Source organism: Rana temporaria, chromosome 4 (assembly GCF_905171775.1).
Source record: "Rana temporaria chromosome 4, aRanTem1.1, whole genome shotgun sequence".
Classification (NCBI taxonomy): domain Eukaryota; kingdom Metazoa; phylum Chordata; class Amphibia; order Anura; family Ranidae; genus Rana; species Rana temporaria.
In genome coordinates, this window is record NC_053492.1 from 127531910 (window position 1) to 127603998 (window position 72089).

Consider the following 72089-nt stretch of genomic DNA (forward strand, 5'->3'; position numbering starts at 1 on the left):
TGTCCCAAGCCCACTCACTTGTGTGACAATAGCAAATTAATATTCGCTATTATCTTCCTGATTCTTCTCCCAGGCCAATCAGGAAGCGGATCCTGAGACCCGATTGGCCAAGCGGAGAAGCATTCATACTGGAGGAGAAGAAGTAGAGGAGGCGCAAGGAAAGCCACCATGAAACTAAGGAGACGCCGGTTGAAGTCAACCCCAGCCGCCCGGAGGAAGCGCTGCCCGCGACCTAGATGGGATAAGTTTGGGGCTGGTGACGGACGAATGGACTGACCGACAGAAGGGGGGGTTGTGTGGGAGATTCATCTAACCGACTGACTGGTGTACCCTAGGAATAATAGTGTCATCTGGGAGTGTGCCCAGCTGGGCAAATCTATAGAAGGAACATTAGGAAGAGACTGGTAAACTAAAGAAAGCACCTTGTTGGGCTTGACCCTAAGCTACGGGTCCTGTGACTTGCTGATGAAAACTTAAAGCTGTGAATTTAGTATACATATGGACGTGGTCCCAAATCTGTGGTGCTCCAAAGGAGAGGAATAGAGATGAGAAGGCAAGATGGCTTCTATATGTACTTGTGCTCTGGCTGAAATTACTGCTATAGAATGCCTAATCAATCATGTGGGTTCTTCAACAAATATTCTGCTACTTTGTAGGCCAGGAGTATGATGCAATATGGCAGAAAGTCAGCTTAAATCCTTGGGTCCCCAGCATGTGGCATGTGGCTAATGCTGAGGCCAGACCCAGACAGCAATTCTTCACACAGGCCTCCTCCCAAGATGAAGTCCCAGGAGACAGAGCTTTCCAGAAAGGTGCTGCAAGACTCTCCCTAAGTATACCTCAAATAAATTTATCAAATAAATATGAATAACCCAGAGATTGACTTTTCCAATTTAATTACAGGAGACTCCTCCCAGGCAAATGTAATCAATCCCCTGAATATAAGGAAGACATGCAGTGCTCAAAAAATGTAAATACTAGCTCAGGCTGGTTACTAGACATGTGTATTCGTTTTCGTCCGAATGCATTTTCGTCCGAATTTTGGGGATTTTCGCGTTCGTTTTAACAAACAATAACGAATGTGCAGAGTCCGAAATCCGAAAGATCCGACATAAAAAATGCGTTATTTTCATTTTGTTGCGACAACGGTTCAACATGGATAGAAGATTTGACATGATGGTGACAATAGCGATCTGTGTCTATCGAAACTGCGGTTGAACGTGCCTAACCTAACTCTATTAGTCCGAGATTATTCGACATAGAGAGAAAAGATTTGACATTATAGAGACATAAAGATTCGACGAAGCATCTAAAAACATACGATCGCCACGAGCGGACATTTACGGCCAAATGCTCCGCCCATAGGCTATAGAAGAATTGTAATGTTAGTTGACTAGTATAAATTAATAAATATAATTATTACTAGTCATACAACATTAGAATTCTACTATAGCTTGAGGGTGGAGCATTCGACTAGAAATGTATGATTGCGGCCTCGTACAGTTTAGCTGCTTTGTCGAATCTTCTTAGAACATTCGACAGACACCATAAGCTATTGACAGATTCAACCTTAATTAATTTGGATTTTCGGACAAATGCATTTTTTAACTAAACAAAGTAAATAAAAACTAATTTCAGAAGTAACAAAATCATTTTATTTTTCGGACGAAAACGAAATTCCGAAACAAAATATTTCAGTGTGCACGTGTCTACTGGCTACAGCCCACACTCAGAATTTTTTTTTTTATACAGACATAACCGCATAGGGCAGGGACACTACACTAATTTCCTGGCTGTCAAGCTGATGCTTTTGCTTTGATATCTTCTGTCACTAAACTAAAACAAGTATAGAGATAAGGACTTCTGACTTTGATTTTCCATTTTTATTTTCTGCCTGCTTGTTATTAGACAGACACATGCAGTAGACAGCAGGGGCGTGCGGTGAGGTCAGTGGCTGGTGAGGCACTGGCTAGTATAAGAGCCAGATACACACAGGTTACATACACCACGAACATTAGAGAAAGAACAATAATTCTAGCATTAGACCTCCTCTGTAACTCTAAATATGTAACCTGCAAAAAAATGTAAAGTGTCGCCTTTGGAGATTTTTAAGTACTGAAGTTTGGCGCCATTCCACAAGTGTGTTTGGTATCTATTTACTTAGCGTAACATGATCTTTCACATTATACAAAAAAAGGCTAACTTTTTTTTTTTTTATTATTCATGAAACTATTATATATTGTTTTTATGGTAATTTACTATATTTTCAAAATCTGTACTCAAGCAGGTGGCTTAACAGACAAATTACTGAAGTTTGAAGTTATAACTTAAAACCAGTAATTTCACTGTAAATAGATAAATAATAAATTATTATGTTATAACAAATAGCATAATAATAAATGATTTAGCTTGTACCTTTTCAGCAACAGCAGATTCTCATTCTCCCTCTTTAAACTGTGTGAGAAAAACATGGGATTATGGATAAATCCTATACAAATAAACTCATGTTTTTTTTCTTCTAGTTAGGAGGGCTGGGCTGGAAGAGAATATGTTTCTTTTAGACACATGCCCCCTTCTATGACACTGCAGTGAGAGGACAGCCTCCACTGCAGCATTTTTTATTGGACAGCTGGGGCCAATGGTACTTTACCATTGGTCCAAGTCTACAAGCTGTCCATTGAGCTCAGTGCTTCTGACAAAAAGTGAGGAGAGGCACTGTGAACTCATCCTCTCAGTCTGCTGCAAACAGAATGTGCCAGCTTGTATTTAAACTGGCCACTCTGTATGTAGCTTCTGACAGGCTGTGCAAGGAGCCCTGTATCTCCAGGACCATAGGTCCCAGGAGCCACACAGGAGCCGCTCGATCATTTTAATATTTCTATTATTTTATTATAATTTTTTTGCATGTTCATGCATTTTCAGCAAAGGCAGCCACCATATTTCTCTTATGTCTCAGCTATAAAGGCGCCCATTGCAGACTTCTTTTTAAAACTGCTAGTTTCCTGGCCTTTATTTCATACAAATTAGTAAGTTAACCAGGAATCCTGACATTCCTTGCTAGATTACTTGCTAAGTGAATTGAGTTTCCCTTTAATATATGTTTACATAATTCTTTGTGAGCGGACTGAGCAGACTTTCCACCCTACGTCTAGATGAGTCTCCAGCCTTTAAAATCATTTCCAGCATGTACTGGCAAGACTACAGTGGGTTAAAAGGTTGGTGTTGTTGCAACCAGTGAACACAGTGGTCTGTCTTTTCATAAACACGAAAAAGGGCAATCAAGAAGATATTGACAGGTACAGATACAGATATTATAGAGCTTCCACATGTAAAGCCATAATGGAGATTGGAGTGTACTCTGCACTGTTTTTCTTCAACAGCCACCTTCTAAGAAGTTAATTTTAATGTTTCCTTCACTCCTCTGCTGTTGAAATTTTTAGTCCCTGTTAACAAGGAAAGGAAGCCCTGTATAAGCTGTGAATCACTGTAGTTGGAGCATACACATGTTTAATAACTTTCCTACTCTCATGTTGCAGTGCTGGGTCTTGCCCTTGCACCTTTAGTTATGGCAATACTTATCTTTAAAACATATATATATATATATATATATATATATATATATATATATATATATATATATATATATATATATACAAACACATTTCCTGCACAAACCAACGCTTAACTAAACTGTCTCTGAGCACCACAAACTGAAAAAGCTATTTATTTTATTTTTATTATTTAACACAATCCCACTCATCCATCCATGTCTCCATGCTTTATTTTGTTGAAAAGTCACTTCCTTAGCATTTCGAGCTGTAGCCATCTTGAAGAAGGGCACATGATTAATGCAGCATTTACCTCCTAGAATCCATCTACCTTTAGCTCAGGTATGCTGGCAGGAAGGTGTGCTCAGCTGAGAAAGCCCCTCCAGATGAAAGAAAAGATGCCCATGAAGACTTCTGGGATGTATGACATAATTTTGGCCCAGGCCACAAACCAGAAAGCAACTGAAGAAATGTAAATAAAAAGTTTTAAAAAGTAAATATGGTACAGTATAACTGTCTATCTATTTATTAATGCCAGCATCATAAGAAATAAAAATAGTTACTGTTGATTGAGAGAGTTTAGTTCCACTTTAACTGTATAAAAAACAATTTCTAACAATTTGATGGATCTGTTATTAAATACCCCCAGAAAAAACATGCTAGAGATAGGGTAAGTATGAAACCCAGATCAGCTGTTTTATTTGATGGGAATTCATACAGTAGGTTTTTATTAGGCCGAAGTTGAAACTATGCTTTAAATCACTTAAGCAGATTGGGAAAAAGATGACTAACCATCTCATGCCTTGCTGAGGCTGCAGGATTTTTTCTAACACAACACACAATAGGGGAAAGTTTAAGTCATCTACAGGACCAATGGTGATGAAAGAAAAGTCACTTTTGATAAGAAAGGTGAGGTGGATTGAGGCTATGTGAAATTGCTGCAGTTAAAGTTAGCAAGACCCATCTGGAAAACAACATTATTAACAGACATCAGCACTGTGAGGTAATACACAGACAAATAAAATTACTATTAAAGCAAAAAGCAGATGGCACAAATGTTAATAACACCTATTGGAAAAATGATATTGTGACCAATGACACTAAAACACCAGATTCAAACTTAAGTTACATTTCCATTTATTCCTTATTACAATTAGAAAGATTTAAGAGGAACATACAGTTGTTTTTTTTTTTCACCGTATACTGTATTTTCTTTGATTATTTATTATGTTCAATGATAATATTTTTTTGGTATTATTATTATCTCTAATTATTTCCTATTCACCACTTTCAGGCAGCAGGGGGCAGGCTCCAAAGAAGAGCATCTACTTTCTGCATGGTCTCCCTATGGCTTTTCTCTTATGTACGATGCTTTGCAAACTTGCTGTCATATACTAATGAATAAATGATTATACAGCAAAGATTTTATAAAAATTATTAAGAGATTATATCAAACATTGGTTTATAAACTTTTTAATAAAAAAAAAAAACTGTTAAAAAAAATGTATTGAAAAAAAAGGTACTCTCTTTTAAAGCTCTGCTCCAAGCAAACAATTAAATACACATATATTATAGTATTCTAATGACATAAAGTTGTCAGATGATATAATATATAATATTTTGATAGATATGGTGCAACAAAAAGTTAAATATTCTTGTTATTTGTAATCCCAGGCCTGGAATTGAACGCAGTGCATTGGCATTTTTCCCTTCCCTATTTTTTTTTGCCCTCCATTTTTTTGCCCTCCATTCCTCCTTCTCTATTCCTTTTCCTTCGTTCATTTTGTTTTTGCTCTTGTTGTTTTGGTAAAAATAAAAAATTGCTCTATAAGCAGACATATTAATATTTATATAACATACAGTATATGTTGTTTGTTTAAATTGTTCCCTTTTTTCTTTCTGTAAAAACTAAAATGCCTGACTATATTTTTTCTGTTCTTTTTGTATTTATGTTTGAAATGGCAATACAAAGTATTTAAAGGGGTTGTAAAGGTACAATTGTTTTTCCTAAATAGCTTCCTTTACCTTAGTGCAGTCCTCCTTCACTTACCTCATCCTTCCATTTTGCTTTTAAATGTCCTTATTTCTTCTGAGAAATCCTCACTTCCTGTTCTTCTGTCTGTAACTCCACACAGTAATGCAAGGCTTTCTCCCTGGTGTGGAGTGTCGTGCTCGCCCCCTCCCTTAGACTATAGGAGAGTCAGGATGCACTCTACATTGCAGATAGAGAAAGGAGCTGTGTGTTAGTGGGCGTCCTGACTCTCATGTAGTCCAGGGGAGGGGGCGAGAACGACACTCCACACCAGGGAGAAAGCCTTGCATTACTGTGTAGAGTTACAGAGAGAAGAACAGGAAGTGAGGATTTCTCAGAACAAATAAGGACATTTAAAAGCAAAATCGAAGGATGAGGTAAGTGAAGGAGGACTGCACTGAGGTAAAGGAAGCTATTTAGGGAAAAAAATTGTACCTTTACAACCCCTTTAAATATATATATACATATATATTAGAACATAGATGGACCATAATTCAGCCGTTTCCTGCTGAACCGTCCTAATTTCAATTAATGGCAATTACTGTCCTAATGATTGACTGCTCTCGAATGGGCTTGTTGAATTATTTTAGCTCAATCAGTGCTGCAGCCAATTTGCTGCAATTCTGATCAGTGTATTCTGACACTGAAGGAGTCCCCTCTCTCAGAATAAAATAACTCAACCCAGATAGCAAGGATAACCCAGATAGCAAGCAATTGTTCTGCAAGTTTGAAAATGACTTGCTAAGCTATTGATAGACTTGCCAGGCTCCACAAATGTGTTGCGCAATTGCGGCAAGTCCATATTGCAGGATTCCAGATCAATTTTCTTTGCAAACATTCTGAGAATCTGCTGCAAGTTCTGGTTCAGTTATGTTGTGCAATAGTCATCCCACCACAGGAGTCACTGTTGCCGAAGTTTCATACTGTAGACTTGCAAAACCCTTGCTGTAGACTCAACACTGCAACTTTGCTCTTGCTAGAGACTTGCCACACAAATTTGCTACAATTTGGAAAAGTGTCAACTAGAACTTGTGCTTCAAGTGCTCTGGTTTTCAAGTGTACAACTTGCCAGTGAACATGTGCAGCAAGTTAACAGACTTACTATTCAACACTGCCACAAATTTGTTGCAAGTTATCCTTGCTGTCTGGGAATTTTCCACACATTTTTGACAGTGTTGAACTGTAATGCCGCGTATACACGATCGGACATTCCAACAACAAAACCGTGGATTTTTTTTTCCGACGGATGTTCGATCAAACCTATCTTGCATACACACGGTCACACAAATGTTGTCGGAAATTGTGAACGTCAAGAACGCGGTGACGTACAACACTACGACAAGCCGAGAAAAATGAAGTTCAATGATTCCGAGCATGCGTCAAATTGATTCTGAGCATGCGTAGAATTTTTGTGCGTTGAATTGTGTACGACTTTTGAACCAGCTCTCAAATTTTTGTTGTCGGAAAATTCCGACAGCAAATGTCCAATGGCGCATACACACGGTCGGATTTTCCGACAACAAGCTCACATCGAACATTTATTGTCAGAAATTCCGACCATGTGTACTCTGCATTACTCTTGTTAACTTGCTGCACATTTCACTTGAAGTACAAGTTCTAGCTGACACTTTTTACAATGTGTAGCAAATTTGCGTAGCAAGTCTCTAGCAACAGAAAAGTTGCAGTGTTGAGTCTACAGCAAGAGCACTGCAAGTCAAAGTGACCCCCTGTGGTGGGATGACTATTGCACAACATAACTGAACCAGAACTTGCAAAAGATTTGCAGAATGTTTGCAAAGAAAGTTGATCAGGGGTATTGCTATACAGACTTGCTGCAATTGTACAACAAACGTGTGAAGCCTGACAAGTCTAGCAATAGCTTAACAAGCCATTTTCAAACTTGAAGCTCAATTGCTTGCTATCTGGGAACATGGAGGATTCCTCCCTCCACTTCGCTTGTGTGGACGGGGGAATTAGTTCTGTTTTGTTCAGCCACAAAATGCAAAAGGAAAATCCTGTGTAAGCTCCGTGCCACCAATATCATGGATTAAATAGTGCTATAGACTAAGGCCCAGATTCACGTAGGAGATACAACGGCGTATCTCCAGATATGCCGTCGTATCTCTGAGTCTGAGGCGTCGTATCTTGGCGCCTGATTCAAAGAATCAGATACACCAGAATTTTTCTAAGATGCAACCAGCGTAAGTCGCCTACGCCGTCGTGTCTTAACTGCATATTTACACTGGCCGCTAGGGGCTTGTACGCTGATTTATGCCTAGAATATGTAAATCAGCTAGATACGCCAATTCACGAACGTACGCCCGGCCATCGCATTACAGATATGCCGTTTACGTTAGGCTTTTTCCGGCGTAAAGTTACCCCTGCTATATGAGGTGCAGCCAATGTTAAGTATGGACGTCGGGCCAGCATCGAATTTTCCGTAGATTACGTCGTTTGCGAAAAGGGCTGTGCGTCATTTACGTTCACGTCGAAAGCATTGGCTTTTTGCAAGTTAATTTGGAGCATGCGCACTGGGATACTTTCACGGACGGTGCATGCGCCGTTCGTAAAAAGCGTCATTTACGTGGGGTCACAATACATTAACATAAAACACGCCCATATGTTCCATATTTGAATTAGGCAGACTTACGCCGGCCTATTTACGCTACGCCGCCGCAACTTTGCTTTGAGAATACTGCACTTGCCTGTCAAAGTTGCGGAGGCATAGCGTAAATAGGATACGTTACGCCCGCTCACAAATACGCGCTCCCTACATGAATCTGGCCCTAAGTGACAATGCAGATTGGCCCAGTACCATCACATGGGTGAGTGACATGCTCCTCCATATGCAAAGAAGAGGTGAGTACTGTATATACTGCTGGGAATGAGGCAAATTTAGTGCAAAGTAACAGGTTTTCTTTAAGATGCAGTGATTAAGTAAATCATTTAGCAACTTTGAATTATTAGGTCAAACACTACTAAATACTGTCAACTGTTTAACATGTCCATTTTTTTTTGCCACAACCTTGCAATGTTGGAATGTATTACACCTGACATATGACAAGGCCACAGCAGTTCAAATAAGTTAACAATACTCAGAATTTTACACCAGCTTGTGGAAAGCTCTGCTAAGAACCTTGGCCCAGATTCTCATATCTGGGCGTAAAACTGCGGCGGAGTAACGTATGTCGTTTACGTTACGCCACCGCAAGTTTTACAGGCAAGTGCTTTATTCACAAAGAACTTGGCTGTAAAGTTGCGGCGGCGTAGCGTAAATCCCCCAGCGCAGGCCCGCCTAATTCAAATGAACCGGGTTGGGGGGCGTGGAGCATTTAAATTAGGCGTGTTCCCGCGCCGAGCGTAATGCGCATGCGCCGTCCCTAAACTTTCCCGACGTGCATTGTGCTAAATGACATCGCAAGGACGTCATTGGTTTCGACGTGAACGTAAATGGCGTCCAGCCCCATTCACGGACGACTTACGCAAACTACGTAAATTTTAAAATTTCTACGCGGAAACGACGGCCATACTTAACATTGGTTGCCCCTCATATAGCAGGGGCAACTTTACGGGTCGCAAATCTAACGTAAATGTCGTAACTTCACTGCGTCGACCGCACGTACGTTTGGGAATTTGCGTATTTTGCTAATTTGCATACACGATGGGGAAAACGACGGAGGCGACACCTAGCGGCGAAAAAAAAAATTGCATTTAAGATCCGACAGCGTAAGAGCCTTACGCCTGTCGGATCTAATGGATATCTATGCGTAACTGATTCTAAGAATCAGTAGCATTGATACGACGGCCCAGATTAGGACTTACGACGGCGTACATTGCGTTGCGCCGTTGTAAGCCCTTTGAGAATCTGGGCCCTTGTCTTCACATATCTCCATCGATACGCTCAAAAACATTGTGGGAATTATATATAAATGTAGAATAGTCTCAAATCTTATTGCAATAAAAAAAAAAAAAAAAAAAGAGATGCCATTGCGCTATAATCACTCCTCTGACACTGTCTGCGTATAATGTGCACACTCCTCTTCCACCTCTCCAGTCATCTATGTCTTCAGAATGGGAGCTCTCTTCCATTTCAGCATCTGTGCAGCGACTGATTAATGTGGTATAGGGACTCATCTTTTTAATAATGTGTATAACCTAGACTCAACACATTTTTGTTCCAGCAACATCATTTAGCAGTACTTTCTTCTATCACCATGGGGTACCATGTCACGACAGGGCCAATTGTAAAAAAAAAAAAACATTCCTGTAATAGAAGAGCATGTATATTTACCTTTCTGCTAGCATGTGTCATCAAACACTGCTGCTTTTTCATATCCTACCTGCTGCAGGTATTCTACACTTCTGGGTATGTCAAATACCTTCTCTCTACCAAAAGTGGACTTTATAGGCACTAATCATTGAAACAAAAATATATTTTATTGACGCAATCCCAAAAGGGCTATTGAATCAACATTACAGTGTATATTAGTAAAAAGAGCTTGCTTGGAATTTACCAATACACACGTTAGCCATCAACATCCGTTGATGTCTTTATTGGACCGGTATTGGTTTATTATTAATGTTTTGTGAAATTATTACAAGTTTTTTGTGATATTCATTTTTTGCTTTTATTGTTTTTTACTAATATACACTGTAATGTTGATTCAATAGCCCTTTTAGGATTGCGTCAATAAAATATATTTTTGTTTCAGTGATTAGTGCCTATAAAGTCCACTTTTGTTTTCCTCCAACATCAATTTTTCCTACTACAATTAGGACGTGGCACTGTACTACTTTAAGAAACACCCACAGCCCATCCTGTGGTTTGTGTACTTGTACCTCTTTGAATTCTCCCTACCAAGCACAGTTGTTCCTCCCACCTATTTGTGTAGTGATATACAAGGTGGTCAGAGGAGCCACAGTATGCGGCAAGAGAAACACGTATTCACACACTGGGGAATATTGAATACTGTACATGCACCTTGCTCAGCAGAGTTTGAAGACACAGGCCCCAGAAAGGTAAGTATACACGCTCTTCTTATACAGGGTTGGCTATGTTTAAATATGACCATCTGACCAACTCAGGCAGAGAAAGCTGTAGCTGTTGTGTATAGCAACCAATCTAATTCCAAGTGTTGCTCCCCTAAGACAGTTTAGAAATTAAATTCTAAATATTGCTCTGTGAAAGGAAAGCTTCATTTAAGGCCTCATGCACACTGGGTGTAAAAAAAACTCCACTTTTTAAGAGAGTTTGACTTTTTTTTCAACCTCTATATGCCCTTCTCTGTTAACCTACAGTAAGTGGCTATGCACACATAAGCGTTTACAGGCTTATTAGAAGTGGAGTGTTTAGAGGCTGAAAATACCCACTTGCACATTCAGGAGTAGAGCATTTAAAGTGATACTAAAGTCTAGTTGTTGTTTTTTTCGTTAAAAATAACAAACATGTTATACTTACCTGCTGTATTTGGCACAGAGGAGCCCAGATGCTTCTCTTCTTGGGTCCCTCTTCGGTGCTCCTGGCCCCTCCCTCCTGTTGAGTGCCCCCACAGCAAGCTGACTGCTATGTGGGCACCCAAGCATATTGTGTCCATTCAGACACGGAGCCGCAGCCCTGCCTGCCCCGCCCTCTCCTCATTGGCTCACTGACTTTGATTGACAGCAGCGGAAGCCAATGGCACTGCGCTGCTGTCTCAACCAATGAAGAGGGGAGTCCCGGACAGCTGAATCTCTCGTGCAACATCGCTAGATCGAGATAGACCTCAGGTTATTATTAGGGGGGCTGAGGGGGGCTGCTGCACACAGAAGGTTTTTTATCTTAATACATTAAGATAAAAATCCTTCTGCCTTTACAACCACTTTAAGCAGCAAAAACTAGTGACATGCCCAACCGCGTCTAAATTTGCCTAAAAAGGTTTTTAGCATACCTCCCAACATTTTGAGATGGGAATGAGGGACACCTACTAGCAAATGTATGTAGGCATAGGACACACCACACACCCCCTTAAAGGAAAATTAACCAAAAAAGGGTTAAAGGTTAAACAAGGAAAAAGGTTAAACACACGGGTGCTTTTTTTACCACTACTATTCCTTTATATTGGCTTTTAAAATTTACAAATGCAGCAATTAAAAATTTGGATGAAAGGTTTCACACTGGGAAACACTATTTGAAAGATAAAAAGTCAATTTTATATACAACTATTCGGATCAGACCAAAATGAGGGAAAAAGAGGGACATTGCTCGAAATCAGGGACAGTCCCTTGAAATCAGGGACAGTTGGGAGCTATGGTTTAGCACTTGAACATATTTTAATTTCAATGAACCAGAATAAATAAATATTCTGACCAATGGAATGAATTTACGCCCAAATGCTTGAAGCACCTAAATGCGCCTAAACACATGTGCATAACCTCGGCTTTAGGCACGGTTTTTAAGGTACTTTTCTTCTGCCAGGAGAAAAGGCATTCAGAAGAGGCCTTAGGCCCCCTTCACATCTGCACATATTAGAAACATTGTGGGTGCATTGCTTTAAAAAAGCTACGACATGAGTTCAATGGTTAATGCATGTAAAATCTAGACACCCAAAAATGTAATGATGTGAATGAGGCCTTAAACAAACACAGCATCATGACATTAACATCGTGCAACAATAGAAAAATAAATATAAGTGACCTATAAAAGGTATACTCAAAAAGTTCATGATACTTTGTTTGCCAGGTCTAGTACTAGTGCAGAACAATGTTATCATAGAATTGTACTACAATCAGCAATATGTGCCCTTATAAGTTTGGCGATATGTTGTGCCTGCCATGGGTGGCCAGCAAGGAGGAAGATGTCATTTGTAGAGGGCAGGCCTGACAGTGAACTGTATTATGTGTTCTAATGTGGATGCCAAGCACAATCTCCACAATCCCAGTTTGAGTTATGTGAATGCATACATCGCTAATTTTATTATGATGTTACTATGAAATTTAGCATACATCCCACTTTTCGAGATGGGAATGTGGTACACCTAATAGGAAAAGTATGTAGGTATAGGACACATCAGCAGAGGTGGCTTGAGGCTTTGTGAGGCCTTAGGCAAAACTTGACATGGGGCCCCACTTACACCCATAATGGGAAAAATAATTCAAGAGCCTCTTCCCCACAACCCTGGCCGGTGGTTGCAGGGGTCTGTAGGCAGGGGGGTTTATCGGAATCTCAAAGCCCCTTTTAAAAAGGTGGCCCCTAGATCCTGCTCTATAATAACTAAGGGGCGGGGGCCACCCGGTGATGTCACCTGGTGAACCCGAACCCTTGTGACAACATTGACTGACTGAGGGCATGCTGGGTCATTGACGTCACAAGGGGTGGTGTCACCGATATTCATTGGTTGTTAGGGACGCTGGCGGCCCCGCTCCTGAGTCAGGGCTCTTAACGCTGCCTGAGCACAGCAGCGTTAAGGTCCCATGTCCCTCGAAACTGGGGTAATGCATTGGGTAAGTTAGGCTCCCGCGAGACCCCTGTGAGTGTGAGGCCTTAGGCGACCGCCTAATTTGCCTAATTAAAGAGCCGCCTCTGCACATCACCTGTCATACCCCTTTAAAGGAGAATTATACAAAAATACGATTAGTTAAACCTACAAGTGTTGTTTTTGTACCACTACTATTCCTTTAAACTGTCTTTTGAAATGTACAATTTAGAAATCGGATGAAAGGTTTAGTAAAGAAACACCTAAAAAAAAGGCATATTATATATAGCTATATAGATGAGACCAAAATGAAGGACAAATGAGGAGGAAAAAACGGGACAGGAGGAACATTGTTCCAAATCACGAACTGTCCATCGAAATCAGGGACAGTTGGAAGCTATGAATTTAGCCCTATTTTGCCTTAGTTTCAGTTTGTTTAAGTCAATCCTAATGTGATTTACAGTGGTGTTTTGCAAATTGCATAGGACTTTTCTAGAACTGTTCAGCCAGATGTTTAATCCAGACTCTTCTGCCTGACACTGTACCCAGGATTTCTCCATTTACGGTTCTGTGCTGTATAGAACAGTACAGTGCAGCTTGGTCAAGCTTGTGATTGGATAGTGAATGTGCAAAATCTCTCTAATGATGAAATCCACCATGCAATACAATAAAACCTGGTAAGCTAAGGGCAGCCACACATGGATCGAAATTCAGCTAATTCAGCAGGCTATCTATCGACTTGTGTACAACCAACCTGTCGCGTTTTTCTCGAACAATGAGTGCCACCAGCTATCTATAGCCTGCAACACTGATCATTGTATTCTGGCAGAGGGGAAGGGGTCTCCCCAATGTCAGAACACAATACCACAGCAGGAGTGATACCCCCATCCACCTCGGATGTGTCGATTGGGGATTTGTACAATTTTTGTTTTTGTTAAATGAAAAAAAAAAAAAAAAGGGATTATTGTATGGGCAGCCTTATTGTGCTCTCTCTCTCCCAGCCTGAATGCTGACATGCAGATGAAGGCACGCTAGTCAAATAATTGACAGACCAGGGTATTATTTAAAAATGCAATTAGAATATACCTTATAGCCAAACTTTTTTTGGACAAAGTAAGGAATACACAAAACCCCTGTAATTTTTTTTCCTTATTTCCTCATTAGAAAAATTTAATACCAGAGATGTAACAAGGAATTTTGAGGAAATTCTCTCCTTAACCACTTCAGCCCGGGAGGATTTGGCTGCCATTTTTTGTGATTCGGCACTGCGTCGCTTTAACTGACAATTGCGTGGTCATGCGACGTTGCACCCAAACAAAATTGACGTCCTTTTTTTTGCACATATAGAGCTTTCTTTTGGTGGTATTTGATCACCTCTGCGGTTTTTATTTTTTTGCGCTATAATCAAAAAAAAATTTTCAATTTTGAAAAAAAAACTATATTTTTTACTTTTTGCTATAATAAATATCCCCAAAAAATATATATAAAAAACAAATTTCTTTCTCAGTTTAGGCCGATATTCTTCTACATATTTTTGGCAAAAAAAAAAAATCACAATAAGCATACTGTATATTGATTGGTTTGCGCAAAAGTTATAGAGTTTACAAAATAGGGGATAGTTTTATGTCATTTTTATTAATATTTTGTTTTTTACTAGTAATGACAGCGATCTGCAACTTTTATCGTGACTGTGACATTATGGCAGACACATTGGACACTTTTGACGCTATTTTGGGACCATTGTCATTTTATACAGTGATCGTTGCTATAAAAATGCACTGATTACTGTGTAATTGACACTGACAGGGAATGGGTTAACCACTAGGGGGCGAGGAAGGGGTTAAGTGTGTCATATGGAATGATTCTAACTGTAGGGGGGCTGGGCTACGAGTGAGATGACGATGACAGGGAACAGTAGATCACTGTCCTGTCACTAGGCAGAACAGGTAAATGCCTTGTTTACATAGGCATCTCCCCGTTCTGCAGCTCCATGACCCCATCGCAGGACACCAGTGGACATTGAGTCCGCGGGTCCCGTGAGTACGGTCACAGAGCTTGGCAGGGTCAATTGCCATTCTGCCGACGTATATGTACAGGCGGCGGTCGGCAAGCGGTTAACATTTGTCCCCAAAACAAGTGTCCTTATTGGAAGATCCCTCTCTTACCTCTTGACAACTCCAAAAAAAAGTATTTCCACTCACTTTCTTTCTCAATCACACTAGCTAGCGAAACAAATAGAATCTCCCCAATATGGACAGCAATGAAAAGCTGACACTGTCTAACCCTGTCCCACTCTATCCAAAACTAAAAAAAGTTTTACCTAGAGAATGATACACTTTAAGTATTAAGGTACACTTGCCGACCAGCAGCGTCATTATACTGTGGTAGTCCAGCTCTTTCCCACGAAATGCCATAGCTGTACGTCGGCTCCTTTAAGAACCATAGCAGGCACGCACGCTCACCCGCTATATGCGGGAGACCCGATATGCATGGCTGGTGGCTACGATGTCCGCCGGCGACCTACAGGACAGATCCCCATTCTGACTGGGGAGGAGAGAGAGATCTGCTGTTCCTAGTGATTAGGAACAACGATCTCTCTCCTCCTCCAGGCAGTCCCATCCCCTCATAGTTAGAAACACCTCCCAGGGAACACATTTAACCCCTTGATTGCCCCCTAGTGTTAACCTCTGCCCTGCCAGTGGTTAACACAGTAATAAGTGCATTTTTATAGCACTGATCACTGTATAAATGTCAATGGTCCCAAAAAAGTGTCAAAAGTGTCCGATCTGTCGACCACAATGTTGCAGTCCCACTTAAAACTGCAGGTTGCTGCCATTAGTAGTAAAAAAAATTATAATAATAAAAATTCCATGAATCTATTCCCTATTTATAGATACTAGGGGCCAAATTCTCAAAAAACCTGCCTAACTTAACTTTCAGCAGTTAAGTTACACTGACTTAAAATCTCTACCTAAGTGCCCGATCTTCAAAGCACTTACCTAGAAATTTCAGGCCGTGTAACTTAAGTGCCGCCGTCGCAAGGCGGTCCTCCTCTCTGGGGGGCGTTTAAAAAATTTAAATGAGGCGCGCTCCCGCGCCGGCCGTACTGCGCATGCGTGTGACGTAATTTTCCCGACGTGCAGCGCGCGAACGTAATTGACGCCGGGCGGCTTTGAGAATTGCGACGGGACACTAAAGTTGCGACGGGTGAAAAAAAATATACGTGCCGGGAAAACAAATAATTATAAAAAAAAAATGACAGCGTCGCTCAGCATGCATTCCTGAGAGGGAGAACTCCATGCCAATTTTCAAAGAAAAAACCGGCATGGGTTCCCCCCCCAGGAGCATACCAGGCCCTTAGGTCTGGTATGGGTTGTAAGGAGACCCCCCCTACGCCGAAAAATCGACGTAGGGGGTCCCCCTACAATCCATACCAGACCCGTATCCAAAGCACGCTACCCGGCCGGTCAGGAATGGGAGTGGGGACGAGCGAGCCCCCCCCCCCTCCTGAGCCGTGCCAGGCCGCATGCCCTCAACATGGGGGGGTTGGGTGCTCTGGGGCAGGGGGGCGCACTGCGGGCCCCCCCACCCCAGAGCACCCTGTCCCCATGTTGATGAGGACAGGACCTCTTCCCGACAACCCTTGCTGTTGGTTGTCGGGGTCTGCGGGCGGGGGCTTATCGGAATCTGGGAGTCCCCTCAAATAAGAGGGCCCCCAGATACCGGCCCCCCACCCTAAGTGAATGGATATGGGGTACATCGTACCCCTACCCATTCACCTGTAGACAAAAAGTAAAAGTTATTAAACACACAACACAAGGGTTTTTAAAATAATTTATTATTCTGCTCCGGAGGCACCCCCTGTCTTCTTTATTAGCTCTATTACCAGGGGGGGCTTCTTCTTCCACTCTCCGGGGGTCTTCTTCCGCTCTCCGGGGGTCTTCTTCCACTCTCCGGGGGGGGTTTCTTCTTCCGCTCTCCGGGGGGGGGGCTTCTCCGCTCTCCGGGGGTCTTCTTCTATCTTCTCCCCTCTTCCGCTGTTGACTCGGCGAACCCCGGTTCTTCTCCAGCTGTCTGGTGCCTTCTTCTTCAGCGCTGGCTGTCTGCTATCTTTGTGTGTTAGCTCAATTTCTAACAGGCAGCCGGCGCGGTCTTCTGTGACTTCAGGTTCTTCTTCTCCCCTCTTCCGATGTTGCCTCGTCGCCTCTTGTCACTGTAATGATGGAAGCGCGCCTTGCATCCCATTTATATAGGCATCACCGTCCCATCATGCTCCGGTAGGTACCCACGTGGTGGGTGCACGTGGGTAGGCACCCACCACGTGGGTACCTGCCGGAGCATGATGGGACGTTGGTTAAAGCTGTATCGCAAACATTTCCTGGGGGAAAATCTTCCCGGCTGTAAGTGGTTAATATACAACAAGATGAAATGGGGTGATTTTACACCTGCCTATAGTCACTTACAATAATGTGTTAATTAGAGTTTCAGTGATGAAAATTGATGAGGTTGGTCAAAAATCTTTTGCAATACTGGAAATTTTCTCTTTGATAAGTGAGACAATTGAACTATCCTTCCACTGTACAGGTGCTCTTCCATAAACTAAAACATATTTCTTTGGCTGAAAGGAAGAAATTGCATCTACTACATTTCCCAGGTGGTCATTCAGAGAACTGGCAATTACTGGAGCTTTTATTGGTGTGTATAGACAGGGAGGGAGTAAAGATAAGTATGCATCGCTGCTGATCTGTTATCATGAAATTACAGAAGTGAATACAATTTTGCAGATATGCTTGTTTATGTGCATGCATGATATGCAAACTGTGACTGTTTGGTGCAGGTTAGAGACATAAACACAAAGCTCCGTCTATTCTAGTTTACACATAACCCTGTGATCATCTCACTGATTTTCTTATTTCTAAATGTGTCCATGCTCAGGCACAGACATTTTATTTATAAATTATTAGAACAGTCCACCTAATGATGTCTTACACAAAAAGCATGATAGTCAGTATTGTATAGAAATTTTAAATGGTAGATTAAAGGGGTTGTAAAGGTTTGTTTTTTATTTTCTAAATAGGTTCCTTTAGACTTGGTTCACACTGGGGCGACACGACAGGCGGCTCGGCCGCCTGAGGTGTCGCGTCCCATTCAATGCAATGGAACCGTTCTAATAGGAGCGACGCAAGTCGCTCCGACTTAGAAAAAGGTTCCTGTACGACTTCGGGGGCGGTTCGGGGTGACCTGCATTGACTTCTATACAGAAGTCGTTTTGCAAATCGCCTCTGAAGTCGTCCTCAGGACGACTTGCAGAGTCGCCCCCAAAGTCGTGCCGCTGCTGTGTGAACCGACTCTTAAGCTAGTTCATTCTTGGTTCACTTACCTTTTCTTTCGATTTCCCTTCTAAATGTGTTTTTCTTTGTCTGAATTTCTCACTTCCTGTAAGCTAAGGTGACCAGATTTTAAAAATGAAATCCGGGGACATATTTTTTTTTTCTAGTAATGATGGCAATCAGCGACTCTCTGCCCATCGCCGCAGCCGCCTGCCTCACAGCCTGTCAAGTCTTACTCTCTGGGCCCCGGCTACTACTGGGTGGGGTGTGGAGGAAGATCACTCCGCCAGGGAAGGCAATTAGATAAGCAGGCAGACAGCAGGCCGGGACTTGAGCCAAGGCAGAAGAACATGCGAGTGGAGCTGAATGCGCATTCACCTGAAACTGAAGAAATATTCCCCCCCGCTCCGACCAGCACATGATCATCAGAAAGGGGTACAGGTAATGGAAAAAAATACCCCCCCCCCCCCCCCAAGCTAGTAGGAGCGGCAGAGCGGGGGTGCATAATTCAGAATTATATTTTTTTTTAATTCTGCACTGACTGTCTTTGAAATTGCCCCAGCCCCTGTCCTCAATCTGGGGACTGTCCCCTGAAAACGGGGATGTCTGGTCACCCTACTGTAAGCTTGCCCCCATCATCCGAGCCGTTCTGGTTGGGGGTTACTCAGCTAGAACAGCTTACTGAGGAGGAACAGGAAGTGATAAATTCAGACAAGGGAAATCGAAGGAAAAGGTAAGTGAACCAACAATGCACTAGCTTAAAGGAACCTATTTAGAAAATAAAAAATGAACCTTTACAACCCCTTTAACAACTTAAGAACCGCCTAACACTGATATACGTCGGCAGAGCGGCAGGGCTGGGCATAAGCATGTACAGGTACATCGCCTTTAAGAGCCCAGCCGTTGGTCATGCGTGTGCCGCCAGCGGCACACTCGCGACCCGGTCCTGAGCTCTGTGACCGCGCCCGCGGGACCCAAGCTTTAACCAGTAGACATGTGCATTTGTTTTCGTCCGAATGCATTTTCGTCTGAATTTATGGGATTTTTGCGTTTGTTTTAACAAACGAAAACGAACGTGCAGAATCCAAAATCCGAACCATCCGACATAAAAAATGCTTTATTTTTGTTGCGACAACAGTTCGATACAGATAGAAGATTCAAAATAGAGGTGAACATAGCGATCTGTGTCTATCGAACCTGCGGTTGAATGTGCCTAACCTAACTCTATTAGTCCGAGATTATTCAACATAGAGAGAAAAGATTTGACATTATAGAGACATGAAGATTTGACGAAGCAGCTAAAAACATACGATCGCCGCAAGCGGCCATTTATGGTCAAATGCTCCGCCCATAGGCTATAGAAGAATTCTAATGTTGGTTGGCTAGTAATGATAATTAATAAATGTTGGGCCATATCCTCAAAAGAGATACGACGGCGTATCTACTGATACGCCGTCGTATCCCTGTTTCTATCTTTGGAACTGATCCACAGAATCAGTTTCCAAGAGATAGACAGAAGATCCGACATGTGTAATTGAATTACACTGTCGGATCTTAAGGATGCAATTCTAGGCGGCCGCTAGGTGGCGAGGCCATTGCGGCCGGCATAGAATATGCAAATGAACACTTACGACGATCCACGAATGCTCCGACAGGCCCGTCGCTCTAAATCTACGTCGTTTACGTCGAGTTACGCCGTGTAAAAATAGGGCTGATTCCTATTTGACTAAGCCCTATTAAGTATGGCCGTCGTTCCCACGTCGAAAATTCAAACTCTACGTCGTTTGCGTAAGACGTCCGTGAATGGCGCTGGACGCCATTTACGTTACCGTCTAAGAAAATGACGTCGGAGCGACGTCTGTTAGCGCAATGCACGTCGGGTAAGTTACCCGACGGAGCATGCGCAGTACGTCCGGCGCGGGAGCGCGCCTAATTTAAATGGGACTCGCCCCATTAGTTTCGGCACGCCTTGCGCCGGACACATTTAAGTTACACCGCCGCAAATTTCAAGGTAAGTGCTTTGTGGATTGGGCACTAACTTGGCCAATTTGCGGCAGTGTAACTTAAATGGGAAAAGTTAAGTTACGCCCGATATTTGTGGATCTGGGCCATAATTTTTACCAGTCATACAACATTCGAATTTTACTATAGCTTGTGGTCGAAGCATTTGACCGGAATTGTACGATTGTGGCGTCGTACAGTTTAGCTGCTATGTCAAATCTTCTTAGAACATTCAACAGGCACCATAAGCCTTCAATGACAGATTCAACCTTAATTAATTAGGATTTTTGGACGAATGTATTTTGTAATGAAACAAATTAAATAATTAGTAATTTTGGAAGCAACTAAATAATTTAGTTTTTTCGGACAAAACCGAAATTCCAAAACAAAATATTTCAGTGTGCACATGTCTAGTAACCAGTACTTGGCTGGACACTGCTAGAAGGAGAGAGAGAAAGGAGAGAGAGGAGAGAGAGGGGAGAGAGGGGAGAGAGGGGTGAGAGACCTTATGAAGCAGTTATAGCTGCAAAGGGTGGGCCAACTCAATATTGCACACTGCGGACTAAGACTGGGATGACAATATAGTGTATTTTAAGGGTGAAGGTAATCCAGAAGTAAAACAGTTGATGAACCAGGGTATGAACAGTTTGCCAAAGGGGTTTGATAAATGGACAATATCAGTACATTTGTTGGAGAGATTCAAAGCTATTTGTAAAGTGTCAGCACCTATTATTGGCAGTTGTGTAAAGTCTGTAGCAGTTTTATCCTGGTTTTCTTTGTATGGTGTAAATCAAGCTTTTAGATGCCTAATACCATATGAGTTGTTGAGTTTCTAATGCCGCGTACACACGCTTGGAATGGGAGCTTTTGGTCGGAAATTTCGACCGTGTGTAGGCCCCATCGGACATTTGTTGTTGGAATTTCCGACAACAAAAATTTGAGAGCTTGTTTTCAAATTTTCTAACAACAAAATTTGTTCTCGTAAATTTCGATCATGTGTGGACAATTCTGACTCACAAAATTCCACGCATGCTCTGAATCAAGTACGAGACGGAAGCGCTCGGCCTGGTAAAAGTAGCGTTCGTAATGGAGATAGAACATTTTTCACGCTGTTACTGACTGAAAAGCACGAATCATCTCTCACCAAACTTCTATTAACACGACTGGTATTGAACTTCCCTTTTCTAGTGCCGCCGTACGTGTTTTACGCGACCATGTTCTTAACGTTCGGAATTTCCGACAACATTTGTGTGACCATGTGTATGCAAGACAAGTTTGAGCCAACATCCGTCAGAAAAAAAAAATCCACAGTTTTGTCGTCGGAATGTCCGATCGTCTGTACCCGCCATTAGGGTAGTTCCTTCCCCAGAATCTGGTCCCATTTTTTCATACTGTATACGAGTGTTTAATTGGGAGTGGTGGGGGAGGGGAAGGAGTGTGATCAGGCAAAATAAGGCCAGCCAGTTTATAGTGACTGCAATTCACCAAGCAATTTGGGTAAATTTGTATATTAGTATGTGCTGCATTAGACATATTAGTGCAGTGTGACTTCATAAGCTGTACGTCCTAAAGCACATTAAGAAAATATTACTAACTGGTGTAAAATAAAATAGAATTGTTGTTAGAGATGTGAAGTGTGAGCTGCAAAGCTTGGCCACTTGTTTATGTTTTGGTAAGCTAAATGATTCATCCTAAGCTTTAGATTGTGAATAAACATTTACCCTGCAGCGCAAAATAATAAAGGCCATGGCAGCAATATAAGGAGAAGGCTCAGAAATGGAGCAGCACTATGTGTGCCGTATGAGCTGGGAATTCCATAGAGTGTACAATTGCTTCCAGATGTGTGCTGCTAGAATACTTATTGCTATAGAAAAATAATGTGCTTGATTAACAGGGCAGTTGTCAGAAAGGATCTGGGGCACCGGAGGAGTCCTATGCTTGTAACATTAACTGATTCGGGGCTAGCAGAGCAATATGTATAAATAAAAACATCAGCACTGTGGGGGATAAAGCATAGCAAAATGTTCCCACCTCTCCAAGTACCTGGTTGCAATTAATAGAAAAAGCAATAGTGCAGCTTTACCCCATCAGTGATCTGTGTAATTAAGCTTAGCTGAGCTACAGAGTATTTTCTGCATAAATTAGCCCTCCACATGTGCTGCGGTTGGGGCCCGTTGTCTGCCAAGTCAGATTAAGGGAGAGGGTTCTCTTCTAGTCACCCCTAGGTGATTGATGTCTCTGCTACTCAAACGTAGCACCTTATTATTTAATGTATGATTTAACAATTAGTGTGCAAGCATTCCTTAGCTAAGGCAAAGGTTTTAATTTCCACTTGTGTTTGACATTACATTTGACATTGCTGGATAGCCTGTGGATTCTGCCTGTCATTGGATCATATCTTTGTATGATACAGTGTCTGTTAATGCACAGATAGTCCTCCTTTTTTTTTTCCAGAGATTATTAATATCACTGGGTGCTCCTTATAGGAGCATCATTGCATGGCATTTTAATATTCTCCCAGTGTCTCCTAGTACTCCAGTTTCTACCCTCAATCTAAAAACTTGCCGATAGGTTATGATATACTGTACTTTGACCTATAATGACAATAATGTAATATCTTGCAGCTTACTATGTGGTGGCTGCATTGGTATTCTTTGTTTCAGGATAAGTATGTAGCGCTCACCAGGGACGTGCAGTCAGGGAGGCAGAGCATATAAAAAAAAACAATCAAGCTTTGAGGGTCCTACCCACCACTGGTCAAAATTTAGGCTTGGTTCACACCATCCCCGCATGCGGCTCACAACAGGGGTCCGATTTCAGACCAAATTTTGGGCTGAAATCGAACCTGAAACACACCAAAAAATGCACACGTTTTTCCAACACACTGCAATGGACCCGCTGCGGAGGCACAGAGACCCGCTGCGGAGGCACAGAGAGACAGTCACATTCTCCTGCTATGCGAATTGAATGCAGGGAAACACGCATTAAATTTGCATACCGTAGATGTAAACTCGGCCTCAGGGCTCCCGCCAGCTATAGTTCTGGAAATACAGGGCTTCTTGTGCAACTTGTCAGAAGCTACTTACAAAGCGGCCAGTTTAAATACAAGCTGGCACACTGTTTGCAGCAGACTGAGAGTATGAGCTTACAGTGCCTATTACTACTTGTTAGAAGCACTGAGCTCAATGGACAGATTGGAGCCTTGGACCAATGGTAAAGCATCATTGGAACAAGCTGTCCAATAAAAGTCTGCAGTGGAGGCTCTCCTCTCACTGCAGTGTCATAGAAGGGGTCATGTGTCTAGCGTCACGCCCAGCCCTCATAGCTGGAAGGAGAAAACATGAGTTTATGGGTATAAGATTTACCCATAATCCCATGTTTTTCTCACACAGTTAAGAGGGAGTTTGAGAATCTGTTGCTGCCGAAAAGGTACTGTTTTAATCAAGCTAAATCATATATTATCATGCTATAACATAATAATGTATTATTTATCCATTTACTGTGAAATTACTGGTTTAAAGTTATAACTTCAACCTTCAGTAATTTGTCCATTAAGCCACCTGCTTGAGTACAGATTTTGAAAATATAGTAAATTACCTTAAAAACAATATATAATAATTATTTGTATATTACTTATGGTAATTAATCCCTTGCCACCCAAGCTAATTTCTGACACTTCTTTCTTGCATGTAAAAATCAAAATTTTTTTGCTAGAAAATTACTCAGAAACCCCAAACATTCTATATATTGTTTTAGAAGATACACTAGAGAATAAAATGGTCGTTGTTGCAACTTTTTATGTTACATGGTATTTGCATTGCAATTTTTCCGAGCTTTTTATTTTGGAAAAAAAAATGTTTTGTAAATAAAAAAACACGAACATTAGGCAGATTTTTTTTGTATAATGTCAAAGATGATGTTACGCCAAGTAAAAAGATACCTTGATACACACTTATCATGCTTTAAAATTGCACACACTCGTGGAATGGCACCAAACTTTGGTACTTAAAAATCTCCATAGACGATGTTTTAAACATTTTGACAGGTTACCAGTTTAGCGTTACAGAGGAGGTCTAGTGCTAGAATTATTGCTGTCGCGCTAACGTTCGCGGTGTATGTAACCTGTGTGTATCTGGCTCTGATACTAGCCAGTGCCTCACCAGCCACTGACCTCACTGCATGTCCCTGGCTCTCAACCCACTGATTTGGTCTCAAGGTTCTTTCCCCAAAGAATGCTTTAACAGCCAGACACAGTCTCAGTCACTTTTCCAGTCTAAGGGTATTCTTTTTCTTGCTTTATTGAAAAAACGTGAACTTGAAAGGGTGCATGGTAACTGTGTGATACTCCAGCAAAATTAAGTTGTAGCTTAAGGACACCTATCTTCCTCTACAGATTCTGAACACAGTGCTTGCAGCAGCAAATTATGGGCTGAGCTACACTGGAACACTATGAACAATGTTGATTTTAAGTAAAGCTCTGATGCAAGGGGGCAGCAGCAGCAGACAATCACGAGATCTCACACAACAGTCTGTACTTACTAATGTCTTTGTATAATTGAATGCTTCCTTCCAATATTTTCAAGATGCCTCTCCTGTGAGAGGTAGGCAGAAAAAGTCAGAACCAGAAGTATGTTGGATGTTGAAGATTTTTTTTTACTAACAGTAACTCAAGAACAGAGATAGGCAATTCAGGCAATGGGATAGTGAAAGTGAACTTAAAGCGGAGGACCCCCAAATAGTTTTTTTTAAAAGCCAGCAGCTACAAATACTGCAGCTGCTGACTTTTACAAAATTAATACTTACCTGTCTAGCGCGCCCGCAAAGTCAGCAGACGAGAATGAGCAATTGCTTGGTCCTCGGATGCTGCCGCCGTCATGCTCGGTGAGGGAATAAGGAAGTGCGCGGCGAGCCATCACTGGTCCCCACTCTCTCCTGAGAACACTGTGTTTTCCAGAAGACAGCGGGGGGTGACGCAAAGGGGCGTGACTCCCGTGGAAGTCAATACCCGGAAGTGGTGCAAATGCCTGTTTTATACTGGTATCTGCACCCCCCTCCCCCCTGAAAGGTGTCAAATGTGACACCGGAGGGTTTCGGAGGGTTCCGAAAAGCAGAAGTTCCGCTTTAAGGCAAACTTATTTTTCATTTTAAACAGAGTAAGGGAGGGTTATAACACCTGTCAGTTTTTTTTTTTTTGCCATCCTTTTTTTGCACCATAGCCAAAACAAGAAGTAAGAGGACATTCCTCCAAAGTGAGCGAATCCTTGGTTGTCATGAGGGTAACCAGAACTGGTACCACTGGAAGATTTCTCCTCTAGCTCTATTCCCGTTCTGGTCACCATTTAGAATTTGGTGTTTTCTTTCACTTCCAGTGATAATAATCATTAGGACAAGTATAGAGGGTGAATCACCCTAATGAGGGCACAAGCAGAAACTGATCGGAAACTGACTGCATGGTGTGAACTAGAGCCATTGGAATACATGGAAAACACTGTGCATGCATTTTGTGTGAACACGGAACTGAACGGAACTGCGTCTGGTGTGAACTGGCCCTTACAGAGGGTTCTAGTCCCTCTCTATGCAAAAATGTGCATCAAGTGTTACCTTTAGTAACAGTTTAAACATTAAAAGCCTAATTTTCTATGTAGCTTTTTTGTTATTTCGGTAGTGACAGAGTCAATTATTGTAAATTCAGAGGACTGCATCATAGTCAGAAAAGCCACTTAAACAAAGTGATAACAGATATTGTACACTTGCAGGAAAAGTCCCTTGCATGCATAGAGGGACATCCTTATATAACCTACAGCTGAGGTATGTTTGCAACTGTCATGGTGACAAAGGGTAAGAAAGCCAACTTCAAAGTATACTAACTGGTAGCTCTAAATCAGGCATGTCCAAAGTCAGGCCCGGGGGCCAAATGCGGCCCCCCTGTTGATTTAATATGCCCCCCTGGGGATTTGGATATATATATATTGTTTGTGGCCCCCAGGGCCACAAAAGATATATACTGTATTTATTGGCGCTGCCTTGGAGGGGACAGGGAGGGGGCAGGACGAGCGCCATCAGATTACATAAAGAGAATCTCCTGTTTACTCAGCAGCGTCTCTATTGGAAGTCCCGTCTCCTGGGATGCCATTGGACGACTGTTCTGTCTATAATAGGAGGCAGGACTTTGTATTAAAGAGGCCACAGGGTAAACAAGACATTCTCCTGTTTGTAATCTGTCGGCACTCGTCCCACCCCCTCCCTCTGCCCTCCGAGGTTGCAGATGGGCATCGTTCAGGCTGCACTGATGGCAATGGTAAGGCTGCATTTATGGCACATGTGAGGCTGCATTTATGGCACATGTGAGGCTGCATTGGTTGCAATTGTGAGGTTGCAATGGCAAGGCTGCATTGGTTGCAATGGTAAGGCTGCATTCATGGCAATTGTAAGACTGCATTCATGGCAATGGTGAGGCTGCATTCATGGCAATGGTAAGCCTGTGCGTGTTATACGCCGATAAATACGGTATATCCAAATAACACGCCCAAGCTCATCCTTAGTCTTAAGCAGCGCTCTGGGATTTGTTGGGGCCACAAATAAAATATATACAGTATATCCAAATAACACGCCCAAGCTCATCACTTCACCACACACAGCCACAAAGGCAAGAGAATTCTTGTTGGGCCATGTATTAGTACTCAGACGAACACACTTAGACAGAATTTTAATGGTTCAAAGAATGTCAGGCAAAATAGTCGGCCCTCACGCATGTTCACTTAATCAAATCTGGCCCTCTTTGAAAAAAGTTTGGACACCCCTGCTCTAAATGGTGCAGTATGGATACATATGTATAAAACTGTACAGAATTCCTCTGGCTGTGAAGGAATTGATATCAATAGCATAGAAGATAAAGAGTGTGTTATGATTTCATGCTTGTTGTATTAGCATGCTGAGTGACACAAACAAATCTCCAAGACAATTAAAGCAATCAGTATCCACAGCTCAGGCTTCTTTTAATTAGCTAAAACATGAGCAACCCAGTTGGATTATCCCCATGTTTCACAGTCATCACCACTTCACTGACATACATAATGCAACAACCACAGGCACAGACCATGTACTACATACATACAATGCTAATTGTTTTATCTGCTTTTAATTGTTTCCTTAGCATAACATTTAGAAGACTTCCTCTTAAAAACATCTTATAATTGAGAAACTAAGGATATCATTGCTAACTGTCCTTGATTGATGGGGACTGAAGACTACATTTTCTGACACAAATTTTCATTGCATTTCATTACTTTAAAAAAGAAGATGCACGTGATATGAGAAAATATGGTTTACTAATATATGGTTATTTATAGAACCTACCAGGGGCGGACTGACAACTCATGGGGCCCCCGGGCAATAGAAGATCGTGGGGCCCCCGGGCTTACAGATGGCCACCAAGCCAGGAGGCATTACATGGCTTTTTTCCATCTTGTTTATGCCTTTATGTAAGGTTTTGCTGTTCTGTCCTATTTTGGTTTCCCACTTTCCTACATAAGCATCACACCTCCTAAATTATACTGATGTGCCAGATTACCTTAGCTCACACTTGTGCACTCTTGCAAATCATTCAGGTAAATGAATACAAATAAACATTTTATTAATTAGAAAATTAAAAAAAAAATATTAATGGAAAAATATTATATATATTTAAAGATAGTGTTTTACATCAAATTGTGACATGATAAATATACAAAAGCATAAAACATCTAAATATTCAAAAAACAAAGCTTCCGTGCAGTGATGCAGGATAATGTGTAAAAGTCCAAAGAGGAAATATAAAAGCCCCCACAATTAATCAGATCAGAATACGATGATGAAGTGATCAAATCGTGCACATCTTCAATTAGTGTTTCAAAGTGTCCCACTCCGAAACAGACATTATTGACCTCTTACCAGGAGATGAGACCCCAATTTTTAGTTTATACAAGCTATACACTCACTACTTTACACTGTAGCAAAGTGTTATTTCTTCGGTGTTGTCACATGAAAAGATATAAAAAAATATTTACAAAAATGTGAGGGGTGCACTAACTTTTGTGAGATTCTGTCTTTGGAAACGGTGAGGGTGGGAGGAGTAGTAATTGGTCGTGTCTGAGAGTTTCATATGACTAGTCTGTCTGGCAAGCCGTCTGACCTTGCAGTTTGGTATTAGAGTTTTATAAAAGGGGGGGTTTGAGACTTTGTGTGTACACATACTGTGTACTATGTGCCTCCATCCCTGATTCAATTGAACATAGAGAGGGAGTTGGGACTATGCGTGAGGCAGGTGGCAACCAAATAGTATGTATTCATGAACTGTACTTTATCCATTGTGTGTATATACTCAATGGCTTTGCTATATATTTCATACTGAGTGTGATTTTATACCCTCTTTATGACAAATAAACAAATTGGTAAGCCATCTGTATGTGTATTACCCTATTTTGTTGTGCTTCCCACAAAGTCTCAACTCCCTCTCTATGTTCAATTGAATCAGTGATGGAGGCACAAAGTACACAGTATGTGCCTCACGCAAAGTCCCAAACCTCTCCCTTCCACCCCATTTATAAAAAACTCTAATATTAAACTTCAAGGTCAGCAGGCTTGCCAGACAGACTAGTTACATGACACTCTCGAACACGACCAATTACTACTCCTTACCGTTTCCAATGTAAATATGAAGGTATGGAAACTTTTTGATGGCCCTTATATAAAGTACAGTATCTCACAAAAGTGAGCACACCCTTCACACTTTTGTAAATATTTTATTATATTTTTTTATGTGACAACACAATGTAGTGAGTGTACAGCTTGTATAACAGTGTTAATTTGCTGTCCCCTCAAAAATACTGAACACACACCCATTAATGTCTAAACCGCTGGCAACAAAAGTGAGTATGCCCCTAAGTAAGTGAAAATGTCCAAATTGTGCCCAAAGTGCCAATATTTTGTGGGGCCACCATTATTTTCCAGCACTGCCCCAACCTTCTTGGGCATGGAGTTCACCAGAGCTTCACAGGTTACCACTGGAGTCCTCTTCCACTCCTCCATGACAACATCACAAAGCTGGTCCATGTTAGAGACCTTGCATTCCTCCACCTTCCATTTGAGGATGCCCCACAGATGCTCAAAAGGGTTTAGGTCAGGAGACATACTTGGCCAGTCCAACACCTTTACCCTCAGCTTCTTTAGCAAGGCAGTGGTCATCTTGGGGGTGTGTTTGGGGTCAATATCATGTTGGAATACTTCCCTGCGGCCCAGTCTCCGAAGGGAGGAGATCATGCTCTGATTCAGTATGTCACAGTACATGTTGGCATTCATGGATCCCTCAATGAACTGTAGCTCCTTCCACCAACAACCACAGTGAGCCAAGCCTCTTACCCTTACAACTGGATCACTAGATTATAGGTGGTCATTTAATACAACAAAGCGCCTGTAGGGTGGAGTTTTTTGACACGTGGCGTTGCTGTGAGTGAGGACCATGGCCATCTTGTTGGTTTTGAAACCATCAGGAGCTTTCATAGGACACTCCTGATTATATCTGCCACTGTGTGAGTATATATATATATATATATATATATATATATATATATATATATATATATATATCAGTAAAGCTAGCTAGAGGCTGGGCACCTGTGTGCTGTGACCATAAAGAGTTTTGGGCTAGCTGTGGGTGTTTGCAAAGTGTACCTTTCTTTGCTTGGACCTGGCTGTTTTTACCTGTATGATGGCCCACAACGGGAACTCTTCCCTCCAGAAATCTTTTGGATATATTTGTCCAAATCATCACAAAATAAACGTTTTGCATGAAAGGGAAAACCTGCCAATAACTTTTTACAAGGAAGCTTGGCTGACCAGTTCTTGAGCCACAAAAGTCTGCACATATGTATAGACAAGAGAGCCAAATAAGAAACCTGTTGTATTGAATCCTTTAAGGCATCAACAACAAAACACAGCACTCGAGGAATTATCTGTCTTATTTTCAGCCAGATCACCCTCCTGGTTAGGATTGTCAGCCTGTCTGACCTGATCCTTTACGGAATGGCAGATACCAATTGGAGTAACAGCTGGCTGAATAGCTGAACTGGCCAAAGAAAAGGAAGCCTTCAATAATGACTCCAGTTTCTTGTCAACAGGGTCTTTCAAGCCCTGCACATTATCCACCGGACAAGTTACGTTTTTGTTCAAGGAGGAGACTGCTGCATCTGTGGCTGGCATGCTCCACTGCTTAATTAACTTTTTCACCTATGGGATATAAAGGGAAAACCTCTTAGGAGGTACAAAAATCCTGTCAGGATGTTCCCAATCAGCATACACCACCTGTTCCAACAGTGGGTGTAAGGGGAATGCCTGTGCGGCTTGAAGAGGCCTCAGGAACCCCAAAGAGGACCAGGGGGCTCAGTAACCTCTGCAAGAGGCAACTTAAATGCAGAACAAACTATCTTTGTAAGAGTCTGGATCAAAAGCCTCTCTTCCCACTCTTCAACCCATTCCTGCTCCAAACTAGATGGCTCAGGGGAGGGGGATCTGTCACGCTTCTTGCCACCCTGCGGGATGGAGGCAATCATGCCAGCAATCCTGTGCTCTAACCAGGCTAGGGCCGAGGACAGTTCATCCTTGGTGATAAAGGTGAAGTAGCATCATTGACTGTAAGCACAATACCAGATAGGCACAGCGGCTCAGATTGCCCGGAAGCCTCTGGTATTTTTAATTTAGTCCCACTCCTTTTTTTGAAGACATTTACAAGCCACAAAAAAAAAAGTACCTGGGTGTAGTATTAACACACCTCAGAAGCGAGACCCTTTAATAGGGCTCACCAAGCCCCTATGCAACAATTCTGCTAAGCACCTTAGCCTGTCAACCAATACCTGGTGACTCACATGACCAAGGTAAGGAGAAATGAACCGCTGCAAATGCCTGGTTGAGAGCCTGCTCTGTGTCCCACAGCTGCCTTCTGGAAGCACTGCATGCTTGGTATACACAGCTTAAATAAGCTGGCTGTGTTCCAGGACGTTCTGCACATGCGTGCACACGCACATGCGCGGTCCCAGAAAACGGGCACGGCTGTATTCGCATATGACGCAAATATCCGTATGCCCAGCTTAGGCTACGGCCCATGCATGGCTCTGAGTGTGCACAATGCCTATGGTGAAGCCAGGTGCGCCATGGCCACCAAACAAACAAACTGCTGAGCACATCAGCGCTCTTACGAATGCACATGCACCATGGTGAACCAAGGTGAAATGGTGCACCGTTGTGGGCCATCCTACAGGTAAAAACAGCCAGACCCAAGCAAAGAAAGGTACACTTTGTAAACACCCAAAGCTAGCCCAAAACTCTTTATGGTCACTGCACACAGGTGCCCAACCTCTAGCTAGCTTGACTGATTGTTACAATCACTGGGATATCCTACAATAAGTAAATAAAGGGGTTTCACTTGCCCGTACAGGCTCAGGGCAGCTTAAAACTGAGAGCCAAATCTTCACCCATCACGGTGGGTTCCTGTCACTTGAGGACCTTCAAGGACTAGGTACCCTTTACATGTTTAGGGTCCACTCCCTTGGACCTGTACAGCATCCTGCAGGAATGCCTTAGCACTGTGGTGTGCAGTATTCCACTATGCAGGGTCCAGCACCCAGAGGTCGCATTACAAGCAAAACCTTGCAGGATCTTGAGTCTTCTTTGAGAGGCTTGGGTACCATTTATCTAAGCATATAGAGCTTGTGTCAAATGGATCCAATCGGTCAAACCCTTGATTAATTTAAGAACCGTTTGTGGGACTAGAGACTTGGAGTTTAGAGAGCTCAAACAAACGTGCCCATCTACCTTGGAGACACTGGTACAAAACTGATGTACTTCCTGTATGGGAGGGGTTATATAGGGGACCACTTCCTGTCTTATGCCGCGTACACACGATCGGAAAGTCCGAGAACAAAACCATGGATTTTTTTCCGACTGAATTTTGTCTCAAACTTGTCTTACATACTCACGGTCACACAAATGTTGTCTGACATTCTGAATGTCAAGAATGCAGTGACATACAACACTACGACTAGCCGAGAAAAATTAAGTTCAATGATTCCGAGCATGCATCGAATTGATTCCGAGCATGCGTAGGATTTTGTGCATTGGAATTGCATACAGACGATCGGAATTTCAGACAAGAACTTTTGCTGTTGTAAAAATTGAGAACCAGCTCTCAAATATTTCTTGTCAGAAATTCCGACAGCAAATGTCCGATGGAGCCTACACACGGTCGGAATATCTAACCAAAAGCTCACATCGAACATTTGTGTGTACGCGGCATAAGACTTTGTCTACCAGCGTCTATTCACCTAGAGATGGCATATAACCCAGTAGGTAATGAATATTGGCCTAACTCTGTGTCCCATGATGTATGAAAAATAAATGATTGTTCTTTGCAAAAATTAAGATCGGATACAGATCACTACTTCACTTTTATCTCCAAAAATTATAAACTGCTGAAAGAGGCTCTTGCTTAAGAAAAAAAATCCATCATTTAAAAAAAATAAAAAAACATTATATTCAAGGTGCCCAGACATTATACATTCAAAATCAGTCAAATCCTTGTATGACCTAGAAGTGTAAAAATAAGATTGGAATGAAAGTTTCAGATCAACAGACTGAGAATCATTTTGGTGCGCAAGTTGTCTTGCTCCGTTGTACTCTGTAAACAGATCTTCTTGTTGCTACTCGTCTCTTCCAGTCTGTCATCTCACTCATGGAATGCTGGTGTAATGAATCATGAACACAATACACTAGAGATGTTTAGAAATGTAATTTTAACTGTAGCCTCCACAATTATTAACCCGATAAACTTGCATATTAGTCTTGGTCCAAAGAATATGAGACTGTATGAGTTCTTCTAGGCCAGTACTTCTCAGGTATGTAGCTAGGAATGCAAACAGATTGGAAAAGTATAGGTTAATAAACTGCCTCTTGCTGGGTGCTGAAAGCTGCAGTAATTATATTGATTTGCCCAGTGCTTCCCAGGCATTCCTCACATGCTTCCCTAAATCCTCCTTATAAACCTCATTGTTTAAAGGGATACAATGTTGTAAGGTATGGGACATAAAGTACATAATATGTACATTCTTATAACAAGATATAACTATATCTACCTTTGGTACGTGCTACTTTCAGCCTTATTATCTTTCATACATGCCTAATGTCTAGTTTATACTGCTTTCTCATATATTATGGCCAGAACATAATGCAATACTATGGCATAAAGTGACACTAAATGTTCCTTTTTTCTTTTTTTTTATCACAAACATGTCATTCTTACCTCCATTGTGCAGTTTGTTTTGCACAGAGTGGCCCCGCATTAGATAACCCCCTCTGGCAAGCACTCTCCAGAGGGGGTTACCTTGTGGGCGTGCTCCCGAGTCCATAGCCGCCGAATGTATGACTTGACTCTGCCCCCCGGCACCCGCGTCATTGGATTTGATTGACAGCAGTGGGTGCCAATGGCTGCGCTGCTATCAATCTATCCCATTAAGAGCTGGGAAGCCGCGTAGAGAGCGACAGTGGGGACGTACCCGCTGAAATTCTGGGCTCAGGTATGTAAATTGGGGGGGCTGGGGGCCTCGACACTGCAAGGTATTTTTTCACCTTAATGCATAGGGTGCATTAAGGTGAAAAAACACAAAGGTTTACAACCCCTTTAAGTAATCGCTGTTTTATCATTTATGTTAAAAAAACAAAAACAGCACCTTAGTCACTAGGAGGAGTCCTAGGTATTTAAGGTTGCCAAAGCTCCAGGGGGGCACTTGGTAGCTTTAACAATCTACAGGAGCATGTCTACTGTAAAAAATCCCATGTATAGAATTTCAATCGTAGAAGAGTGATGGTAGAAAACCGGTCTAAGTAGTTCACTGAATCTGCTGTTTTTTAGGAGGGAGGTTTAAACTTTTTGTCTAAGTATAGACCTATGTTCATCCCAAGCATATTTATTGTGTTTTGTTATTTTAAGGGTTCAGCAGCAACAATACTCCAAACTTTTGTTACCCATGGCACAATTTTATTCCTGCAGATTATGACTGGAGGGGTGGGGGAATCAGAGGACTTTGGACTTCAAGGGAAACTGCATCCAGCAGCACAAGGGACACTTCAAATTGAATGTCAGTACTGTCCCCTGTGCTGATGTTTTTTTAAAAGCAGTATGTAACCCAAAAGCAAACATTTATCATACAGCAGCTTACCAGTATGTGATGTGTATTAGTTTCCTTTTTAGGCTTTCTTTCTTCTATTTTTATCTGGTGATCCAGCCAGCAAGTCTGCTATTTTTCACAGCACACGCTCTCCAGCAAATTGTATCAGTTTAAATGGGTGAGACAAGTAACTTTACACTGGCAGAGGTGAAAATGATCAGCTTTTTATTCTTCATGCCAAACCTTTACCCAAAAAGAAAAAGAAAACTGTTAGAAAAGCCTGTAGCAAAATATGAAATATTAAGCGCAGGGCTGGCATGACTAGGCAGCCAGTCACTGCACTATAGGGTTACATTTAAGGGGAGTGAAAATGGCAAGCTAGGGGGGTGGCCAGAGTTTAATGTCTTCCCGGGGTAGGAGGGGCTGGGGGAGGTCTGCAGTTCAGTGAGCCTACAGCATAGGAAGAGGAAGCTTCCACCCTCCCGCCCTATTGTTTCTGTGATTTATTTATGTGCAGGTATTTGTGTTGGGATTGGCGGTTGGTGATCTTTGAAGGCAGTAGACATTTTGACCAATTTTCCCCACCCATTAAGGTATGGAATCCTTGGTTGATGCAAGTTAACCGTGGTTTAGCTGGCATCAGTTGATGGGTATCAGCGTGGGGAAGGTTCAGAGTGCTAGGGTCCTTGAGTCAGCACACTGCGACTGGGATCTGGGATGGCCACGCTGATACGGAGGAAATTTGGTCACCGCCTTCAATGATCCTTAACAGGGAACAATGGTATCTGTGAAGGATTGTTGAGTGTAAATAAAGATGTTTTGGTTAATATGTTATTGTTAATAAAATGGCCGATGCGGCCAATTTTTACTCAAAAATGGATGTCGCTTCTTTATTCCTTAGGTTAAGGTACAGTTGGAGTTAAGTGGCAATATGCGGTTTATCTGGCTTACCATAGTCATGCTGTAACTGCTCATAAAGTGTGAGCTGGAGTTTGACTTCAATTTGTTAGTGTCTCTAAATCTGCTAATACATTTAACACTACCCTCCCCCCAGACTGACAATTCTGCTGTGCCTCCTATTCTCATTCCTCCAGAATTGTGTCTCACAAATACAGGAGGTATATTACTGGACAGATCACTAGCTGAAAACAAAGGGGAGAAGCCAAAGAGAAGAAAACAAATGCAGCCACTATTTCTAATGTGCGGTATGCTGCAATATAATACATGTTTAGTTTTGGGTTTATTACCACTTTAGTTTGACTAAAATTAGGCATTACAACTAGACTCCCTATCAATTGAAATCAAAAGAGATTGCAGCACAAATGCACAGGAGGAGCAAAGCCTTTGTGGGTAGCATTCTGATGGGCCTCAAAGCAAAGATTATGGCAGAGCTGGTACAGGTACGTGTAACACTTGGTAGGGGTGCTAGGGAAGATTTCTGGCTCTAATAGGAGAAACTTTATGAAAAGCACAATTATTCTTTAACAAGGTAGAATGACTGACTCAGAGTTCACAGTTGTTAATGTATTACTATTCATATTTTTCTTCAAAATTGAAAGAAAAAAAGGTCTATGCCTCTGTAACTCTGTGAATTTTTCTGGCTATGTTCAGGAATAATAATACAGAAAAGATAAACCACACAAAAGCTCTCATATTGATATTCAATGAGAGGTTCTACACTTGTACAGTCTCAGCTGAGAATACAGAATCCTGTCCCTTAATCCCACAGTTGTCAAAAGCTTCTCTAATGCATTTTATCAAGTGACCCAGTTTTTAGTGAGCACTTCAAATGAATAGATCAAGGTTGACCATGACTTGCCTACACAATGCTAAATATTAAAAAAATAACCCTCTTCTGCACATTTAAATGAAGTACTCTTAGGTAAAAATTGCATTGCTACAAAAACACGTCTTTGGGACTCCTTAAAAAGGAATACTTGATTTTTCAGTAGAAACGCAGTGGTTAAGAAGAATACATGTTACATATATGCAAATCCAATAAATCAAATAGCGTTGGCCCAGATACTTTTTTTTTTATTATTAAACATCAGATGAACCATGAAATGGGGCAGGTCCCATCAGGACTCCTTGCAAGGGAGCACTATGTTATCGCTACTACTCAAACAAAGAGGTCTTTCAACACCTGCCTATTTTTAGGAATAGCTTCAAAGCACAGTCTTGCCAAAAACATGTAATTTAGATCTAGGATTCACCAGCCGTGTCTTATTGATCCTATTTACAATACTACAATTATTATTAACATATTTACTTAAGCAGGTGGTGATATTACAAGAAACTAAGCTATGTAACAGACTTTTCTGGAATGCTGAAAGTTTAAAGGAATCCGTAAGAAAAATGTAACTTCTGCTACACACTGATGATCAAGGGTATTGCTTTTGAACTTGTATCTGAAAGATTTGGAGATAAGTAAAAGTATAAATGTGAATAACTGGGAGGCTTAGCACATTCTATTAAGCACTGGCAGTATGTATCTTTTAGGTCAGTAGCTGTTTGGAAGTCTAGGGAAAAGTACAGTGAAAAAAGTTTGGAGAAACAGAAAAACGTTATTGGTGTAGAGCTACCCCTGTAGGAGTAGCTGGATGGAATGAGTGTTCTGTTCTTTGGCTCGACCTTCTCAAGAACCTCAGCCCCTCTGACATATCAGGTTGTACAAACATACAATATAACAGGAATTTACTGAAAGTAATACATATGCCCAGATTCTCGTACATCCGCGTAACTTTTTCAAATTTCGACGCGAGAACGACGGCCATACTTAACATTGTTACGCCGCACTTATGCCACCATATAGCAGGGGCAACTATACGCCGGGAAAAGCCTAACGTACACGGCGTAACTTTACTGCGTTGGCCGGGTGTACGTTCGGGAATTCGCGTATCTACCTAATTTGCATACTCAACGCGGAATTCGACGGAAGCGCCACCTAGCGGCCAGCGTAAATATGCATTTACGATACGACGGTGTAACACAGTTACGACTGTCAGATCTAAGGCAAATCTATGCGTAACTGATTCTAAGAATCAGGCGCATAGATACGCGCAACTTAGAGATACGACGGCAAATCTGGAGATACGCCGTCGTATCTCGTTTAAGAATCTGGGCCTAAGTATCCAATAGTACTGCTATATCAAAGAAACCAGGCATCAAACAAGGCAAACATAATCTATTGTCACCCAACATGATTGGTAGCTAAGCAAGCATAAAATAGAATAACAATGGTAATAACACAATTTAGCATACAAACTGATTAACAGTATGGACTAGGCATAAGTTGACATTTGGCATCCAGATCATCATAAACAGTAGCAAGGCCAACTCAAGTGCAGCAGTGAACTATATTAAAGCAGAGTTCCATCCAAAAATGGAACTTCCGCTCTTCGGAATACTCCCTCCCCACCTCCGGTGTCACATTTGGCACCTTTCAAGGGGGAGGAGGGAGCAGATACCGGTGTAAACCAGGTATTTGCTCCCACTTCCAGGCATAGGTCGCCACGGTGACCTACGCCACATCCAGAGCCTTCTCTGTCCCCCCACTGTCTTCTAGGAGACACACAGGTCCAGGAAGACAGCAGGGATCAGTGACATTGTGCAGAGCGACTTGTGCATGCTCAGTAGGGAACCAGGAAGTGAAGCCGCAAGGCCAGAGGAGAATGGTGCAGTATAACATCAGTATCTAGGTGGAGGGAGAGAAGAATAAAAGGCAATGTCTCCTCCATATTGCTGCAGCACAACACCTGGCTACATAGTTTGCAAAATGTACTTTGGCAGATGATCCTCAAGCAAATATTCAGCTAGATGCTAGCAGCATCTACTGTCATAGTCTTGGTTCCACTGTGCTGTTACAAACATTACAGAGTGTGTCTAAATATGACTGTGCAATCTAAAAAGCACCAGAGATCTGACCTAGTGCAGTCTGTAATCTAACAATCCTGGTCAGTCGAACCCCATCTCTTTGTCAGCACTACAAGTACAAGTAAGGACATCTGTGCTAAGGGGTGTGGCTGGTACTTATCTCTTCTAGACTGTATCCTGGCCCAGACCTAGGGCAGCACTTTGCAGGGGGGCAGCACGGAAAGAGTCCCTGCCAGCTTGCCCCATAGCCAAACAGGAAGTGAGAGGAAATCTATGCAAATTAAGGGAGAATCTATTGCCCCAACGCCCCAGGCCCTCAGAACTAGTGTCCCCACTTGAAAATTTCAGGGCGAGTCTCAAACAGCAAGGGGTGTGGCCTTGACAGGAAGGGGTAGGTCATATTTATATTAGGTGGTGAACAAGTTTAGTCAGGCCTAGGGCAGCACAAACACCTAAATACACTACTGGCTAGTACAGAGGACTAAGATGAGAAAAATGTACCTGGGTTTGGTTCAAGACGGGTTCCTTGAATGTTCTCCCCCTTAAAAACCACATCAAACTGAGGGTCCACACCTACATACCTCACGCCTCCCACAAAATCCCAAAAATTCTTAGTCTTAGTTCTGTACGTTCAATCGGGGGTCCACACCTGTTTGTTTACATTCAGCCATCAACTGGGAATCCACGGCTAACAGCTGAATTGTCAAAAAATAAGAAGGACAACCTGGACTTTTAAGGTGCCAACAGAAAATCAATAAACTTTTATTATTACAACATAAATACATATAAAAGATACTTCCCTCACAAACCTCAAATAGAATTGCAGACACCAAACACCATGAAAACAAAAAGTTTAAAACTTGAAACAATATGATGGATTGGGTGTCTTCCATGGGCAGGCAGTCTCTCTCATCTTGACGCATTTCCCAGGAACACCCCACTTCTTCAGGAGGTGAGAGGGGCTAGAAAGGTAAAACATAGCAATGCAAAGTACAAAATGATCCTGCTACAAAAAGTATATAAATACCACATATACTCGAGTATAAGCCGACCCGAGTATAAGCCGACCCGAATATAAGCCGATCGCACAGCGGGGGAGGTGGGGGCGCACAAAGGCACAGGATCCTGTGTCTCTGTGGGCCCCTGCCGCGTGATTGCGGTGGGCCCACGATGGCCGGTAATTTAGGTTGCGGCTTTGCATCCTTGTGAAGGCCCAAGGTTGCTTCTGTGACCTGGCGCCATCTGGTGGTGGACGTTGGCATCACAAAAAAGACTGCTTGTATTGGATGACACTTTGGGTGTGCAATGCATTTACAGAATAGCTGTTAGGATACTTGGATTGCATTATATAGTATTGGCTCACAGACTTCAGTCATTTACAGCACTAGAATACAGCAAACATTTTTTTTGCATGACTAATGTTTTTAAACAAACAGTTTAAAAAATTGTTTTTGAGAAAAGAAAATAATTAACAACGCACAAATGCTGAAAGAATAAAATGTAATAAAAAAGCTGGATGTCTTCCAGCCTGCAAATAGGGCAAGCTCTATATGATGTGCTACAGCTTCTAATGTACACTGTAATGCCTCGTACACGTGACCAGTTTTCCCATCTGGAAAACTGCCATGACAGCTTTTGGCCAGGAAAACTGTCCGTGTGTATCCTCCATGGCAGTTTTCCCGACATGTTCTCTTTTTTCCTGCTGTGATTCCCAGCGGTCTTTTTCCCGACAGTTTCCCTATGGGAAACACTGCGGTGGAGCATACACACAGCCGGGATTCCCGACCAAAGCTCTCACCACAGTTTTCCCGAGGGAAAGTTACTGAGCAGGTTCTCGGTTTACCCCCCTGGGATTCCCGGCTGACTTTTTACATCCCGGTCGTATGTGGAGGGTTTAAGAAGTTCACAGTGTGCAAGCAATGCAAGCAATGTAGTTCATTTCAGGTGCAGGAGAGGAGTCTGCACAACTATGCAAGACTGAATGTAAGGCTGGAGTCCAGCTTTAAAGATTAAAAAGTAAGAAAAAAAAGAAGACTGGCAAACGAGAACTTGAATCTTCTCAGTACTTCAGACTAGTGTATTTGACAAATTACTATCAGAATGAATTTAAAGATGTCTGCTTATCTCTAGGAAACTCTAGGAATCATAATACATATTATTACATATATACAGTTAGTAAATTAATCATACCTCCCAACTTTTTGAGATGGGAATGAGGGACACCTACTATCAGCAAAAGTATGCAGGCATAGGACACACCCCATGCCAAGCCCCCTTAAAGGAGAATTGTACAGAAAAACAAGATTGGTTAAACCCACAAGTGCTTTTTTTACCACTACTATTCCTTTATATTGGCTTTTGGAGTTTACAAATGCAGAAATGTAGAGATCAGATGAAAGGTTTAGCACTGGAAAACACATTTTGATAGACAAAAAGTGCATTTTTTATACATCTATATAGCTCAGACCAAAATGAGGGGGAAATGAGGAGGAATGAGGGACAGAGGGACCTCAAAATCAGGGACAGTTGGAAGCTATGAATTAATATACATTATTTTGTATATGTACCATATTTTCCGGCGTATAAGACGACTTTTTGGATGCAAAAAAATGCATCCAAAGTCGGGGGTCGTCTTATAAGCCGGGTACGGTCTCCGTGCAGCTGCGATCGTTCATGATTTCAAAGGCGCGCCGTCTTCTCAGCGTGTCCTGTGATAGGCGGAACACAAATCTTCCCAGCAGCGCCTCTGTTCTGTGTTCTGCCTATCACGGATGCCTTCTCATCCTCGGACGAGATGAGAAGGCATCCGTGATTGGCGGAACACAGAACAGAGGCGCTACTGGGAAAATGTGTGTTCCGCCAATCACAGGACACGCTGAGAAGACGGCGCGGCTTTGAAATCATGGACGCTCGCAGCAGACGGAGAATGTCACCGGCCTGCAAAACGTGAGTGATGGCACAGTGGGGGGGAAAGTGGGGGCAAGTGATGGCACTGTGGGGGCAAGTGATGGCACTGTGTGGGCAAGTGATGGCACTGTGGGGGCAAGTAATGTGATGGCACTGTGGGGGCAAGTAATGTGATGGCACTGTGGGGGCAAGTAATGTGATGGCACTGTGGGGGCATGTAATGTGATGGCACTGTGGGGGCATGTAATGTGATGGCACTGTGGGGGCATGTAATGTGATGGCACAGTGGGGGCATGTAATGTGATGGCAATGTGGGGGCATGTAATGTGATGGCACTGTGGGGGCATATAATGGCACAGTGGGGGCATGTAATGGCACAGTGGGGGCATGTAATGTAATGGCACAGTGGGGGCATGTAATGGCACAGTGAGGCATGTAATGGCATAGTGAGGCTTGAAAAAAGCCTGTTTCTGTCAGCGGTTGTTTCTGTCAGCTGTTGTTCTGGCTAACCCTCAGCTTCCAGAAAGACTAGTAGGAAGGGGGTAGTCTTATACGTCGAGTATATCCCAAAACCCAATTTTTTCCTGGAAAATTAGGGGGTCGTCTTATACGCCGGAAAATACGGTATATATATATATATATATATATATATATATATATATATATATATATATATATATATAAAAATTGTGTATAATAATAATAATAATAAATATGTATTCTTCTTCATTATATATTTTGTCTTTAAATATGTAGATGGTCTACAGAGAAATTAAAATTTGTGAGTTTCACAAAGACTTCTCACATGCTATTTGGGAGCTGGAGAGTGTTGAAATGTGGCAGAGCAAAGGGGCCAATTATACACATCCATGTGCCTGCAGGGCAGTGTTTGAACAGGCCCCTTCCAATTCTCTGGCAAGGGTTCCCCTAGTTGAACCCAATCATTTCTACTGATCTACTTCACACAGTTCCAGCCCCATGTTTAACAGGGCACCCTTTTAATAATGTTATAATCTCTCTCATGTGCAGAGGTGACTGAAGAGGTGCCTCCTGAGATGTTAAATTAATGTTTTTAGCACGTTGTGACCTATGCTATTTTCTGGGAGGTTGTCAGATCTTTGAATTAAAGGGAGGTTGATGTGTGTCTGCACTCTGCAATGTGGACATTAATGTGGATCTGCAAAATACCAAAAGACTCCTGGCTTGTATATGTAAACTTTAATTAAAGGCAGAGCACAGAGAACGGTACCTTTTTATGGTATGCTACAGCTAATTTGTTGAAAAGAAGCAGTGTACATTGCAGGGGGGCTATGCATAGTCCATTCCCACAACATATTCCACTTCTTATTTAATTTTTCTCATGCAAGGCAAATCAACAGGTAACTGCTACAAAAGGATGACCTGAATGTACCTAGGTTCTGTCCAATGATAGGTCACCAAATTGTACTAAACCCTATTGAAGGTAATTGAGAATCTTAGAAATCAGTAATGGCCATTTTCTAGGCTAGAAGGCAAGTGGCATGGGGGCTGAGTACTTTCCTGTGGAACATGTACCAAAGCAAATTTTGTTTAAATTCTGTTTAATAATGCAATATGCTTTTAAATACCATGACTGGGGGATGCCCGGACCTGCCTGTGAAGTTGCGCATCTGTATGATGTATACAACTTACTAATGCAAAACTGACATTTACCACTGGTTCACATTGGTACGATTTGTCATGCGATTTGTCACACCCTACTGTTGGCAATTAAATCATTCATGACTCATACCGCAGCAACTTTGAAAAAGGTTCCTGCACTATTTTTTTCCGATTTAATTGCGACCCGCATCGACTTCTGTTAACCACTTGCCGACCAGCCACTGTCTTTATATGGCAGAGGGTCGGCACGTTCACGTAAATCGCCGTACGTGTACGTCGGCTCCTTTAGGGAGCCATAGCAGGCGGGGGACCAGATGCCCGTGGCTGGTGGCCACGATGTCCGCCAGCCACCCGAGATTGTGGGAACGAGAGCCAGAACGGGGATCTGTCAATGTAAACAGACAGATCCCCGTTCTGACAGGGAGAGACAGAGATTTAGAGAAAGAACTGCTGGTTCTAGTGATTAGGAACATCAATCTCTCTGCTCCTCCAGTTAGCTCAGCCCCCATACAGTTAGAAACACCTCCCTAGGGAAAACTTAAACCCTTGATTGCCCCCTAGTGTTAACCCCTTCCCTGCCAGTGCCATTTATACAGTAATCTGTGTCTTTTTTTTAGCTCTGATTGTTGTATAAATGTCAATGGTCCCGAAAAAGTGTCCGATCTGTCGCTTTCCCGCTTAAAATCACAGATCACCACCATTACTAGTAAAAAAAAAAAAATTACATAAATATATTCCCCATTTTGTAGATGCTATAACTTTTGCACAAATCAATCAATATACACAGAATACATATTGGCCTAAACTGATGAAGAAATTCATAATTTTTTTTGTTTTTTTGGGGATATTTACTATAGCAAAAAGTAAAGAATATTGTTTTGTTTTTTCAAAATTGTTGCACTTTTTTTGGTTATAGCGCAAAAAAATGCAGAGGTGATCAAATACCACCGAAAAAAAACTCTATTTGTGGGTAAAAAGGACATAATTTTTTTTGGGTACAGTGTTGCACAACCGCGCAATAGTCAGATAACGCGACGCAGTGCTGTATCGCAAAAAATGGCCTGGTCATTAAAGGGGAAAATCTTCCGGTCTGTAAGTGGTTAAATGAAGTCGCAAGCCGCAGTGAAATTGAGGTACAAATAGCACTGATTTGCGGCTTTGAAGTTATGCTGAAGTGGCATGGTTTCAAAGCCGCACTGGTGTGAACCAGGGCTTACAAAGAAGAACATTTGCATTTGCTATATTGCAGGTAAATTACAGTTCCTCGCTGCTTCCTTCTATTTGTAAGAAAAGCAGCTGTGGATTCTCTTAATCTATACCAGACCTTTATTCTAGATTATGGTTTGGTATAGATATTATTGGAGGAACCATCGGAAGAAAAAAAGAAAGCATGATTCCCACTAAACATACATACCTGACCTTAATCCTTAATGAGGGTCTGCTATGGCCGTCAAAAGGGAGCTCATGCAAAAAAACTAACAAAAACAAAACAAAACAAGCAAGGTCTCCTTTTGAGTTTGACTCTGGTCTGAAATTTAATGGCAAACCCCATGCAAAAAAGCAAAAAAACCTTAGTTAGACTTACCGGTAACGGTATTTCTATGAGTCTTTCAGGACAGCACCTGGAGAGAGCGCAGCTCCACCCACTTCCCAGGAAACACTGCAGTCAATGCTATAAATTCCGCCCCCTTCCACCATGGCCTCAGTTGTTCACGAGTACCTCCGGCCACGCTGAAATTAGATAAGCAGAACATAGAAACTACACACATTAGCATATATATATATTATCTTTAATAATAAAAGGGCGGGTTATCGGTGCTGTCCTGAAAGACTCATAGAAATACCGTTACCGGTAAGTCTAACTAAGGTTTTCTCACCTCGTCTTTCAGGACAGCACCTGGAGATGATAACCGAGTACTTACTCTAGGGTGGGACCACCGCTTGCAGGACCTTCCTGCCAAAAGACTGCTCTGACACAGAGAGCAAATCCATCCTATAATGACGAGCGAAGGTGGAAAAGCTCGTCCACGTTGCCGCTTTACAGATGTGTTCTGGTGAAGCTCCAGCCCGTTCTGCCCAGGAAGTTGCCACCGCCCTAGTAGAATGGGCCATTACTCCCGGAGGGGGATCCAAACCTTTAGCTTTGTATGCCTCATGGATAGCCATGCGCAACCATCTAGCCAGCGTACTTTTGGAAGCCCCATGCCCCTTGCGGGATCCTGAAAACAGAACGAAAAGCGAATTTGCCTTTCTGAACTCGCTAGAGACCTCTAGATAGCGTCTAATGCATCTCCTGACATCTAAGGAATGGAATTCCCTCTCCTTCGGACAAGAAGGAGTTGGACAAAAGGTAGGTAACACTATTTCCTGCGTCCTATGAAATACTGACACTACCTTCGGAAGAAAACTCGGATCAGTTCTTAATACTACCCTATCAGGGAAGATTGACAAAAAAGGCTCCAAAACGGAAAGCGCCTGAAGCTCGCTAATCCTCCTTGCTGAGGTGACCGCCACCAAAAGCACCAATTTTAAAGTTAGAAACTTTACAGAGGCGTCTACCAGTGGTTCGAAGGGTTTTTGAGTCAAACCCCCCAGGACCACTGATAAATCCCACTTGGGGAAAAATTTAAACGGGGAAGGCCTAGCCCTGGCTAAGGCCTTAAAAAATCTGATGACATAGGGCTCTAGAGATAAACGTCTCTCTAGAAACACTGACAAAGCCGCCACCTGCGCCTTCAAGGTGCTGGCTGCCAGACCCTTATCCATACCGTCTTGTAAAAACTCCAAGACGGAACAAGTATTCAAAGGAGAATAATTTTTAACTTCACACCAAGAATTGAAAACCTTCCAAGTCTTGAAATAGATGGCCCTCGTGACCTCTTTCCTACTACTAAGTAGCGTATCTACCAAACGTTTGGATAGACCCTTCCTGCTAAGAATTAGCTCTTCAGTAACCAGGCCGTGAGCCTTAAGCGACTCACGTCTGGATGCAGTAGAGGGCCCTGAAAAAGTAGATCTCTTCTGACTGGTAGAACCCAGGTGTCTTCTACCGCCAGTTCCAACAGACTCGAAAACCAAGGCCTCTTGGGCCAGTACGGGGCTATCAGGATCAGAGTAGTCTTCTCCTCCTGAAGCTTCCGTAACACTAAGGGAATGATCTGAACCGGGGGGAAGGCATAGCACAGGCGGAAGGGCCAGCGTTGAACTAACGCATCTAGACCCTCTGCCTGGTCCATTCTGTTTAGAGAGAAATAAGCTGGAACCTTGGCATTGGACTGGGCCGCGAACAGGTCTATCTGAGGAATTCCCCACTTGTTTACTAGCTCTTGGAAGACCTCCGGGCATAAACACCACTCCGATTCCAGAACCCTTGTCCGACTTAAAAAGTCTGCCAGCATGTTTAGGCTGCCTTTTAGGTGTACTGCCGATAGGGAAGCCAAGTTCACCTCTGCCCAGGACAGAGTCTGTAAGGCCAGACTGAGGAGTACTCTGCTTCTCGTGCCCCCCTGTCTGGAAACATACGCCACTGCTGTGGCGTTGTCTGACAGAATCTGGACATGTTGGTCCAGAATCAGCTCCTGAAAGGCCCTTAGCCCTAACCAAATGGCCCTGAGTTCCCTCCAATTGGAGGACCTTCTGGACTCTTCCTTCGTCCAGGATCCCTGTGCCATCTGCCCGTCCAGGTGAGCACCCCATCCCCACGAACTCGCGTCCGTAGTTAGGACCCTTGTAGTGGGGAAGGACCAAGACAGACCTAGGCGCAGATTTGCCTGGCCTCTCCACCACCAAAGTTTCCTCTTCACTGAAGACGGAACTCTGAATCTCTTCTCTAGGGATTCCCCATGGGTCCAATTCTGAAGGATCACCTGTTGTAGGTCCCTTGAATGGAGACGAGCCCACTGCACCGCCGGAATGGCGGCCGTGAGTAAGCCCATTGTGGACATGGCTGAGCGCACAGAAATCGGCACATTCGTCTGAATTGTCTTCACCGCAGCCTGAACTTTCTCTATCTTTTCTTCTGGTAGAAAGATTTTCCCCTGAACAGAGTCTATAACGTATCCTAGAAAGACTATCCTCTGGGAGGGCACTAGACTTGACTTTTCTTTGTTCAGGATCCAACCGAGCCCTTCCAAATGAGCCTGGGTCCTCCTCAGGTCCAGGAGAAGCTGCTCCTCCGACTTGGCGAACAGCAGGAGGTCGTCCAAGTATGGAATTATAGAAATCCCCCTGAGCCTTAGGGGTGCCAAGGCCTCTGCCACCACTTTTGAAAAGACTCTGGGAGAGGAGGAAAGGCCGAATGGGAGGGCTCTGAATTGAAAATGTCTCACTCCGCTCTCTGTTCTGATGGCTAGACGCAGATAGCGCTGGGAGGAAGTCCTGATCGGGACGTGCAAATAAGCATCCCTTAAATCTATTGAGGCTAGAAAGCACCCCAGGGGAAGAAGCTTTCTCACCGAGTATAGTCCATGCGGAATCTCTTGTACCGGATAGCTAGATTCAGGACCTTCAGGTTTAAAATTAACCTGAATTTGCCCGACGGCTTCTTTACAAGGAATATATGGGAATAACAGCCCTCCCCCTGTTCTCTCTGGGGAACTGGCGTAATCACCCTCTGTTGGAGAAAATCCTCCACTAATGTCAGCATAGCCTGAGACTTCTCTTGCTCCCTGGGCAATTGGGTCACATAAAACCGCGACGGTGGTTTTCCCGAAAACTCCAGTGCGTATCCCTCTGCAATCAGTTTGAGCACATACGGACTGGACGTCGCCTCTGCCCACTGTGGAAGGAAGGCTTGGAGCCGACCACCCACAGCTGGGAGACCCTCACTGGGGCTTAGCAGGTTGGCTGGGGGAGCGAAACAACACCCCAGGCTTCCCGCGGCCCCTCTGGGACCGCCAGGGTCTACCACCCTGACCTCTTTGTGCCTCCTTAGGACCCTTGGCTTGGAAAAAAGGACGAAAATTTTTCTTGGGCCCCGAATCTACCTTTTTTAAAGGAAGAGCCTTCTTTCTATCCGCCGTCCTATCTAGGACGGTGTCTAGTCCTGTGCCAAAAACCAAGTCTCCTTCAAAAGGTAACCCACACAGTTTCAGCTTAGAGGCTGTGTCCCCCTGCCAGGTCTTAACCCATAAGGCCCTTCTGGTTGAATTTATCAACGCCGAGGATCTGGCGGAGAGCTTCACGGATTCAGCCGAAGCATCCGCTATATAGCCTACCGCTTTCATAAGGACTGGAAAGGACTCCAAAAGCTCTCTACGAGAGGTACCGGCCTCAATGTGACCTTTGAGCTGATCCAGCCAATGCTCAAGGTTTCTGGCCACCACAGTGGATGCCATAGCTGGTTTAAGATTAATCAAGGAGGTATCCCAGGCTTTTTTGAGCAGGCTATCTGCTCTTTTATCCAGGGGATCCTTAAGGGCACCTGTATCCTCAAAAGCTAGGTCCGTATTGCGGGAAACTTTTGAGAATGCTGCATCCAGTTTAGGCCTCTTATTCCAGGCCTGCGTTGGATCCTCATCGAAAGGAAATCTCCTTTTCAGAGATTTAGAAAAGAAGGGTGCCTTCTCTGGGTCCTTCCATTCTCTTTTAATTGTCTCAGACAATACTTTATGTACCGGGAAGGTACGATGTTTTACCTCATCCAAACCCTGGTACATCCTGTCATGCAATGACAGCTGAGTCGCATCTTCTTTAATGTTTAGGGTAGAATGAATTGTCCTTAATAGGTCATCAACCTCCTCTAAGGACAGTTTATAGCGTGAGGAAGAAGTATCCCTTTCTTCTTCATCCTCCGCCTCTGATCCTGAAATAGCATTTTCAGGTTCCTCCTCCTCGGACTCACTGTCTAACCTTCTAGATGTGGAGGGGGTACTGGCCCTGGCCTTAGATCCTTTAGTCGGACCCTTGTCCAGGAAGGAGCGAAAAGACTGGAAAGTCTGGTGCAACTCCTCCCTAAATGAAGAGAGCAACTCCCCCGTTCCCTTGACGGTGGTCTGCTCAGAGGCCGAACTAGTAGAGGCTTCCCCCCTGACAATCTCCGCAATACAAGTTTTGCATAAAGGTTTGGTCCAGTTCCCTTTAAGGGAAGCTTTACAAGTAGCACACCGCTTCTTGGAAGGAGGAGGTTCTACCACTTTAAGTTTTTCTTTAACTTTCTGAAACGACACAAAGGACAACAACGCTATGTTTAACCTTTGTACGCCAGCCAACAAAACACACAAGTGCACACAGCTAGTGAACAAATAAAAACCAGCACCCATCACCGCTGTACCAGAAAACTACACGCACCCACAGAAGTGACTAGGGTGAGTGAGGCAGGCTCCCCTCCCCCGAAGGGGCAGAAAAGAGGGACATAACAATACCCTGGTACATTGACCACCGCTGGGTCTCCTACCTGGGCCGGGCTGGTGCTTGTGGCTCCTGCTCCCGCCACCTCCGCTGCGTCTTCTGGCTCCATGGTCCCAGAACGCTGCGGGCGTGCGACAGCTGTTTTAAATCTCCCGGGTTCCTCTCGCCGCTGCGAGACCCGGAAATAGCACCGCCGAGGCTCACTCCCCCTCTTGCGTTCCAGGCGGCCGGAACCGGAAGCCGCCACGCGCCTCCGGAAGTCCCGCCTCCACCCGGAAAGGACGTCACTACGCCCTCCGCTCCGGAGCCTCGTATGCCAGAAGGACGGCACCTGACCGCCCCCCGCAAGCTACGATGCCCGGACTAAGGGAGCGGGACCTCCAGCAGCCTCTGTCCTCGCCGGACCGAAGAGGAGAAGCACCCGACCTTCACCCGCGCGTCAGGGGAGAAGTCGGGTCCGCCTCTGGAGGATCACCTCCTAACCTAAAACACCGGTATGCTCAAAAACAATCCACCTTCCCCGCCTGGGGAGAGAACAGCACACCCCTGGTTCCCTGCAGCGCTTCCACCATGGCCGGAGGAAACACTACAACTGAGGCCATGGTGGAAGGGGGCGGAATTTATAGCATTGACTGCAGTGTTTCCTGGGAAGTGGGTGGAGCTGCGCTCTCTCCAGGTGCTGTCCTGAAAGACGAGGTGAGAAACTAAGTATAAAACCACATTTATTAGCAACTCCACTCTGCTTACATAAGACAATGAAAACATAAACCAATCCTTTCCAAAATGGCCACCACGGCACTTCCAGCGTGTGTCTGACATCACTCCCTGACGCCTTTCATTGGCATTTATTTCATCATGGAATCCTATGTCCTGAGTCCTGACATGTTTCATTGGGATCAACTTTCTCATAGGATCCTATGTCTTTTATGTAAGCGTAGTAGAGTTGATAATAAATGTGGTTTTATACTTTTTTATCCTTTTTTTATATTTTACATGGTGCATTGCTATATATATTTGACTGGCATTAAGAATGCCGGGATGAATGGAGATTGGAGTAAAAGAACTGTAAATTCAAAGCCCTGACATGTCAGTAAGCCTGATGGTTTGATAAGGTGCATTGTCTGTGGAGTGGTATGGTGCACATTGTGGATGATACACACTAATGTGGTGATTTTGCACTTAAAGTGATTGTAAAGGCAGAAGTTTTTTTTATCTTAATGCACTCTATGCATCAAGATAACAAGCCTTCTGTGTGCAGCAGCCCCCCTCAGCCCCCCTAATACTTACCTGAGGTCCCTCTAGATCCAGCGATGTTACAGGAATGTCTCGACTGCCCAGGACTCCTCTCCTCATTGGCTGAAACAGCAGCGTGGTGCTATTGACTCCCGCTGCTGGCAATCAAAGTCATTCAGCCAATGAGGAGAGAAAGGGTGTGGGGCCCCGGTTGTTTTGTGAATGGGCTCCTGCAACCTCCTGGCATATGTGGTATTGCTGGCTGGTTGTTTATTGTAAATTCTAAATTCACCTGTCCAGCCAATCGAGGGGGAGTCCTGCAACAACCTACTGGGATATGTGATGCAAGTTTCTCAGCCCGCCCCCTACAACAAACAAAACCTGCTATTATTATTGCAGGCGGGGGTGTACTAAAGGAGGAAGGGTCAAGTTCTGCTTTAACAACCAATGGCAGTGGAAGTTGTTATATAAATATAGCAGCAGTAGAAAAATGCTAATGTATGATGAATACAGAGCTACATTAATTAATATATTTTATATTTGCCGGGAGTTCCACTGTAAATTGTTTTTGTATATATATGAATATTTCCATTAGAATGATGCTCAGGAATCTCTGTTTTGAATTATAATTATTGTTTTATTAATAAAATATTAGCTTTTCTGCCTTACAGATGAGAAAACATTGAGAACTGTACTTGAATGGAAACAATTACTTTTACTGTCTGTGTGTTTGATTATTTTTATTACACCCTTTTTATTAGTCTTTGCTTGAATTTTCTGACATTTTGTTAATCATTTTCTTCTTGGGTCCCAGTACAGTAATAATTTACTTATTTGGGTCTACAGAGAAAAAATGTTTAGGAAACTGTGCTCTAAAGTACAACTGGCCTTTTATTCATTTGTACATGCCCCAACAGCTTCTGATAAAATGCCAATAAGATGTGTTATCGTTACTGAAGAGACGTTCTGTTTCTGGAAATATTGCCTTTAGCCTCCTGGATCTGAGAATATACAGCTCAGCTCTGATGAAATCTATTTCTGGAGATGGATTGTTCAGCCCAATGCAGAGCAGGTCTTCAAACATCATCATCTATTGGTGGCTAGGGACAATTTGTTCACAGATGGATGTAAATACATGGCCAGGCCAGGCCATTGGAAACACAATTCATCTTCAGCAAATATAACAAACATAACCCATCATACTGACATTTTTCTTAGGCTGAAGGGACAAATATGAATCCTAAATGTTTAGTGAAAGTACAGTTTTACCTTAAAGTATATCTAAAAACTTTTAGTATAAACTATTTACTTCACTAATAGATGCAGCGGGTGTCTGTATTGTATGAGTGATATGTAGCTTCAGCTGCCTACAATATACAGTGCTGTGTTCCAGCAGTGGGACGAGAACTTCCCACCCTGCTCCACAAACAAAATTGAGTCAAGCTGAGCACTGCTCAGCCTTTCACAGGGAGCTTTGTATTCTATGAGTGAATACAAAGTTACCTCTGATTGGCTGAGGCAGAAAGGTGGGCTGATAACATGATAATTTCCAGCTCAGCCAATTTAGAGTTAGTGGAGAAGAGAGTGCAATATATTGTAGAAGCATGTTGAAGAATTACAGTATGGGTGCTTTTTCAAGAACAACAATAGGTATCTGGGGGCCAAAACTGATAACACACTTGTAGGCAGGTGTAGTCTAATTCCTTTACTGCAGACGGCGCTCTTCCACAGCAGCACTTTTGTTGGGGAGGAATTCAGGAGGACCAGAGTTCCTCTTTGGTTTCAATGGGTCACTGGGAAAGCTATCCTATTAGATGCTGCCATGCTATGTGACTCTAGCAGCCATCTTTGGCTCCCAGGTCTGGCATGCATTTTGTAAGTAAATAGAATAGGGACAGAGTTGGGAAAAGCATTAGATAAACTCCTCTTTAAGGTGTCCTCAAGAGATCTCATCTTCTGCACTCTCTGTAGGGACGGGGTGAGTTCTGAGACTTCCCCCGTGATCAAGAAGGGTTGCCAACCAATAGTGATTCTTCTCCTTTATGGCACATATTCTTGGGTCCTTTAGTAGGCTTTGAAGCATGAGGGAGCCCATGCACCGAAAATTTGTGGAGGCATGAGAAGAAGACTTCTCTGAGTCACTCAGGATTATAGTATCTGGAACAGCCTCCTCCCAGCCATGTACTACTCCCAAGGGTTCTGAGGGTGGAAAACCATCTCTTACTGTTTGACGTATGTCTTCCTCTGCTCTAATGCCTCCAATATACAAAAGAAAGGTTGTTGCCCCGACAGGGAGACCAAGAGGTGGTAACCCCTGGGACAACCGAGAGGCTACTATGGCAGTGACGGACAATATGTGTAGTAAAATATAAGTTTAATAAATATTTAAAGTTGCATTGTATAGTTAATACACCTGGGACAGTAATACAAGTATAACACTATGAGAGCTGAGATAGCTATAGTAACAACCTATATTAGTTGGCCGGCCAAGAAACATGCACGTATGAGACTAATTCATTAAGCGTGCAACAAACAGCACATAAAGGACACAAACAATAACAAACATACAGGACAAAAATGATTGTGGCGATCCGGACGCCGGATGGAGAACTTTTGCTGTCAATTCTAATCGGAAATCCGATATAGTGTGTGAGGCGGTTAGCCTGATATGCAAGTAGAGAGAGTTGTCAGCAAAAGTGCCCCTGCAGTAGGTAACTTAGATAAACAGATCTGAGTTGGATAACAGTCTTGATCTTGCATATGTGAACTTGATGGCAAGATCAATAAAGGTTCATATATACTAAGGTTTGGGCTAGCACTTAAAGTGAATTTGAAAAAAAAGTTTTGAAAAAATTAATTAAATAAAGATAATAAGAGTTTATCCGGGCTGCCCTGCCTACAAGATCGATGTATGGTGCTGTTCCAATTTGAGGATTTCAAAGATTCCGATGTGTGAAGCGGTTGAATGCAAGATGTGATGAAGAGATTTTATATATTACCACTGTAGGTCTGTGTTATAGGCTTCCATATTTCAGCATAGCATGTGCAAGCAGGATAATGAAACGATCTTACCAGCAAAGTTCACTAATTCACAGAGATCCGGAATCCGTTGGCTACTGGCTGCCTCCTTGCTGTAGTGTGATCCAATCGCTGCAGTTGGCGTCTGTAGACTGTCAGATGCGCCAATGTATATCAGCATGCGGGGAGGATAATACAGCCGTGCCGTCCGATTAAGTGATGCTGTTCCCACTGATCTGCTGAGCTGGCAGGTCCAGCTATAAGCTTCTGGAAGTGGTCTATATGTGGCTTCAATACGCACCAAATGTTTGGTGCTTTTCAATACTCTTCTGGAGCATCCGCTCGCTTTCTTCTTGCTTGCGTGTTCCCGCAAGTCACCGCTTCAGTTTCCCACTGCTATGGGGCATAGAGAGAGAGGCGTCCGGAGCCGTGATGACGTCAACGCGTTTCGTAGTGTTGATACGTAACTTCGTCTGGACGGTGGGAGACAGGCGTGCGTCGCTCCTTTATATGCTATCGGCGCACGCCTGTCTCCCATTGATTTGAAGAATAAAAAAATAATACGGAGTTCCGCTTGATAGACTTGGATGTCATTACAGTGCTGGATGCCTCAAACCAGACTCTCAAAACACATAAAGCCTATAACATATGACGGGACATACATAAAGTTGCTAAATAGATATATTGAATGACGAATAGAAATTGACCGCTAGATCTCTAAAGATGCACGAAGAGCATCAAAGTTAAACAGAAAGACTTATAAATGGGGGTCACTAAATATATATAATATTTTAGCCCGATAATGTAATTTAATTTAAAAGGGGGATAATATATTATAGTGGCCCTGCTTAGTGTAAACTTGTGATAAGATCACAAATTTGCATATAAAGTTTGATTCTGGTGCTCTGTGCAGGGCCCATGCTCCAGAAGGGGCTATGAAGGACCCTATAAGGACTAACAACAGGGAAAACCAGGAAAACAAAAAGATGTAATATGCAAAATGTAAGTGGAATGTCAGCTCGGGTAGATAGACATGGGCGATTATGCCAAGGCAGATCAGTCATCATACTCATGCTGTTAGTCAAAGCCCACATGTTATATGTGTGTGCATCCGATACGTAAGGACATAATTGGGTTCAACATGTGTGAGTATGTGAGAACAGAAAGAGAGAAAAAGAAGAGAAAAGAACAGACAAAAGGAAAAAGCAAAAGGGAAGAGGGGGGATGACAGAAGAGCATACACTCATCCGCCCTCCTGCGGTGTTAAGGGTAAAGACAGAGACAGGGTCCACGCCCGATGGGGCGTACAGTATATATGACATGAAGTATATATTTGCTCTAAAAGGCTAATATACTTGTCTGCTAAGGACAAAGCCGGATTAGTATCTCCAAAAATGGATACAAAAGAGTAGGGATTTAATCGGAAGAAGGGGGGGCCTGGCAGTCTACTGATCCAGAAAGGGTTGCATGCTTAATTCGGTGTTCATGCCGAGAGGCATGAGAGTTTTAAGGGTGAAGATCCACCATTTTTCTTTCTGGAGGAGTATCCTGTCAAAATCTCCCCTTCTCGTGGGCAGATGCAACGCATATATGCCCTTAATTTTCATTCCATCCGGTTTGCCCTGATGGAATTCCGCAAAATGCTGTGCTACTGGACTCTCCTGTTTAGGTTCCCTGTCACTATCTTTCTCCCTCTTGATTTCTCGCAGGTGTTCGCCTATTCTAATTCTAAGCTGCCTTTTGGTTTTACCTATGTACATCTTTTTACAGGGACATGTTATCATGTAGATAACTCGTTCGGTCGAACAGTTGATGAGATCCCTAATTTCGTACTCTTTGGACCCAATAGCGTCCATAAAGGTACGTGTTCTGTCGACGAAGGGACAGACTTGACATCTCGTACAGGGGAACATACCCTGACTTCGTGGGTACTCAGACAGCCATGTTTTGTTGGGTTGTCTGACATATTCCGATTGGACCAGGATATCGCCCAAGTTTTTCGCTCTACGAGCCACCATTTTTGGGCGCTCACCGACAATGTCTGCTAAGCTTCTATTGCTGGTGAGAATGCCCCAATGTTTGGAAAGTATTTCTCTTACCTTGTCCCATTGGGAGCCATAGGTAGTGATTAACCTCACTGGTCCACTCTCACCTTTTTGGTTGGTGTTACTGTCATGTGGTTTTTTAAGAAGAAGACTTTTTCTACTGCGTGCGGCTACTTTTCGTTTCGCTGTCTTGATTTGTCGGTGAGAGTACCCTCTTTCCCGAAATCTAGCATAAAGTTCTTTTCCTTCTATTTGAAAAGTGGAGTTTTCCGAGCAGTTACGTTTGATCCTGATGAATTCCCCCATTGGGATCCCATTTTTCTGCCATTGTGGATGGTGACTTTCCGCCTGTAGCAGAGTATTTGCTGCGGTATCTTTCCTGTAGGTACTTGTACAAATCCTGCCGTGTTTTAGGCCTATTTTGAGGTCCAAAAAGGAAATTTGAACTTTATCAAAGGTGTAAGTGAGTTTGATATTTCGCTCGTTTACATTCAACTCTTTGATAAAGTCATGTAAGTTCTCAATGTCCCCCTGCCAGATCACAAAAACATCATCAATGTATCGTAGCCAAGTATGTACATGACCACGATACATTGTGGAATTATAGACATCCCTCTCTTCCCAGAGGCCCAGGTGCAAACAAGCATAAGCCGGGGCCCAAGCTGCCCCCATGGAGGTTCCCTTGATCTGCTGGTAGAAGTGTGAGGCAAATTGGAAATAGTTGTGATGTAGTGCAAATTCTAAAAGGTCCAAAAGGAATTCATTTTGTTGTCCCAATAGTGGGAAATGTTTTTCCAGAAAGAACCTTACAGCATCAATCCCCACTTGATGGGGGATTGAAGTATAGAGTGACTCTACGTCGATTCCAATTAACCACACTTCACCCTCATCAACTTGTATTTCAGATATTTTGGACAGGACATCACGGGTATCCTGGACATATGATCTTAGTCCGTGGACCATCTCCTTTAATAGGCAGTCCAAATATCCGCCAATATCTGCTCTAATGCCTCCAAAACTGCCAGCATACTCCTCCTTCTCCCTCTCTTGTGTGTTCTATGGCATAGGAACAATGGTGTCTGCATAAAGTGGGCCTTGAGAGGAAAGGAAATCCTCTTCCTCCCTTTGCTCTGCCTCGAATGCCCTGTCCACACAGAGTCTGCTTTGGCAGGAATACAACAGGGATTGTGTCACTAATGCATGCATTGTCACGGCTCACCATCCTTGTGGCCTCCTCAAACAGTGACAGTACAGTGCATGCGTCATTTATGAGCAGCCATTGGCGTGGGAACAAAAGCAGGGATAGCCTGAGCCTGTTGAGCCATACTCAAACAGGTACTCGTTGATGCCCCTCTGCTGCATGTGCAGCCGCTGAAGTCAGGTTCCACCTGGTCAGCTTGTCACAAATCAGGCGGTTTACAGGTAGGTGGAATTTTCGCTGAATTTTAGCCAACCAAGCACTGGCTGTGTATGACCACCGGAAATGGCTACAGACTCTTCCAACCCTGGATACCTATTGAGGAAATGCTACACCATCAAATTGAGGACATGCGCCAGGCATGGCACATGTGTCAACTTTCCCTGTCTAAGGGGCGGACAGGAGTACAGTTCACCTGATTTTCTACCCTGACAATAAAATCAGTATAGCACACTATAGCTTACTAACGGTCTGATAGCACTGAACAGAGCCCTGTTCTATCTCTCTCCTAGCTGATATTACACTGAAAATGGGCACTATTGAAAGAATACTTTTATAGTGTGGGGCGGGACTAACAGCAATGAGCCATGGTTGGATAGAGTCATCATGACAACGTCCAATCATGGCTCTGACAGTGCTCTGGGCAAAGCTTTCATTGCTTCAGCCAATCAGGGCTTACAATGTGTGAAGGCGCAGTGCATTGTGGTCGTTCGGCTGAACCTTTCGCCCATCCCTACTCACCTTATATAGCAGTGGCGGTGCATCCATTAAGGCAGTGTTTCTCAATTCCAGTCCTCAGGCCCCCCCAACAGGTCAGGTTTTCAGGATTTCCATTATTTTGCACAGGTGATTTGATCAGTTTCACTGCCTTAGTAATCACCACAGCCTTTTCATCTGAGGGAAATCCTGAAAACCTGACCTGTTGGGGGGGCCTGAGGACTGGAATTGAGAAACACTGCATTAAGGGCATATGGGTGACGCTCCCTCTCTCTAGACACCCCCTCTGTGTAAAATGTATAGATTCATGCATTGCATGAATCTATCCATGCCCATTGCCGCCGCCGCTGCCACCCCCTATTCAGGTGTCCGACCCCTTTTCGGACACCGGGTGCCTAAATTGCAGCGACTGGGTTGTGTTTTTAACTACCTGATTAAAGCCATAGGCTCTAATAGGCTTCAAAAAAGGTGGACTTGTGGCGCAAAGCATTGGGCTACGAGCCCACCCAGGTGTGTTAGAAAAACAAATGAATATTCGCTTTCCTAAAACTGAACCGCCTCTCCGCCAATCAGGTGAGCGGGTACATTATTTTTATTATTATTATTATTATTATACAGGTTTTATATAGCGCCAACAGTTTGCACAGCGCTTAATAAAATAAAGGCAGACATTACAGTTAAATTACAATTTGGTACAAGAGGAATCAGAGGGCCCTGCTCGTTAGAGCTTACAATCTAAAAAGGGAGGGTCAATTACACATTACTAAGTGCTACTTGGTGCTCTATGCTGAAACTTGCTACACTGCAGTATTCTATTGTAAACAGAAGTCACCATCACCTTAGTTGGATTATTTTTTTGAGAATGATATAGTGAGGTCAGAATGAACTCTGAGTGGATGACATCACCATGCAATGCATGTGAAGGGTGCACAGACATACCTTCCGATCATTATATATCTGCGTTCATTTGAAGTATAATGTAAAACAGGTAAGTATTTGCAGATCAGTTCTCTCTGCAAGCAGACATTTTAATCAGAAACACGCAAACCACTACTTTATGGAAATTGTTAATTTAAAAAACTTGTTTTCAACCTTTATTTGTTCAGGTGTTTCCACTTTTGTCCAGTACCTCTGTCTAGGATTAATTACATAAACTGAAATTCTGAAAACAAAGCTAAGCAATGCTTGCAGATTAGAACAATACCCATAAAACATTGTAATTAACCTTGAATAATATGGGATTTGTCTATGTATGATGCATTATTTTTCTATGGCTATGCACAAACATATGTGGTGCTACACCTGCCTACACACATTTGCTAAATATGTTCAGAGAACATATTTGATATGAATCAGATACAAGATGTAATAGAGGGGACATATTCCAATGGGGGCATTCGTTCTGGTTACCTTGGGGTCCCAGAGATTCCCTTAATTTGCAGAGACTACCTCTCACTTCCTGTTCGACTATTGGACAGGAAGTAAAGGTAAATTTCCCCAATAGGAAAAAGATGGCATAAATAAACCTTACAGGGGTTATTACTCCCTTACTCTATCCAAAAAAGCACACAGCATGATAGTATTAGATGCAAGGCTTGTACAAATTTGATGTGTCATTCAGGTACAGTTAGAACAGCATGATGTCACCTCCCCAACATCTGCCAATTGGAGCAGCGGTGTTTACTTCGGTAATTTCCAACTTCCAGGGGGATTGGCCAGGTATGGTACATACATATTTACATTGAACCAAGCTGGACTCATGTCATTGTTTAAAATACACCCATTGCCTGGATTTACTATTTCTGTGTCCTGGTTTCACAGAAATCTTCCTCCTCCAATGCCCAGGATCTATGAGTGAAGAAGAAGTGGATGATCGAAAGGTCCACTCCTCCATTCATAGAACTCTATAGTACAGCTTCTCTGAATGGAGGAGTAACTGTCATAGCTCCCTTAATTCTTTTAACCCTCGCAACACTGGAAAATTGTGGGGGTGGAAGGACATCAGAATAGGAAAATTTGTGATACACCAGGACACAGTAGCAGAAGGAACGCATGACATTGAAGGTAAGTTGCATCCATTTTTTATGTAAACTTAAGCTTGAATGATTACGGAGCTGCATTAATATGTATCTTTCAATTGGGTATTTCGGATCATACTAAAAAATCCTTGAGCGAAAAGTTTCCATACGTTTGGAAGGATGAGGGTGTATCATACCTTGGCATTACTCTCACCCCAAGAACCTCTGACTTAGTTAAGGCAAATTATACCCCTTTGTTGCAGTCACTCCCCCTCAAACCTAATAAGCTAGCGAAGTTTGAACTGTCCTGGTCTGGTCGGCTGGCTGCTTTAAAAATGCAAATCCTTCCACAACTGATATACATATTTAGGACCCTGCCCATCCCTGTTCCCTCTTCCTTTTTTGCTTCAATGCAATCCATTGTCAACAATTTCCTATGGGGAGGGAAGCGGGCACGCTGTGCGTTTAGTAGAATCATTAAACATAGGTCCGCGGGGGGCATTGGTCACACACCTATTAGAGACTACTATACCGCCACTATTCTGGCACAATTGAAGGGCTGGTTTCAGCCTGATACCCCCACGCTCTGGGCTCTTCTTGAGCAACAGCAGGTGCCAGGCAGAAACCTATATAATTATCTTATTTCTAGCCACCCCCTTCCCCGTCCAGCCCAGGAGGTGGGTCCCACTATTCGTGCATCTGTGGCAGCCTGGCGATTGCTTGCCACACATGATTTTATTAATCATAAACTCACTCAATTAAAATTTCCTCTTTCGGCCCTGTCTCTCTTTATACCGGGTATCTCGCTTTCCAAATGGTATTCCACTAGAGGAATGGAATTGGAAGATTTATTTATAGGACCAGCTATCAAGACTTTCAGGGCCCTTCAATTGGAGTTCTCTCTACCCGATGACGAATACTACAGTATAGATACATTCAAATTACACACCTTATGAAGCGGGTGGGAAGGTTATCTACCTCCCTTCCCTGGCAAATAGCTAAATTCTTCCTATCCAAAAATACTAAAGTTAAGGGGATTTCATTATTTTACTCCTTCCTCCAGAACAAACACGTTTTCACGAAAGCACTCTCCATGCATGCTTGGGAGAGGGATTTCAAAAAGGTCTACACTGAAATGCAGTGGCTTACGGCGTTTAAAGTAACGTACGTTTCCACAAAATGCGCCAATCTATGGGAGCTATACCAAAACATTATGTTGCGCTGGTACCTCACTCCTTATAGGCTGTCCAAGTTTGCCTCGGGTGTGTCTCCCTTGTGCTGGAGGCAATGCAGGGAAACAGGTACTCTATTCCATCTGTTGTGGGATTGTCCCAAAGTCCTTCATTATTGGGCTGGTATATACGATTTTATTTCATGCTTACTTCGCGTTCGATTGGACCCATCGCCGGGGATGGCGTTACTTTCTCTGGAGATGGATCTTGTCCCTTTCCACTTGAGAAACCTATTGTCTCACATCTTATTGGCGGCTAGGCTTGCATTGGTCAGGCATTGGAAGGACATAACAAGCCCAATACTTTCTGAAGTCATACAAATAATTAATACACATGGCACGTATGAACAACTTTTCGCTCATAGTGTGGGTAAATACCCCTTCATTGCTAGTATATGGGAACCATGGAACCAATGGTATTCCTCCTCAACTAAATAGTACTTTGTCTGATATGTCACCTGAAGTATCTGACTACACTTACTTTTACTTTTGTTTTACTTTTGTTATTTTGTCTTCCATTTTGTTAGTAACCTTTTGATCCCTTTGTTATTTGGATCTATCCTGTTTCTTGGAGTCATGGACTCCCCGACTGATACTATGTTTTACTCTGTTACCGTGTACATGCATACTTGTACCTTATCTGTTCATGCAAAAGTTAATAATAAAAACTATTGAAATTAATATGTATCTTTTATATTCATCTAGAGTAAAGCCGCGTACACACGATCAGTCCATCCGATGAGAACGGACCGATGGACCGTTTTCATCGGTTAACCGATGAAACTGACTGATGGTCCGTCGCGCCTACACACCATCGGTTAAAAAAACGATTGTGTCAGAATGCGGTGACGTAAAAAAACAACAACGACGTGCTGAAAAAAATTAAGTTCAATGCTTCCAAGCATGCGTCGACTTGATTCTGAGCATGCGTGGATTTTTAACCGGTTTTTAATCGGTTAAATTTAAAGCAAGTTGGCTTTTTTTAACCGATGGTTAAATAACCTATGGGGCCCACACACGATCGGTTTTGACCGATGAAAAAGGTCCATCAGACCGTTGTCCTCTGTTTAACCTATCGTGTGTACGAGGCCTTCTGATTATTTGGGGATAGAAGATTGAGGACATTTTTGTATTTATGAGCCGTTTCTCCAGGAAGGTGTGCGATTGGAATATTAACTAAGATTGAGGAAATGTCTCCTCTTGCCTGCATCAGACTGATGATATCATCTCAGCCTAAGCAAAGTCACATGGCTGAATCCCAAGGTTTTTAATGGTAAAAGGTACTGCTTTTTGGAAAATGTACCTATACTGCTATGTATGGAATGCATTCATACAGACTTGCAGAAGTCCACTTTAAGCCATTAGGTTGCTGTATAACAGTTTCTTACCTGGATAAAATGGAAATGTAATTTTCAATAAGATCTCAACCTGCAGCATATTATTTATTTTCACGGTTGTTTCTATACAGATAAAATCATAATGCTACAAATGCTACAAATACAATTACTGTATTACTGATACTAAGGCAATTCCTATAGATGGTAAAATGCAATTACATTTCATTTTGCAAAACATAATAAAGACTGAAGTGAAATGATACTCCCACTGTAGCACAGAATCTAAGCCCAAGGTGAGATTTCCCTATTTCAAATTGATTTTACTGGCAGAGATTTGGGCAGCCGGTAGTCACACAAACAGAGCATTAAATTGCCACCTTTTCTGGAAAGAAATTCTTAGCATCCTAGTTATTGCATACTATTATTATTGGCCTCAAGTACAACTTTTACTGGGAAGCATCAATCCTGAAGTAATTAAAATGTATTTATTATGGCTGTGTGCATTTATATTCCCAGATCAACATTAAGGGGGCATTATACCAAAGGAAAAAATATATAATTTAATTTATATATGTTCCTGCCATGAGGCATCTGAGAAATGAGAACTTCAGCTCACCTCCTGGCTCATTATTGCCCTGCTGCCTTGATCCCCCTAAATTGTATGCACACCCTTTCCTTCAGTGCCTAATATGGACAGATAGGAAACAGAAATCTTTGACAAATAATGGAAAAGGGGAGGAAAGTATGGACAAGAAAGTTGTTGGGGTGAATATTTACAGCTGTTTACAGAATACAGGCTTAGACACAGCATGCCATGTATGGAAAGTTCAAACTAGACACATTTGATATATACAGGCTTTACATCCTTATATTGCCAGTTGGAGCAAATTCTAGACCCAAAAATGCATTTTAGTCCACTGTATTTATGCTCAAATTTGGAGTCTAAGTGGTGTCATTTATCCACTAGCAAAACATGGCACTATATGTTATCCTTAGTCTCTTATTGGGTTTTCTTGCCTTCTTTAACATTATCTATGAGTTTGCAAACCTCTCCTTTTCCCCCACAATTATGTTTGCTTGAAACGAGCAGTGCAAATTAGTTGAGGTTATGTGCATTGCTCTATGCACACTACACATTCCATGGTCCATAGTCCCTTACCCATCTCAAAAGTGAGCAAGAGAAGGTAGTTACTTTCTTACATAGAGTGGGGCCATGCAGAACATACACACCCTCTAACAGGAAGTCAGATCAGGATCAGGAAGTCAGGGGGAAATAAAGGAATTTGGAGATTTGAAGAAGGCTGAGAGCGACAGAAAGTTGTTTTTTGAGTTCAAGAAAAACTTCAGTCCGCTTAATGCTGTGCTTGCCCTGTCCACCACCACCACCAGCATTGCCAACTTTGAAGGTCAAACCTGTATGTAGATGTGCCAAAGGGCTCTGCCCAGCCTTCAGGACCTGGCAGAGCCCTGTGGCACATCTGTGCACATGCCAAGTATCAAGCGCATGTGCAGACCAGGAGGTCCTGGACCTCCTTTACTGCTCCATCTTTGCACATGCACACAGGAAAACCCATGCATGCAAAGATGCATCAAAGTGTAAACCAACAAGATGGAAGAGGGCTTCTGTAGGATGCCGCTTAGCTTGCACCGGCGTACGCAATTTTAAAGCTTGACATGTTTGGTATCTATTTACTCAGTGTAACATCATCTTTTATATTTTACAAAAAAATTGAGTTATGTTTTGTGTTTAAAATTCAAAAAAGTGTATATTTTCCCCCAAAAATTGTGTTTGAAAAACCGCTGTGCAAATACCGTGTGACAAAACCTACCAATTTATTCTCTAGAGCATCTGCTTTAAAAAATATATAATGTTTGAGGGTTTTAACTAATTTTCTAGCAAAATATACTGATTGTTTCATGTGAAAAAAAAGTGCCAAAAAAAGGCCCAGACTGGAGGTGGTTAAGTACAACTACATGATTTGTGTCGCATGTTTCTGCTCTCCAACTATTCCCTTACTTCAGTAAAAAGTGTAGGCACTTCTGCAATTAGTGGATGATGAGCCATATTGCTACATTAGCCTAAAGTTGGCAGTTTTTTATCTATATGATCTTGGTCTGGTTCCTAACACATTACTGAACTCTGTGAGCTTCCATACACAGAATAAATAGAGGTTTTGTACTGTGTTTTATATAACATTGGCATTTTTTTGTAGAAATTCCTCCTCTGAATGAAAAGGTGTACTGTTTAACCTAGACCTGTCAGTCATTTCAGAGGTTTGCCTTCCGTTGTAAGGGAGCGTGTACATTTGCTCCTGTCATTTCTAGGGCTTCACACCATAAAATAGATTGTCAGATGAAAATTAAAGAAAGAGAAAATATTAGAAAATGGTTTCACTCAAGATTGAGCTGTCAAGTGAAATATAATGCATGTCACACACCCAGAACCACATAGTACCTTGACTTCAACAGGGGACTGGCGGCAGTGTCATTCTAGAGCCCCAGAACTCTCTGACCGATCTTCAATACATCACATTGCTCTGGGACAGCTCATTGATTTCTATCAGCGGCCCTTCAGATTTCAATCTAGCTTCACAGGCTGGTCAGAACATTTCAATTAAACAACAATTTGTTGCAAGGTTTAAAGATCTAGAAGAGAATATCTTCAAAGTAAAACATCAAAATGATTGCTTATTACTGTAGTATAAAATAGAAGTAAATAAAATTGGTATAAATAAATGTGGGTGGGGTATTGGTCATACCAAATAATTTCCTTTGATCATTTTTTTTTAATTAAAAATGTTAGCAAATTTATCAGACACACCTTAAAGCGCTATTGCAACTTTAAAAGTTAAGGCCTTTATAAGTTAACTGTGTGACTTTATTTAACATTTTGGAAAAAGGTAACAACAAATACAATATAAAGAATTTAAATCATATCAACGTACTGTTTTTATCACAATTATAATTTTAAATATGGAAAGTATATTTACTGGCAGCAATTCTGGTTAAAAACTTCAAATTAGATAACATCTTCGATGCACTTTGGGGTCTATTTAATTTTTTTTTCACACAAGATTCAGCGCACCCAAGATTTTTTCCAATAGATTCCAATTAGAATATGTAAGAATCTTGGGGTCTAGAACCAGCGATGTATCTGAGACCTAGAGTGAGTCCTTTTTTAACAACTTTATCTTCTGTCCAAAATAGTTTTCAGCAATACTCATGAAACAAAATTAATGATAATAATGATAATGGTCTGAAAAAGGCATACAGCCAGGGCAGCTTCCTAGAGTATGTATTATACAGAAATGCATACAGTATGTCTCCGGTATTAACTGAACTCAATGGTCATAGTAGGCCCCCCCACATTAGTGACCAGGGGAGAAGTGCCCCCTTGAATTAATGGTAGTTAACAAAGTGCACTTTTACATGGGTGGTCAATAGAGAAGTGCTTCTTTACATTGGTAGTTAGTGGTGAAGTGCTCCCTTAAATGTGTGGTCTGTGGAGAAGTATCCCCCTTACATTAATGGTCTGTAGAAAAGTGCATTCTTACATTGGTAGCCTGTAGAGAAGTGTCTCCTTCCATCAGTGGTCTGTGGAGAAGTGTCCCTTTACATTGATGGACTATAGAGAGGTGCCTCCTTACATTGCTGATCAGTGGAGAATTGGTCCCTTGAATTAATGTTATATTATAAAGTACCCTCTTACAGTGGGGAAAAGCTGCCTTACACTAGTGATCATTGAAGGCCCCCTTACAGTCATGGTCATTGGTCAGTGGAGCAGTATCCCCCTACACGCCACAGGGAACCACCCATGGTGTCAGAGGGGGCAGGGGTCACCCGTATACATCACTGGGTGGCCCCACCCTCAGCTATATAACAGTTGTCTAAGCGAGAGAAGTGCCACTCTGCGGGAGCCGCCCATGGAGGCAGAGCTGTTGTAGATTTTTTTTTGTGGCAGCGGCGGAATAGGAGATGAATGGACATCGCTGGACATATTTTTTAAATAAAGGACTTGTCCCAAAGTGTCTATTGTCTTTTTTTACAATTTTCGACACTTTTTTTGGTGAAATAGTAGGGGTACAATGTACACAATGTACACAGTACCAATTCACATAGGAGGGCAGGATCTGGGGGTTTCCTTGTTAAAGGGGGCTTCCAGAATCTGATAAGCCCCCCACCCAAAGATCCCCACAACCACCGGGCAAGGGTCGTGGGGATGAGGCCCTTGTCCCCATCAACATGGGGACAAGGTGCTTTAGGATGGGAGGCATGTGGCCTGGTACAGTTCAGGCTGGCGCTCTCTCACCCCCCCTCTTTTCCTGCGGCCTGCCAGGTTGCATGCTCAGATAAGGGTCTGGTATGAATTTTTGGGGGGACCCCTATGTCATTTTTTCTTTAATTTTTGCGCAGTGTTCCCCTTAAAATCCATACCAGACAGGAAGGGTCTGGTATGGATTTTGAGGGGGACCCTTACGCCATTTAATAAAAAAATTGCCGCAGGGTTCCCCTTAATAACTATTATTTTTATTATTTTGGTTCGGAGTTCCCCTTAATATTCATACCAGACCTAAAGAGCCTGGTAATGGACTGGGGGGGGGGGGCATGCCTTTTTTTATTTCAATTACTTTTATCTGTATTGCCGGGACCCGACAATTCATTACAGCCGCAGTCAGTTTTGAATGACTTTTTTTCCTTTGGAAATGTCATTTTGCTGCCGGACTGTTCTAAACACAGGGAAAATGTGTTACTTTACAGGCATACTATAGACATCCCCAGGCATTAAATTTAAATATTTCACTTTTATTGTTTCACTTTAAGCATTATTAAAATCACGGCTCCCGAAAAAACTGTGTTTTTAAAACTTTTTTTGCATTGATACATGTCACCTGGGGTAGGACCCGGGTCCCCAAACACTTTTTATAACAATAATATGCATATAAGCCTTTAAAATTAGCACTTTTGGTTTTTAATGTTCGTGTCTCATAGACTTTAACGGTGTTCGTGTGTTCAAACAAATTGTTTGCCTGTTCGCAAGTTCTGGTGCAAACCGAACAGGGGGGTGTTCGGCTCATCCTTGCTTGAGAATTACTACTGCTGTTCAAATGCCACAGGCACTGGCTTATCAGTGTCAAAACTATGTAGGTACATCTGCTCAATAAGTGCAACAATGCTTGTTGATTTTACCTTATGTCAGGTTGATTTTACCAGACATATTGCCTGATAATAATTTCCTAGAATCTCTTCTTGGGCAGCAGTCTTATCAGTTACATAGTTCCTAGCTATCTCTGATGATGTTATCACGCATGCTGCAAGTGGCGCACTGCAGCCCCCGCTGGTGCTTTGCTAACTAGTTGAAGGATAAAGGGATAGACATTGCCCTGTGGTTAGTGGTTGATAAGCAGGCTTTGTGATAACTGATATTTGGAAATATTTCCCAGCCTTATCCACCATTTTTTTCCTTTTTTCGTACTATTCTTTTTAACAGTTTGTAATAATTAAAGTAAGGAAAAACAATTAGAAGAAAGAAAGTAACATGAGGCAGACAAGTTGATAACACCATGTCACATTTTCAAATAGTGTATGAAATCAGTCGCAGCCTGAATTAGACAGAAACGATTTAATATAGTAACTGGAAGGTGTGATTGGAGATATTTCCACAGTCTAGTCAGCTCTTGGTCACAACAAGATTTTCTAACATATTGAAAATCTTTCTGTCTAATGACAAGAGCTTTTAACACTTACAGTAGAAACACTTGTTATAATGCTTAATATATCTTTTTCACAGCCTAATGGTTTCCCAATTGTCACAATTGATGCTTAAGCTATTGTTTTGCTTGTAACTGTTGGGCATACACAATGATACAAAACTGGTGAAAAGAAGGGAAAATGTAAAACCAATCAGTGAATTTCTAAAGCCAGTCAGAAACTACTGTAAGTATGTGTTAAAGTCAGAAACATACTAAAAATAAACTACTGTGCTGCTTACCGTTCTTTTTGCTGGAGGCTCTGACACGAGGAATCAAAACCCTGCCTCCACCAAGATGGCTGCCTCCATATAGAGACAGTGCAGAACAAGGCATGGGAAGAAAGTAATGAAGGAAGGTTTAGCTTTTGAGAAACAAAAGACAATATTGATAAGTGTTTTTCCTTCAGGCTGCCTTTTTACACTAATACACTATTGCATTAATATTGTATTTTGAAAACTCAGCCAAAGATGCATACACCTTTTATTTACATGGTCTATTTTAGATTGCCACAACCCCTGTCATGGTGACATTTGCAAAAAAGCTTGGTCTTCATAAAAGGCCTCTGTTCACACATGGCAGTTTCTGTATCAACTTTTGCTGCATTAAGGTCGCCCACAAACAACACAATACACAAAAAAGACATGTCCTTTTTCAGTGCATCACTCTACATTGCACAGATGATTCTCATCTGTGTCCTCTCTGCAATTAATGCGCTTTGGGTGCGTTTGCAAGATGTGTTGGGGTGCAAATCAAAATGAATGGTACCATAAGGCACAGCACCAATGGTCTTGTGTTACCATGCATTATGGAGAGAATTAGGTGTTACCCACGTATAATAAATACTATATATATTTTTTAGGATAATAAGACTTTAAGCTACAATGTAGATGTGCAGCAATTTGCTGTGTCTCTGAAAAGTAATTAATATTGCTTTTCAGAAGAATTTGACAGACTGAGGCAAAATTACTCAATTTTAACCCTGGGAATGCCACACCAATACGCTACAACCACATGGCTGGATTGTGTTCAGCAGCAGGGAAATGTGATTGGGGGATTGTTTTTGCTATGGGCACAAAGCAAAGTATGAGCACACCTCAGTCCACTGCCTTTTGCAACTTAAAGGGGGCTGCTAAAAATGCAGCTCAGATGTGTGTTTTTAGCACCCCAATCCAACGGCAAATTTAAACAAGCCCCAATACCGCATACACACGATCATTTTTCAGCATGAAAAAAACGTTGTTTTTTAAAAAAACTTCATTTAAAATGATCGTGTGTGGGCTGCACATCGTTTTTCAGGTTCTGAAAAACGACAATTTATTTTTTTCGAACATGCTGCATTTTTTAACGTTGTTTTAAACTATGTAGTTTTTCGGGTTGTAAAAAATGTTCGTGTGTGGACTAAAACAACGTAAAAAAACCTGTGCATGCTCAGAAGCAAGTTATGAGACAGGAGCGCTCGTTTTGGTAAAACTACCGTTTATAATGGAGTAAGCACATTCATCACGCTGTAACAGACAGAAAGGCGCGAATCATCTTTTACTAACACAGAATCAGCTAAAGCAGCCCAAAGGCGAATGGAACTTCCCCTTTATAGTCCTGTCGTATGTGTTGTATGCCACCGCGCTTTGCTAGATCATTTTTTAAAAACGATGGTGTGTAGGCAACGTCGTTTTAATGATGAAGTTGGGAAAACTTTGTATTTAGGACAGGCTGAAAAACAACGTTTTTTTTTCATGCTGAAAAATTATCGTGTGTACGCGGCATTAATGTCTGTTCACATCTAAAAAAAATCCCTTATCTTGCTAAAAGAGCTGTTATACCTGATTTCATCAGCAGGTGGAGTCTCAGGTAGAACCCAGAAATGCCATTCTAAGCTCCAGGTAAAGTATCAGGAAGTGAAGCACCCATGTGACTTCTATTATCACTGGATCACACTGTGCAGCACAGAGGTAAGTCTAATCAATGGTGCAAAATAAGGGCTTATCAGCAACGTCCAGGCTTCCTACCAACAAATTGTCAACATAATGAAGAGGAAGCCTCTGGTCGTACATGTATACATGTTGTTGTATGAGTGATAATAAATTAAGACCTGCAGTAAAAGAACATCTTTTCACATAGGAAATGGTGATGGCAAATACAATTCTACCTGTTGCTACATCCCCTATTTTCTGCCACCCCATCTTAATCTATCACTTTCATCTGAATTTCCGTTTCACTAAAGACACGTTTACCTGCATTGTATATGTTATATGTTACAAAGTGCTTTTTAATGCAAGAGTAACTGGCTGACATTTCCTTTATAGTATCCTCACCTTTAAGCCCTGGATTTTTCTGTATAAACAGTGTGGGAGTTAATTGAATATTTATTGCTGGCTGTCTGCCGTCAAATCTGTATCTGGCTTCTTATAAACCATGCACCATCCATTACTGTGTGTTCAGCATTGTGTAAATGGATCTAGGTCCAGCCCTTAATCTAAACATAAACTCCTATTTAATACATGTAATAGAGTGGGAAGTCAGTAGTTTATGTTCCAACGTGGGTTGAATAGTGCCAATTATTTATTTTACATGCGTACACGCCTTCAATCCTTCAGATACAGCCAAAGACAATCATGTACTCTAGGCAATAAATCAGCACTTTCTTTCACCGCAGATCATATACTGATTGCAGTAGCTTGATGTTTATTCTTCAAGACAAACCTGAAATGTTTTGTATCAATAAAGACCTCTAAGGTAGTAATTGTGTATGAATATTTCCTTGCAGCTTTACACAATCACATTTTTACAAAGCCTTTTTTTTTTCTTCCTAGCAGACATACAACACTTCAACATGCAAAAGGTGCACATAAAAATACATGTTGCCCTTTGGAGTAAGGCATGCTGGGCCAGATTCTCGTACCTGCGGCGCAGCGTAACGTAACCCGTTTACGTTACACCGCCGCAAGTTTTCAGTCTAAGTGCCCGATCCACAAAGCACTTACCTGTAAACTTGCGGTGGTGTATCGTAAACATGTCCGGCGCAAAGGTGGCCCAATTCAAATGGGGCGGGTACCATTTAAATCAGGCGCGCTCCCGCACTGGACGTACTGCGCATGCTCCGTTCGCAAATTTCCCGACATGCTTTGCGCCAAATTACGACGCGCTGACGTGTTGAGAATCGCGACGTGCGTAACGTACTTACGCCGGGAAAACAAAAAAATTCAAAAGCGACGCGGGAAAGACGGGCATACTTTAACATGGTGGAGTAATTTTACACCATGTTAAAGTACCCCTAACTTTGCGACGGGAAACTAAGACTTGCGCCGACGTAACGACGGGAAAAACCTTCGTGGATCGCCGTAACTGCTAATTTGCATACCCGACGCTGGTTTACGACGCAAACTCCCTCCAGCGGCGGCCGAAGTATTGCATCCTAGGATCCGACGGTGTAATTCAATTACACCTGTCGGATCTTAGGGCTAGCTATGCGTAACTGATTCTATGATATCAGTCGCATAGTTTCTGAACGGCCCTAAAACAGAGATACGACGGCGTATCAGGAGATACGCCGTCGTATCTCTTTTGTGAATCTGGCCCGCTGTGCCTAAAGTTGTCCTAAGCACAAAAGTATGTTTATACAAATTCTGGAGGTACTAGAAAGAGTAGATGGGGTATTCAAATACACATACAATTACCTGCCCAATTCCAGTAATACAATTGCCCCATGTGGCCTTATTGAATGACAAAGTGGATCAAATACCCAGTGGCAAGCAAAAATCGATTCACTGTCTGCTGTTAGCTATTAAATTGGTACATGTTCCACAAGGCAGTGACAATCATCCAATGTATACAGCCATAACTTTTGTGTTTCCTAAAGTAAAGAAAATAAAGTGTGAACAGAGATAAATTATTGCTTTTATACAAAGGTGCTCTAAAATGTCCCAGACTAACTTGTTGGTACCCCTGGAAAAAAATATAAATAATTGGATCATAATGATATTTCAAACTGATTAGTATGATTCATGTCTTCAATCTTTGTAATAAATCTTCCTATTTACCTAAAGAAAATGAGTTGCTTTGCTGTATGGTATCATTGTGTGCACCACACAGAACACGGAGCAGAGAAAGAGAAGAAGATAGTTTTTTTGCAGAGATCTAAAAGAATATTGAAGACCAGCATGTCAAAAGTAAAGGCCATAAGACCATCTCCTAGTAGCTTATTGTTCCTGTGATTACAGTA